General features: G+C 42.3%; 2 protein-coding genes across 14 annotated transcripts in view; both read right to left on the reverse strand.

Annotated features, from left to right (window-relative positions):
• The window catches only part of LOC120044410 (transcription factor COE1-A), a 140,625-nt gene extending 135,649 nt beyond the window's left edge, over positions 1-4,976 (reverse strand). For all 13 annotated transcript variants that reach the window (XM_038989053.1, XM_038989058.1, XM_038989056.1 and 10 more), the window contains exons 1-4: positions 4,843-4,976; positions 3,949-4,105; positions 2,938-3,001; positions 1,505-1,560 (exon numbers count right to left, since the gene is read on the reverse strand). In XM_038989053.1, the coding sequence (XP_038844981.1) occupies positions 1,505-1,560; positions 2,938-3,001; positions 3,949-4,105; positions 4,843-4,976 (411 nt within the window). The remainder of the gene's footprint in view (positions 1-1,504; positions 1,561-2,937; positions 3,002-3,948; positions 4,106-4,842) is intronic.
• A 24,255-nt stretch (positions 4,977-29,231) lies between these two features.
• On the reverse strand, positions 29,232-56,371 carry LOC120032393 (RING finger protein 145-like). Its single transcript, XM_038978473.1, has 11 exons — positions 56,224-56,371; positions 47,708-47,924; positions 40,579-40,687; positions 40,136-40,227; positions 34,962-35,197; positions 34,568-34,743; positions 34,154-34,294; positions 33,789-33,971; positions 33,058-33,205; positions 32,088-32,444; positions 29,232-31,615 (listed from the first exon to the last, which is right to left on the reverse strand). Exons 2-11 carry the CDS (start codon positions 47,889-47,891, stop codon positions 31,136-31,138), a joined length of 2,106 nt encoding a protein of 701 aa, XP_038834401.1. The 5' UTR covers positions 47,892-47,924; positions 56,224-56,371; the 3' UTR covers positions 29,232-31,135.
• Positions 56,372-63,743: the final 7,372 nt, after the last annotated feature.

Genomic DNA, 63,743 nt, shown 5'->3' on the forward strand with positions numbered 1-63,743 from the left:
TCCTGCTCAGAAAAACAACAACGTCTAACTCTACTTATTATCCAGCCTCCGTACTACAGTATATCGGCTCCACCTCTGGTAGCGGCTACAGTAGCTGTGAGGCCCTAGCGACGGCTCTGAGACCTGTGCTCCGGCTCTGCTCACATTCCTGACAGAGAACTCAAGAGACGCCCAGAGCTAAAACAAACCTGATCCTTAAGTCATCTGACTCATCTCGAGGCATCAAAGACACATGTGCGCCATGAAATGGGCCTCACCACACTAGTCATACATCTAACAATCACTGACTAACACAGAAATATGACATAGAAATTAGAGAAGCTGCTACGCTGATAATACGAAAACAAAATAATCAGATTCCTACATCAAATCGTTTTGGTCTTCCATCAACAGCAGCTCAACCTATTTATGTGAGTCTATTCCTCAAACTCTCCATTCGTCTCCTCGACAGAGGTAAACAAAAGTGTGTCCACACAAGTGTGGACAGAAAGAGAAAAATGTGTTAGTCCTCTCAACCAACCAACCAACCCTCAGCCCCCCCCCCCCCCCCCCCCCCCCCACGAGTGCAGGTCAAACAGTTTATTAAGAAACAACAAGACTGTCAGACTGACACTGTCAGAGTACTACTGGGGTTTAATGCCATTTGATGATTACCATGGCGCCCATGCAAAGTGTGACACCATCAGAGCCCACCCACTGGGCACAGACGTCAATTCAACGTCTATTCCACATTGGTTCAACGTCATTTCATTGAAATGACGTGGACACAACGTTGATTCAAGAGTGTGTGGCAATTGGGCACTGGCACGTTAGTGAGCATTAAAAGAGTGTAACATGGGTCTGTTTCTCCTCTCAGCAGCCTGCCATTACCCTGAGCCTGCTAACGAGCACACTAGCCAATCACCAAACATGTCACACTATCCATACGGGTACAATCCAGGAGAGAAAACAGAAACGGTACAAACACTTCTGGCTGAAGGCCTACCTGTAAATAATATCTCTGAACATTATAATTCAGTGTATGAAATTGTAACTTTCTTGGGGGTGTCAGAATACGATGTCCATCACAAAAAAATGCAATTCAAAATAATAGTTCCGCTTTCCAAAGAATAAACACCTGCACTTGGATGTCAATTAAATGACTCTAGGTTGTTATGAACTAAAATCAGAATAATAACCCAGGTAACCCCCCTGTCCCCAACCACATCATCAGAGTGAGTATTACAGTGAGAGCAGAGCGGCTCAGAAAAGGTACTTCAATGGGCCCCCGCCTCATTGTCAGGGGCGTAATACAAGGAGACACTCTGGGCTGTCAGTGTTACCAAGTGAGTGGGGACCTGTCCAAACGTGACACAGGCCCGAGTGCTGCTGCCTTCTGCCTCCTGCACCAGGTCCGCATAGAGAAACATACTGTTTATCTTCTTTTCACTTCCTAAACGCTGGTTTTATCGTTCTATATTGCTTCTTAATTTTTAGGCAGAGGGATAAGGAAATGGAACCTTACCTGTTTAGTCATGGAGTCGATGAGTCGCACATAAAAGTCCTGCTCTGTCCTGATGCCTGACAGAGGGAGAGGGGGAGAGGACAAAAGACATGAGTGGAAATGGTTTTAATAGAATTAGGTACCTTGGCCTGAGACACACACAAACACTACAGAGATGCTGACAATGACTATTGTAAGTGGCAAATTATGCATTGAAGCAACAAAAAAATCGACCTCATTGAAAATGTTACGGTTACGCTTTATGCTAACTTACATTTATTGTGTCATGTTTGCTACTTACAATCTGTATTTTTAATCTAAGCAATTAACTTTTGTCAATAAAGGTATTTGTCACCAAAGGTGCGATCAAAACAAAATAAATGACTGAACTTCAGTCTCCAAACTTTTCAAAAATATATTTTAGTCACAATTTAGTTTCAATAGTGGCTAATAAAATGTGTTTCCCATGGCAATTATCAATGTTAGTGAATATAGTTATTGTCTTTATACAATATTAGCTAAATTGTATTGGCACAATTTTTTTGATGGATTATGCAATAGTTGTTCCCAAACAAAAAACATTTGGCAAATAAAAATACAAAAATTACTCAAATATGCATATAGCCTATTTCCAAGCCAATAGAGACAACTGAATAGGCATAAATAATGTCACAATATATTATATATTGTGCAATGGGTTATAGCCTATTCATCAATGAATCTAAAAGATTCAAGATTTTGCTCGACACACTGTTAAACCTCGCATTGTGAAGGCAACGATGAGAACGCGACCATTTCAAACGGATCAAGTAAACAGCATAGCACATAAAACCAATAACACATTGCATACATAGAAACACAATAGCTAGACGGGGACCTAAAAACGGTTCGCTTTTTTACAGTGAGACGAATTGCTGCTAACGGCGGCCAAAAGATTAACTAACCAAGCAGGGCCATTATGGACAACGTACACTATAGGCTACAATACATGCTCGCAGGTATAAGAAATAACAAGCGCAAGACTGCTTATATCCGGAAATATTTAACTATGATAATTGTTAAGAAAAGACAATTCAGGACATGAAATTCAGAAAGCCATAGAGTTTAATTAGGCTACTCCTTCACCGGGCTAGCATTATTAGAGCAAACGTTTTTACTTTTTTTCACTGACAGTATTGGCTACCTATTTCTTCAGGAGCAGCCAATATAGTAATGATTAAAAAAATATATCCAAAATTAAACTTTGGATTAGCCTGATAAAGTGCATGGCGTGATCTCAAATCAACGCAAATATGACCTCAGTGAAAAGGCGACACTAAATTGCACCTGGTGTTGTTATTTCTGTAGAATTCAATGCAAATCGTGTTTGTGGTAGCCTATGTGTCCGCTTCCTGCGACTCGGAACATAAGCATAACATTGCCTAGAGGAGAGTTGACCAATGTTTTACACTTACCATTACTGTAGAGAAGTTGCAGTCTGTAGTGTATACCATTGTTGGTCTTTTCTCCAGTGGATTCCTGTAAATGAACAGATTTAAAGTGATTGAACTCATTTGATTCAGATCCGATAAGATGGACATTGGTGCGCTTGTGTTGAAATTAGACTGGGATATCAGAAATAGGCTAGAACATTGAATATAACTCGATGAAATGTTTCATTGGCAAAATGTAGCGTAATTATTCTACACATACATTTTTAATGCTTCAACAATTACTTAATTGAACTGTATATAGAACTGTATAGAAATTAGCCTCTGTTTTCATGGCTGAAAGGGAGCAAAATGTAATAAAGTTATTGAAGTAATTACTTAATGTAGGCCTAGTGCTACTAGAGAAATGCATGGTGAGTTTATTGGAGATGACATAAATAATTTGTGGAACAAGCGATTTTATTTATTTGAGCTTTATTATTATTTACTGAAATATACAAAACCCATTGCCCCCCCCCCCCCCAAAAAAACCCAACAACAATTAAGCAGTAGTACTTAATACTGAACTGTTGTAAGGAGAAAAACACATTGAGTTTAATTTAATTAAATAGGCTACTTTATATTATTTTAAACAAGTATACCTCTAGATAAAACAGAAATTATAGGCTATAACTTATCAACTTCAAAATACAAATATTATTCTCCAAATATATTAGTATTAGTATTATTCTTAGTATGAATATTATCGTAGCTAGTATTATGAGGTATGTTATTATTATTTGGATACAATTTTATTCAGCTACTATTTGCCTATTATAGCCTACAATTATATTAACATGTGGAAATGTTTATAAAGCTTCGCAAAATAAATACACAGGTTTATGGATAGGTTGAATGGGGTTTTAATTTTAAATGAGAATAATCTGATACATCTACGTGGTAGACTAATTGTAGGCCTATAATATTGTCAAAATGTGGATGTGGGACAATTTAGTGTGTTCGAGAAGCTGATCAAATATTTAAAATATCACTCACCTTTTCCTTCTCGACAAAACCGAGGAAAGAAGTCCTTTCGATTTCCACTGGTTGTCCTTGTCTGTCATATAGAGCCAAAACGAAGTGAAAGAAATTGGATTTCCGAAGATTTGATGGCGGTTGCTTCTCAAAGTGCGCCCGGGCAAGACCCACTCCACTGTGGATAGACATGCAAGGGGTAGTCATGTTAGGGAATCAGCAGACTTAAACGTATGGAAATAATAGTTACCCTTTAAGAGTCAAACTTCTTAGAATTAAACGTGTGTACTGCTCGTTTACACACACAAGTCCTTTTCATATCTGCGAAGCGAACCTTTTGATATTCTATTATATATTGTTCTACCGGGCTAATTTTAAACAAATAGCCTAATTTGGAAAATGAATGTAGCCTATAGCAGTGGGCTATTTTATGGTGATGTGTAGTTGATATGCATGTTACATATTCTAGGCTTTTGGATCTTCTAGCAATTAATTGATAGCCTACTCGAGACCAATACACATATGTCTATGCATGGCCAATTTATTACCATGTTTTTATTATCATAATATCATAGTTAGCCTATTATATTCTGAATGTGATGTCTCTTATTTGAACTGTTCTGTAACTAAACTAAGCCATTACGGATTGTTGTAGACTATGTCCAGTTAACAGTAGAGTATAGAAGTCATCCATTATGCTAAACTCTCAATTCTACTTCCAAGATGAGGGGATCGATTCTGCGGGGGAAGAAAACTTCAACATTTCTTCGATCACAAGCTAAACTGCAAATGTAGAGACAAAAAATAAATAGGTCCCTTGAAAATATAGCTTTCCAAAACAGTGTGGACCATGGACCATCCGTGCGCTGGTAGAGTCCTCGCGCCGGGAGGAAGATGCTGTCTCCGGCTTCTTACCTTTGAGCGGCGGTGTTCGCATCCAACACCCCGGCTCCCTGCATCCATGTCCGAACTGCGTTCATACCGGATCCGATGGGTTCCTCTTTCAAACTACTCCCACTCCTCTGGATGCTCTCCTGAATCCCAAACATGAAAAAATCGCGCTCCCTCTCTCCGTTTGAGTGTCCCAAAATGTGTTTTCTCTAATCACAGGTAAAAGAGGGTAACAACGTGGGCGCGAGCGAGTACCGGGTCCGCGTTGATGCCAGTGACAGTCTTGTCTGTTTACTTCAAACCAAGCGAAAAAGACGAAAAGAGTCCAAAGACGACTTATCGAAATCCAGGTGTGTCAGAGACGAACAGCAATTCAAACAGTGATAAAAAGACAAACGAGCGAAACGCAAGACAGTGCAAATTAACAGAATCTCACTTGAGGTTTTTGACGATATCCCCCCCGTATTAAAGAGACTTGCTCTATGGGCTCTGGGATCAACTAGAGCTTTCAGATTGTGCTAGATCAAATGGCATCAACCCCTGACAAGTTGTTTTTTTCTTCCTTTTCTCTGTCTTTGTTTTCCTTTTGCAGAGATATTCCCTGTCAAATGGAAATGAATAAGAAATTGGAAATCAAGAAGAGGAGGACCCTTGTGGCTGCCGATCCCGTGTTGTTCCTCTTGTTAAAATGGGAGTGATTTGTGTCCCTTCCCAAAGGAATCCTATTTGACTATCTCTGAGAACTAAACACAAGCACACCAACCCCAGAGGGAAGAGGGAGTGACTGTTAGAGGCGGGCCGCCCCAAACAAAGACGAGCCCAGTGTCAGATCCGCCCAACCACAGCTCCTATCGCCTCATTAAAGGCCGCCCCTTCCCTTACCTCCACCGCACCTTACCGTCGCACTCTCACAGCTAAGAGAGTGCCCAAAAGGAGCTTTCGGAGACAGTTGGCTAAAGATGACTCCATGCCGAAAATTTGGTCACATGAAGTGAAGCGTATAGCGAGAAAATTCAAATTCGTTCCGATATGTCTTGAGAACGTGTCTGACTGTGTAGCCACCAGTGGACATTTCTACGCGGGTCTTGATACGTTTCTTATTATGGGAAAATACTACATTCAGTTTTTTTCTACTTTGTTCAATATAGAATTGTCGGACTTTTGGTGCCCCTGGGTATCATGTGCTATTTTACGCATAGAGGCTCTCATTGTGACCACAGTGGAGAGTGGAGTGGAGACGCGTGTGAGCACACCGGAATCTTTGTCTCGACTATTAAACTATTAATGTCGACGAGTGAAAAGTATTACACGTTAGATGTCAACCCCATCGCCAATCTTAAAACATTTAACCTAGCCTACTAACACTAACACAATTATAAGAGTTTGCACAGATGACATGAGTCCATATTTTTATGCATGCTTACACACTAGCTTACACCATTTTGCACACTTGAATATATCCCACACCAATATAGGAATGCAGAACAACATATAACTGTTTTAATTTGATTTAGAAACATCATTTATCATGATGTAGACATATGTCCATGCGTCCAACTCATACAGTACATATTTTCTTTAGACAAACTAACGCTGACATGTGTGACTGCGTTATAGACTGTATGTGGTAGGCCCATACACTGTCAAGTTAACAGTCTTGAGATGAATTCAAAAATGCGATTAGCAGCAGTAATATCAAGACATGGTGTTGAAGATATTTGTTGTCGTGAGAACATTTGATTGCAATGTTGGTCTCAGGACTTCAGCAGAAAATACCCTGCGTCTTTACCACCATTTTATTTAGACAATTGTTTAGACTAATTTATGAAACCCATATGTTATGAAACAAAACAGATTCACGGTTCCAGTTTAAATGGAACTGTATTTGTGCTGAGGCACAAACAAAAGTGACAATAACAATAATTAGCTCAAAAGAACAATGAAGCATAATTGCTACCCGATTCCTCGGCTTTGCTGGCGATAAGTCAATAGGCTAAAATAGACTACGTGACTCCTTGTAGAGAGATGTATTCATTATTTCGTGAATCATGGTTTAGGCCTTTAATTTTAAAAAAAACAATGAATACAGTGGACAATTGAAAGATACATTTTTCCTGTTCAATTCTGCACATTTTTCCTGTCGCTATCCATTACACTTTTTGACCTTGTTGTGCTACTATATAGCCTAGGTATGATTATCAGTCTCCTGTTAAAGGGCTGAAATAAATTGTAAGGAAACAAGTTTGAGGTGAGGCTGGTCACAGTGGGCAATGTAACGCGCGATGAAAAAGATGAGTATGCATAAGAAGCCTATCTCTCGAAAGAGATGTGGGAGATGTTGGTCAATTAAAAGTTGTCAATGTAATGTTATATTTCAGCACATCGACGTAGATTTGAGGAAATGGTTTGAAGCGCGTGCGCGCGCACCCACAGAGTGTTGCTGATTGTAGCGCTGGGGTATTTTATAGTCGATCGAGAGAAAATGTCAATTTAACAGTTTCTCGTCTCTGTGACTGTCTGGCATACCTGAGCCTATAGAGAGAAAATGTAAATGTTACAGTTTCTCTTCTCTGTGACTGACACATACCTGAGCAGCGAATATTTTTATCCCCCTTTCCCCACCAAGTTTTCCCATGAGAGATGGATCCTTTAAAAAATATACGCCTTATCTAATTAATTCCCACCAACCCACAATTAAACGTCAATGGCCCAGTGCATACGACAGATATAATAATCATCTGTTTCTTAGCCTTACTGTATCATAATATATTAGGTATATTAGTAAGATGAATACATATCATTTTAGTCTTTCGTCAGAATAAAATGCCTAAACCATTGTGGGAAAAAATAGAATTCAATGAAACAGAATTGATTGTCAACTCAATGATCACATATATTTTGATTTCTTGTTCCGATAGGCCTACGTTTCACAATAAGCTAGCCATCAAAACACATTAGGCTACTTTACTATACTCGAAAACTATACTAGAATGCCGCAAAATCCAATTCAATTCGCCTATACTGCCCATTTAAACAAGGTTGTTTTGTGGGTGCTGAAGATAGGCTACACAACCTACATGAGTCGATAATGCTTGTGTGGAGGTAGGTTATACTCAGCACTGTGTTTCCTCTGTAAATTGCTGATTCCATCATACATTGGTGGCATCAGGAAGTTGAGATGCAACAGCGACTCCCTCCCGTGGTCAATAGGCCTTGTGTCTTGGATGGAACGTTGGCAATGGAGGAAAATAATAGGCCTATAGACTAGAGGCCTATGTGGCTGCGTTTACACAGGCAGCCCAATTCTGATCTTTTGCCAAGTTATTGGCCAAAGAGCTGATCTGATTCGTCAAAATACCAATTAGTGGAAAAATATCAGAATTGCACCGCTGAGGGGAGAACGGCTCATAATAATGGCCCAAACGGAGCAAGTGGAATGGCATCAAACACCTGGAAACCATGTGTTTGATACCATTCCACGGATTGTGCTCCAGTCATTACCACGAGCCCGTCCTCCCCAATTAAAGTGTCACCAACATCCAGTGCTGCATTGAGTTTCTGTGTTTCATTGTAAAGTTCATGCAGGAGTTGGCCTAGGCTACTGGCTAAACATTAAAAAGGGACCATATACTGAATTTAGAGGAATACTTGTAGAAGGTTTCAGGCCCAAAAATCTGAGGTGGCACAAAGTATGCGAGGATGGCTGGTGGGTCGTCCGGAGGGGGGCTAGGCCCCTTGTCCTGTAAATCGGATCATTTTTCATTTTTCAAACAGCTTTTTCCTGCAAACTAGAGCCATAATCATTATGCTTAATTGTATGTAAAAAATATGTATATTTTTCTGCATATCTAAGCATAACTTTTGAGCTGTCTGTATTCCCACGACTGGTGGTTCTTTTTTTAAAGAAGCTAAATATGCTTCTCTGCATCGCTGCTAAAATCTGGTTAAAAGACTGAAAGGAGTGTGAGTCTTATTCAGTATGTTTAGTTATTGCTTGCTTTTCTGAAGTCTAGCAACCTTGCCAGCAGGCATGCCAGCCAAGATAGAGTAGCTAGGTTGTCTAACTAACTTGATTGATAGCCTGAAACCTATCTGGGCCAGCTAAAGCCAACTTCACACATTTGCTAAGTGACCAGTAGTATTACAGAGAAGAAAAAAATATATATAAATATATATATATATATTTTTAAACAGGATGACTCTGGATCATTTACCGTATGACTGGCTTTATGACAGGCTTACTATTGTACAGTCTGCAGATGATGGTCTCGAAGTGTGAGGATTTTACGCCTTCAAAAGTGATGAAACGTCGCCACCGTGTGTCCAAGATGTCTACTCCGTAGGCACAATCAACTGCATCAACAGTCGATGTGTGTTCTCTGTAAAGGTTTTGCCACGTAAGAAGCAAACTGAGCATATAGGTGTCATAGTTCCCAAAATACCAGTGATCGTTAGTTATTTTTATTTTATTTGTATTTTGGGGGGGGGGGGTTGTACAAAGAGGGCTTACCTTTGCCTTTGATTGCTTCTGTGACAGCATAGGGCCATGGACAATCTCCATTTAATTAAAAGTAGTAGACCTACGTTTCTTCTTGTTCTACTTTTATGAGTTTATTGGCGGAAAAACTGAAAAGGTACTCACTGTCACAAAGAGTGCTGGAGTGTACTGTCTACAGACGTTAAGCCAAAGTTCGTGATTTAGGCCTACTGCCACCTGCAGTGCTGGAATATGTTTTCTCAGGCTAGCCAAAGGTTTTATGTCATTAAAAATGAGAAAGGAAGACAGAAAAACAGATTCATATGTGTCAAAATATCAAATTGCTAAATGTACTTCCAGAATAACTTTGAGATTTTGAGAGAAAAAGGACTCTGGCTGGAGAACCTGCAATTCTAAAATTGACTGAATAACTGGTTCTGACCCTGGATCAGAAAAAAAGAAGATTACAGTGTAATAGCTCATAACAAAGTATTTTCCTTATAGGACTTTGGACTTCTACTCCAAATCAGACAGTTTAGTAGTGGTTCTGTCGTAAAACCAAAGCCCAAGATAAAGGGGGTCATTGAATGTGGTCTGGACCCTGTGGAGGAGGGTCATTGTGTCAGGGATGCTGTAGAAGGACAGAATTCCAGCCTTGTGGTCCAGGTACACCCGTACTCTAGAGGACTACAGTCCTCACATTATTGTGCATGAACCAGTAACCCTGAATAGTGTCATCTAAAATCCAGGATTGATCATTGTCTCCAAATCCAGAGCCTACACCCAATCTGTTGATGTCTTTACATGAGACTGACGGAAGAACACCCTTCCCACTCCACAACCTCCAAACAGAGCCTATCTACTACACAGCACCTGTCAGCTATATTGAAATCTCTCTAGATGCTCAGGATATGGCTGCTTTTCTGATGTACCCTTTCTATCATCCTCAGACAAAGCTAGGTTCATTTGCGCTGTGTTTGGGTCCAAAGTGAGGCGACGGGAATCCGAAAGAAGAGTAGAGCCGAGTTCTCTTGGGCTCCGGTGGCAGCAAAACATCCACTGCATTCACAACAGACACAAAAAAACGAGATATTCTTTAATACATGAATGTGTTGATATCTCCCCCCCAAAAAATGCAACAGCAATATATTTTTTCAACGCATAGGTGCTCTTACTTATTAAAAAGAGAAACCGTTTTGCTTTGTCAAAGCAAACATATTTTTAATCAGTCTAAAGTTACTTTTATAGAGAGAACACTGCTGGTAGAGTATTTTACTGACCTGTGGTGGGAGATTTTGGACCATTCCAAGAAAGTCCCCTAATGTCTCTGTCGGCTTAGACACAGCCTTATTCACATCTCTAAAGTAGAAAACACCCAGGTATACAGTACATCGATGCTAGGTAAGTCTGAAGGTATGTTGAGACCGGATATTCCTGGTGGGAGAGAAATACAGAGAGACAGGGTGAACAAAGGATTGAGGTAATTCATTGATTTGTTTATGCAGTGGTTAGTGCAGTTTACTGTTGATACTCTTTATTTGTATTACAAATGCAGGTACAGTGTAGTTACCAGGAGAAAATGGGTGTGATCACCTACGTATGTGCGAGAGCTGCTCCAGCTCAGCATCTCTCCTCCTCAGCTCAGCGACCTTCTGCTCCAGTTGCTTCAGGAGTCCTTCAGCCCCACTCACTCCAGCCTTTTCCTGTTCTCTGATCAGCTCCTTCACCTCAGAACACCTCTCAATGGAGTGGATCATCTCAGTAAAGATCCTCTCACTGTCTTCTACTGATTCTTGTGCAGAGTGCTGTTAGGACACAGAAATGAAGGTGAAGGCTCCAAAAAAGACAAGGGGACGACTGTTGCCTGTAGTTGTAGCAGGCACAAATGATCCTATATTCTATTAAAAGGCTGCTAGACATAGCAAGAGTAGGTCAATGAGAGATGCTGCAGCTTGTTTGAGATCTTTCAGCTTCTTCTCTCTGTCTTGAATTCTCTGCTGGACTTCCTGTTCACTCATCCCCAGGAGGTTCTGTGGAGAAAAACGGTGGGTGTTTTACACAGCCGGAGGAATTCGGACTACTTAAATTGCGAAGGCGGAGCGCCGACGTGTGAAGTTCTTGAAGCATATCAAATTGGGTGTCAAATGAAAGCTAAGAGTCTATTATTTTTGGAAAATGAAGGCACAGATCCATTTTCCAACCTAAAAATAAGGAATAAGTAATTGCGTTGATTTCTGGTGAACAGATGGAAAAGTGGTCTTAGAAAACACATACCAGAAAAAGTCTTAATTAAAAGATACTAGAAATACATCATGACAAAATAATGTTGGTGAAGAACCCTGCCAACTAATATCAACACTTATATTTCGTTTTGGAGAAATGATTGGCCTTTTGTAAGTTTAAGAAACATTGCCTTGTGCCTTGTAATTCCATGACCAAAACCCCACATATCTTTAAAACCCCCTAGTGTCAATGTCCGTGCCCCTGTGAAAATAAAAATATGCATAATAAAAAATCCCAATGAAAATACGTCTGTTCAAGCTATCTGTTCTTTTTGCATGGGCAGAGTCTCAATCCACCACATCCGCCAATGGCAGCCTTCCGCACCTGCGGTGGAAGTTGGCCGAGCTACAGCACTGTTCGTCAGACCATGAGACATCTAGAAAATCAATCTTCTCACGGAAATGTCTTTACGACCCCCACAAGCATTACGGGAACCGTCTGAAGTCGCTACTGCCAATCTGGCAACTTCTACCTGTAGAGTCCGAACAGTTTGGGCTACACACTAATATGACCCCTCTATGGAAAGGTGAGAATCTTACGAACATGTGCATGTCGGCTTTCCTCTAGGATGCCCACAGTCCTCACTATGAAAAAAAAAGTGAATTATATATGAAAAACAATTGTTCAAATACGGGTAAAAAATATATATATAATACTGATCTTTCATATATCACTAAGATATAGGACAGGACACTTTAAAACAAACTTCCTTTTGATGTGTTTTTTGACTATCTGTTATTCCATGTATTTGAATCTGTTATTCAATGCGTTTCTATGGGCTAATAGCAGTAAGGCCAAATTCAATGTTTCATCAAATACATTTTATATATATATTTTTGATACCTAAAGGGGTCCTAAAATTCTAAATCCAATAGCTAATTGATCCTTGGTATGCTGTTATGTTAGAGTAGCGGTAGCAGTAGCAGGAAACTAACTCTTCGACACCGGCACTGTTGTCGGGCATGGCTGAGACCAACGGCGATTTTAGCATGTAAATATTGGTGGGGCAAAGCCATTTTTTTTATTTTTATGCATGACAGCAAAGCACCTACACAACACAACACTAAACAAAACATAAATTGGACTATAGCGGTAACAAACGGTGCCCACAAACTGTTAGTACCTACATAAAGCTGTTCCAACACCAGTCCCAACAGCAGTCCCAACACCTTACCACTGCTATACCTGGCTATCAGCAGAGCCTTGTCTGGCAGCGAAACAGTTCATTCAGCCTCATTTACTGCCTTTTAAAAAACATAGCTGATATGGCTGACTTGCTTAAACAAATGTGGTTTCTACTGACAATTGAGATGTACAAACTATGGCATAAGGGGAAGACAAGCGGATAAGAGGCAATCTGTAATTTCAATTAAGACAATAATGAGCGAGCTAGGACGGACGTAGTCAATATAACTATTTGTTCAGCACTTTTGAAATGTACAGCGACAGAATTCAGAACTTGGGCCATTCTTACAGTATTTTCCCTGTACACCAAGTCTGAACCGTAGGGTTAAATTAAGGGGGCATATAAGCAGACAATGAAAGCTCTTACATTATTCAATGATGACATTTCTCTAAAAAAAAAGGCTATAGGCAATATGTGCACCACTAAGTCAGAACAGTAGGCTAAATTATGAGGGAAAAGGGGCCCAGATTATTAGGGTGAGGCACATGGGGCTACTAACAGCTAACTTCACAACATACACTTGGTATTACTTTCTTAGCTACAGTATACATATCTCCCTGGCATATTACATCATTTATGTAGCAGAACACAATGTACTTTTTGACTCACAATGTTATGCTGTGCTCACTTGAACAGGAAGGTGGCGCGGCTGTCCTTTGTGGGCAATTTTTGTCATCAAACTTTATAATCAAAGACTGGCATTCTCTGGATTTATGGTGCTTTCAAGACAACTGGGGACTCTCAAAAAAACAAGGTTGAATCGTGACGTTAGTGATCCTCAGGTCGGAGCTCTAGAAAGAGACCCGAGTTCCCGACTTGGAATTCTGAGTTGGATGACAGTTCAAAAGTATATTTTACCAGTCGGAGCAAATTTTTTTCAGAGTTCCCAGTTGACTTGAACTCACTGAAGTATAAGATTTCCCAGTTCCGAGTTTCCAGTTGTTTTGAAAGCGGCAGAAGTCATGCTGGATTGACAGCATGGCCAATGTTGAATGTTTATCCCTTTAAGCTTGGAAAAGAGATCCTTTGATAGCAATGCTAAAAAAAAAGACAGATATATTCAAAATGAAAGGCTACAAGGACACAACAATTGATGCTGCAATGATGAAAATATCTCAAAAACCAAGAGAGGAATTACTAAAAACTCAACCAAAGAAGAAAAACAGCGCAACAGTCTTTTGCACCAAGTACACAAAGTGTTCGAAGAAAATGAAAGCAATCCTGAAAAAGCACTGGCATATTCTGCCATCAGACAAAAAAATTGCACCCCTCTTCAAGAAATCCCCACTGGAGGTCTATAAGCGTGGTCGCAATACTGGAGATAGCTTGGTGAGATCTGACATGACCCCTGAGCCCACTCAGACACTCTTGACACCAATTCCAAATGGGAACTACAAATGTGGCTCATGCGCACAGTGCAATAGCACTATAAAAAACATCATTCTTCAGGCACCCACATACAGGTTGAAAAATCCCTGTTAGGGGTATTATCTCATGCAAGACCAAGGGAGTAATCTATCTCATCACCTCCTCATGTGGGAAAGCCTACGTAGAACAAACAAAAATACAATTAAAACAACGCATAGCTGAACACCGCAGCTCAATCAGGTGTCAGAACATTGACAATCCAGTAGCAGCTCACTTTGTTGAAGCTATCCATCCAATCTCCTCCCTCAAATACACAAGGCATTGAGCATGTTACTCTACCAAGGAGAGGAGGTAACATTGAGATCCTACTATTATGAAGGGAGGCTTACTGGATATCCTGTCTAAAAACATTGACCCCTAGTGGTCTGAATATTGACTTTGATCTCAGGCCCTTGTGAACAATTCTCTCTTATGAGTCTTATAAATTGAGATATCCTTTCTACAGCTTATTTGCATACACCTACTATGTTCCCCTTCTTATTGATGCTTATTATGCATTAAGGTTGAACCAAAAGATTACATGTAACAAATATAAATGAAATGGGAAACAATTAGATATGTGAAATTGAATTAAACAATGTCTGTTGATGCTAATATTATGTACAATATTCAATTATGTTTGCATGTGATAACAATAGCCTAGTATATTTAATATGCCATAAACTATTGTTTTTTAACAGTTTCACTCAATTCATTCTAATTAACTTAATCATTATGACACACCTCTCACTATTGTCATTGGTTGCACTAATTGCACTGTTTGTCAACATAACCTGGTTCCATGACATTACTCTGAAGAAGGCACAGCAATGCCGAAACGTTAGTGATTTACCCAATAAATTACTGGCAGTTTATATATGGTATAAACAGGGCGTGTGTCACGCCCTGACCTTAGAGAGCCTTTTTTATGTCTCTTTTTGGTTTGGTCAGGGTGTGATTTGGGTGGGCATTCTATGTCCTTTACTTCTATGATTTTGTGTTTCTTTGTTTTGGCCGGGTATGGTTCTCAATCAGGGACAGCTGTCTATCATTGTCTCTGATTGGGAACCATACTTAGGTATCCCTTTTTCCCTCCTTTTGTTGTGGGTAGTTAACTTTGTTTGTGGCACTAATGCCCTGTAAGCTTCACGGTTGTTTCTTTCGTTTGTTGTTTTGTTGGCGACATTTCTAAAATAAAAGGAAAATGTACGCTCACCACGCTGCACCTTGGTCTTCTTCCAGCATCGGCCGTGACACATAGAGCTGATCAGGCTGTTGATTGAGGCCTGTGGAATGTTGTCCCACTCCTCTTCAATGCCTGAGCGAAGTTGCTGGATATTGGCGGGAACTGGAATACGCTGTCGTACACATCGACCCAGAGCATCCCAAACATGCTCAATGGGTGACATGTCTGATGAGTATGCAGGCCATGGAAGAACAGAAACATTTTCGGCTTCCAGGAATTGTGTACAGATCCTTGCAACATGGGGCCGTGCATAATCATGCTGAAACATGAGGTGATAGCGGTAGATGAATGACACGACAATGGGCCTCAGGATCTTGTCACGGTATGTCTGTGCATTCAAATTGCATCGATAAAATGCAGTTGTGTTCATTGTCCGTAGCTTATGCCTGCCCATACCATAACCAATGTTCCATCTTAAGTTTTTTCGGCACTGAGCAAATTTCAGGTCAGCTGAGCGCAAACTTTGTGACAATTCTGTGCAACTTCTGCCGTGTGTTTATTGTGAGCACTGAGGCTGTACCCGCTATAAGTTATAGTTATTACAGTGGCCAAGTAGGTGACTGTGGCTATTTGATCATAATGTAGGCATATCAGAGTGGCCTACCATCAAAAACAAAGGAGAAAATGTATCCCATAAAATGTTTACATGGAAATAGCTGTTCTTTCATTTATCCTAGCAGCCAATGTATGGTGTTCAATGTAGGCCTACATTCAAATCAAATCAAATTTTATTTGTCACATGCACCGAATACAGTGTAGACCTTACCGTGAAATGCTTACTTACAAGCCCTTAAACAACAGTGCAGTTCAAGAAGAGTTAAGAAAATATTTACCAAATAAACAAAAGTAAAAAATAATAACAATAACATTACAATAACGAGGCTATGTACAGAGGGTAACAGTACCAAGTCAGTGTGCGGGGGTACAGGTTAGTTGAGGTAATTTATAAATGTAGATAGGGGTGAAGTGACCATGCATAGATAATAAACAGCGAGTAGCAGCAGTGTACAAAACAAATGGGGGTGGGGGTGGGGGGGGGGGTCAATGTAATAGTCCGGTGGCCATTTGATTAATTGTTCAGCAATCTTATGGCTTGGGGGTAGAAGCTGTTGATGAGCCTTTTGGTCCTAGACTTGGCTCTCCGGTACCGCTTGCCGTGCAGTAGCAGAGAAAACAGTCTTTGACTAGGGTGAGTGGAGTCTCTGACAATTTTATGGGCTCTCCTCTGACACCGCCTATTATATAGGTCCTGGATGGCAGGAAGCTTGGCCCCAGTGATGTACTGGGCCGTACACACTACCCGTGCAGTTGCCATACCATGCGGTGATGCAACCGGTCAGGATGCTCTCGATGGTGCAGCTGTAGAACTTTTTGAGGATCTGGGGACCCATGCCAAGTCTCCTGAGGGGAAAAGGTTTTGTTGTGCCCTCTTCACGACTGTCTTGGTGTGTTTGGACCATGATAGTTTGTTGGGGATGTGGACACCAAGTTACTTGAAACCTTCGACTCACTCCACTACATGTAGAATAAACAACCCTTTACATAATACCATAGCTGCATTGTTCTGCTAATATAACAATGTGCACCTTCCATCTTTCATTGTCATTCCAAGCCGATATACTGAGTCTATCAGCATTTTGTCTGGTGGTAATGGGGCTACCTTGGCAAACATGTCAGAGTGGTCATACCTTCCTGTGTGGTGTCCCGTATACAACAGGAGTTCCCTGATCCTGGAGCAGAATACACAGGGTTTCTCTCTCCCAATATTGACTGATACCATTCAATTCAATAATTAAAAAGACAATACAAGGAAAAGTTGTGTCCAGTAAAAATGTTGTGCCAAGTGCCAGGTTTCTCTCCATTCAGAGACATCAGTATCAAGCCTGTCTGCCAGTCTAGACTTCATCACATCATCTTGCAAGTATCCAAGTGCTGGCTCCATAGATGCATCTGTGAACACATACACAGTCACTGTTCTATTACCAATGGCAGTTAGGATATGTGATATCTGACAAACAAACATGTACTACACTGAACACAAATATAAATGCAACACGTAAAGTGTTGGTCCCATGACCAACACACAAATGTTCTATACGCAAAGTAAGCTTATTTCTCTCAGATGTGCATACATTTGTTTACATCCCTGTTAGTGAGCATTTCTCCTTTGCCAAGATAATCCATCCACCTGACAGGTGTGGCATATCAATAAGCTTATTTGAACAGGATGATCATTACACAGGTACATCTTGTGCTGGGGACAATAAAAGGACACTCTAAAATGTGCAGTTTTGTTACACAACACAATGCCACAGATGTCTCAAGTTTTGAGGCAGTGTGCAAGTGGCATGCTGACTGCAGGAATGTCCACCAGAGCTGTTGCTAAAGAATTGATTATTAATTTCTCTACCATAAGCAACCTCCAACGTGAGCACTGATTAAATGATCAATGTTGGTTATGATTAGCCTGGTGGAACCAACCTGATTTCTGCATTCACCTTTCTATTTCACTTCAGACATCATTATATGTGAAGTGAAATAGGATGATAAACGCAGCGATCAGGCTGGTTCCACCAGGCTAGGTTATTAAGGTGAATTGGGACAAAGCTCAAAACTGTTTTGACCTTTGACCAGGTCAGCTGTCACCAATCAGATTCAAGTGTCCTCCCTTTTGCATTTATAGGAATGCTCACAGCGAGGGCATGTCTGCGTGATGCTGAGGGTCCCCTTGCTGGTCTTCTCTATGTTGCATGTTCGGCTGCAAACTGAACATCTCTCAAACAACTGCAGCAGGCAATCCTCATAAACAATGTACACTACCATTCAAAAGTTTGGGGTCACTTAAAAATGTCCTTGTTTTCCATGAAAACATACATGAAATGAGTTGCAAAATGAATAGGAAATATAGTCAAGACGAAGGCAAGGTTACAAATAACGATTTTTAATTGAAATAATAATTGTGTCCTTCAAACTTTGCTTTCGTCAAAGAATCCTCCATTTGCAGCAATTACAGCCTTGCAGACCTTTGGCATTCTACTTCTAATTTGCTGAGGTAATCTGATGAGATTTCACCCCATGCTTCCTAAAGCACCCCCCACAAGTTGGATTGGCTTGATGGGCACTTCTTACGTACCATACCAAGCTGTTCCCACAACAGCTCAATAGGGTTGAGATCCGGTGACTGTTGGCCACTCCATTATAGACAGAATACCAGCTGACTGCTCCTTTCCTAAATAGTTATTGCATAGTTTGGAGCTGTGCTTTGGGTCATTGTCCTGTTGTAGGAGGAAATAGGCTCCAATTAAGCTCCGTCCACAGGGTATGGCATGGCGTTGCAAAATGGAGTTATAGCCTTCCTTCAAGATCCCTTTTACCCTGTACAAATCTCCCACTTTACCACCACCAACGCACCCCCAGACCATAATATTGCCTCCACCATGCTTGGCAGGTGGCATCAAGCACTCCTCCGGCGTCTTTTCATTTTTTCTGCGTCTCACAAATGTTCTTCTTTGTGATCCGAACACTTCAAACTTAGTTTCATCTGTCCATAACACCTTTTTCCAATCTTCAACTGTCCAGTGTCTGTGTTCTTTTGCCCATATTAATGTTTTATTTTTATTGGCCAAATATGGCTTTTTCTTTGCAACTCTGCCTAGAAGGCCAGCATCCTGGAGTCGCCTCTTCACTGTTGAAGTTGAGACTGGTGTTTTGCAGGTACTATTTAATGAAGCTGCCAGTTGAGGACTTGTGAGACATCTGTTTCTCAAACTAGACACTCTAATCTACTTGGTCTCTTGCTCCGTTGTACACCGGGGCCTCCCACTCCTCTTTCTATTCTGGTTAGAGCCAGTTAGCGTTGTTCTGTGAAGGGAGTAGTACACAGCGTTGTACGAGATCTTCGGTTGCTTGGCAATTTATCGCATGGAATAGCCTTCATTTCTCAGAACAAGAATAGACTGACGAGTTTCAGAAGAAAGTGCTTTGTTTCTGGCCATTTTGAGCCTGTAACCGAACCCACAAATGCTGATACTCCAGATACTCAACTAGTCTAAAGAAGGCCAGTTTTATTGCTTCTTTAATCAGAACAACAGTTTTCAGCTGTGCTAACATAATTGCAAAAGGGTTTTCTAATGATCAATTAGCCTTTTAAAAAAATCAACTGTGACAAGGTGATACAATAGACAGCCAAGTGGTAAATTGCATTTTGTTATAAAGAAAGAACAAAGCTTTTTGATAATGCACTTCACAACTGAAAGGTCTCCCCTACTTGTATCTGCTTGGCTGGTAAACTAACCTACTAGTTTATCAAACCGAGTAATTTTTAATACAACTTTTCACATACTGTAACACATATTACAGTTGTTGATGAAGCCATCTGTGTCATCAGGGCAGTAACTTGGGTCAAGCAAATTCTAGGTCGTCATCGGTTACCACAGCCACAAAGCCATGCAGACCGTCTTTTCTACAATTTCTATTCTTAACCCATAACAGTCTAAGCTGGGGGGGTTACTAAGCTATATATATATATTTTTTTTTTACATGTATTGAACCCCTTATTTTGGCACTAAACAGTCTCCATATACACTGAGTATAACACACATTAGGAACACCTTCCTAATATTGAGTCCCCCCCCCCGTTTGCCCTCAGAACAGACTAAATTCGTTGGGGCATGGATGCTACAAGGTGTCCAAAGAGTTCCAGTGTTGCTGGCACATGGTGACTCCAATGCTTCGCACAGTTGTCAAGTTGGCTGGATGTCCTTTGGGTGGTTTACCATTCTTGATACACTCGAAAAACCTTACAGCATTGCAGTTCTTTACACAAACCGGTGTACCTGGCACCTACTGCCATACCCTTAAATGTATTGTCTTGCCCATCTGAATGGCACACATACACAATCCATGTCTCCTAAAAATCCTTCTTTTACCTGTCTCCTCCCCTTCATCTATACTGATTGAAATTGATTTAACAAGTGACATCAATAAGGGATCATAGCTTTCACCTGGAGTTACCTGATCAGTCTACAGTATGACATAGAAAGAGCAGGTGTTTCTTAATGTTTTGGATACTCACTGTATACTTCCGTAAATTTTTTCAACTGGTACCGGGGGCCCTTCAGACGAGTCTTGTGAGGCCTGTGGGCATCCTGGAGCAAAACAACCGACATGTACGTGTTCTGACCTCATATTAGTGTGTAGCCCAAACTTTGCGGACGCTACAGACAGAAGTTGGCAGATCGGCTGAAATGACTCCAGATGAGTCCCAAGACCCTTGTGGGGGTCGTAGAGTAAAACGGAGAACACCAGCGTGTTCGTGAGAGTAGGACAAACCGTTCGGATGCTTCAGGCGATTTGGTGAGAAGACCGATTTTCGGGATATCTCATTGTCTGACAAACACCACTCTAGCTCTGTCACCTTTAACCTCAGATGCAGAACATTGGTGGATTGAGACGCATCAAATGCCCCCCAAAAAAGACACCTTTAGCTTAAACTGAATCGATTTTTATAGGGATTTTTGTATTATGCCAATTAGATTAAAAAAAAACATGAATTTTTACGATATAGTAATTTTTGACTTTGTGGCTGTGGTAACTAGTGGAAACACTAATTATATGCTTTACAGATGTAGACTGACTGTAGCTCCAGATTGGATTAGATTCAGGCTGGTGAAGCCATTATGGTTTGTGGTTATGGTTTGTGAAATGTGTTTGAATTATGACCTAACTATCTAGCTAGCTACGCTAATGTTTCTTAAAACTTCAGCTAGCCTGCCTCACTTGATCAAAAGATAGCTACCTACACAACCAGCAATAACAGTATCTAACGTCATTAGCTAAGTTCCACCAAAGAGGTCAATATTGTCACGACTTCAACCGAGGCAGGCTCTCCTTCCCGTTCGGGTGGCGCTCGGCGGTCGTCGTCACCGGCCTACTAGCTGCCACTGACTCTTTTTCCTCCCCCTCCTTATGTGTTTATTTGTATCACCTGGGTTTAGGTAATTGGTAATTAGTGTGGCTTTATTAGTCAGCCAGCCCGTACGCTTCTTTGTGCGGGATTGTTCATTTGTACTTTTGGATTCGGGAGTGGATGTATGTATTGTGGACTGGGTTTTGTCTTCCGTGTTTGGACGTTTGTTTATGACACCCAGTAAGTCCGTATTGGACATTGGTATGCCGGTTGTGCATTTAAAAGAAAGCACCGTATTGAAGCTCTGTTGTTCCTGCGTCTGACTTCACACCCCCTGACACCCAGAGCGTTACAAATATATTCCAGTATCTCTGGTTTATGGCTTATTCGGATCCCCATTAGCTTTTGCCGAAGCAGTAGCTATTCTACCTGGGGTCCACAAAAACACAAAACACTGATACAGTGATAGACACGGACATTTCAAATACAATGATATACAAACAATACAAACAACAAATTCAATAATAACAGTACCAACAATACAACAACAAAAAATGATGTGTGTGTTAGTGTGTTTCTGTGTGTCCTCTCACAGTCACTGCCATTCCATGAAAAGTTTTTTAAAGGTAATGTCTTTTTTTTAAAGGTAATTTTTCAGTTTGATGTCATGGCTCTGTATAATGTGTGATAACGTGGATTTGTTTTGGACTTGGGTACTGTGAAAAGACCCACGATGGCATATCTTGTGGGTTATGTATGGGTGTCTGTGTTGAATGTGATTTGATTATGCAGACAATCTGGAATTTTCATTACAGTAATACTTCTGATAAAAACTAGAAGAGAAGCAGTTCATCTGTTGTCAACTCTCAACCAGGAGAAACTGGCATCCATGTTGTCAATGTTATTTCTGTGTGTGAAGTTAAGGGAAAGGCGTGCTGCTCTGTTTTGGTGCCAGCTGCAGCTTTGTTCGGTTTTTCTTTGCTACACCTGACCATATTACCGGACAGTAACCAAGATGGGACAAGGCCAGAGCCTAAACAACTAGTACAGTTGGTTTTCGTTTCAAAAAAGCAGAACAACTTTCTATAACATACCCCTCCCCATCTCACAAGAACTTTGGCAATATGACTTGACCATGATAATTGACCGTTCAATGTTATACAGTCGGACGTTTACATACACCTAGGTTGGAGTCATTAAAACTAGTTTTTCAACCACTCCGCAAATTTCTTGACTGTGCCTTTAAAAATGAAACAGCGTGGAAAATTCCAGAAAATTATGTCATGGCTTTATAAGCTTCTGATAATCATTTGAGTCAACTGGAGGTGTACCTGTGGATGTATTTCAAGGCCTACCTTCAAACTCAGTGCCTCTTTGCTTGACATCATGGGAAAATCAAAAGAAATCAGCCAAGACCTCAGAAAGAAAATGGTAGACCTCCACAAGTATGGTTCATCCTTGGGAGCAATTTCCAAACGCCTGAAGGTACCACGTTCATCTGTACAAACAATAGTACGCAAGTATAAACACCATGGGACCACGCAGCCGTCATACCGCTCAGGAAGAAGACGCATTCTGTCTCCTAGAAATGAACGTACTTTGGTGTGACAATTACAAATCAATCCCAGAACAACAGCAAAGGACCTTGTGGAGATGCTGGAGGAAACAGGTACAAAAGTATCTATATCCACAGTAAAACGAGTCCTATATCAACATAACCTGAAAGGCCTCTCAGCAAGGAAGAAGCCACGGCTCCAAACCCGCCATAAAAAAGCCAGACTACAGTTTGCAACTGCACATGGGGACAAAGATCATACTTTTTGGAGAAATGTCCTTTGGTCTGATGAAACAAAAATAGAACTGTTTGGCCATAATGACCATCGTTATGTTTGGAGGTAAAAGGGGGAGGCATGCAAGCCGTCAGCATCATGTTGTGGGGGTGCTTTGCTGCAGGAGGGACTGGTGCTCTTCACAAAATAGATGGCATCATGAGGCAGGAAAATTATGTGGATATATTGCAGCAACATCTCAAGACATCAGTCAGGAAGTTAAAGCTTGGTCGCAAATGGGTCTTCCAAATGGACAATGACCCCAAGCATACTTCCAAAGTTGTGGCAAAATGGCTTAAGGACAACAAATTCAAGGTGTTGGAGTGGCCATCACAAAGCCCTGACCTCAATCCTATAGAACATTTGTGGGCAGAACTGAAAAAGCGTTGTGCAAGCAAGGAGGCCTACAAACCTGACTCAGTTACACCAGCTCTGTCAGGAGGAATGGGCCAAAATTCCCCCAACTTATTGTGGGAAGCTTGTAAAGGCTACCCGAAACGTTTGACCCAAGTTAAACAATTTAAAGGCAATGCTACCAAATACTAATTGAGTGTATGTAATCTTCTGACCCACTGTGAATGTGATGAAAAAAATAAAAGCTGAAATAAATCATTCTTTCTACTATTATTCTGACATTTCACATTCTTAAAATAAAGTGGTGATCCTAACTGACCTAAAACAGGGCATTTTTACTAGGATTAAATGTCAGGGATTGTGAAAAACTGAGTTTAAATGTATTTGGCTAAGGTGTATGTAAACTTCCGACCTCAACTGTAGCTAGGAGTTTAACTTCCTCAACGGTCACACCCTTTATACACAACTCCACCTGAGAGAATGTTTTTAAACCAAATACAATGCTTTTAGTTTTAGATGTGCAGTATTTAAGACCAGTTTATTATTAATCACCCATTCTGATACTGACTGTAACTCCTTATTTGGAATTTCAGTGGATTCACATTCACTGGCTTTGGGTTCTTGTGGCAGAATTGGGGTGAACTGTTGTTTCTTAAGTGTTATGCTCTGAACTGTGATGTTATGCATTTCATAGACTACTGTTATGTCTGCAACCTAACACAAGGCCATTGTGTTCTGGAATGGTTGCTTGTATAAAATAATTGTCGTGTAAACAATATGATTGTATTATCCCCTCCCACTACATAAGGAATATGTAACCGTTTACTCTTTGAGCTCCTTCCCTGACTGTGATCAGAGAGGGATCTACCTTGCTGATACTCGTATGTTTTAAAGGTGTCATGTTATCATTATAAATGACTCTCTGCCTTATCTTTGGATCGAGTTTTCCACAATAGGGCGCTGACGTGTAGAGTGTGGAATAATCTAGCTTTGTGTAAGACCAGTGGCAAATCATTTGGAAATATAGAGAAGTGTAATGACCCAAGGCTCTGAGGGACACCGCACTGTACATATGCGTTGTTAGAGAAGCTTCCATTGAAGAAAAATCTCTGGGTTCTATTGGATAAGTAACTCTGCAACCATGTGATGGAAGGTGACGTGAAGCCATCGCAAGTGAGTTTCTTCAATAACAATTTGTTGATCAATGACATCAAAGGCTGCACTGAAATCGAACGAGAAGGCTCCAGCTATCATCTTATTATCCGTGTCTTTTCACAAATCATCTGTCGTCTGAGTCAGTGCAGTACAAGTCGAGTTCCCTTCTCTATGCGCATGCTGAACGTAGCTGTTCTCTGAAAAATAGCATTGGATTTGGTCAAACACAATTCTCTCCATCGTCTTACTAAGAACAGGCAGCAAACTGATTGGGCGACTGTTCGAGCCAGCAAAGGGTGCTTTACAATTTCTAGGCAGTGGAATGACTTCAGCTTCCTTCCACGCCTGTGGACACACACTCCTTTAGGCTTTGGTTAAAGATATAGCAGATAGGGGTGGCAATACAGTCTGCTGCCATCTTCAATAGTTTCCCATCTAGGTTGTCTATACCGGATGGCTTATGATTTTTTATGGATACGTTTTTCCACCTCTCCCACACACATGACCAAATTCAAAACAGCAATCCTCCTCTTTCATTATTACTTTTATACAAAAATATGATGGTTCACTGTTCAATGTAATTTCACTTCTGAGTTTTTCCACTTTACCATTGAAATAGTCATTGATATTACTTGCAATATCAAAAGTTTTCATTATTAATTACCCATTAACTTCAATAAACAATGGAGACTTATTGGGTTTTCTGCCCAATATATGATTAAGCGTACTCCAAATTATTTTCCCGTTGTGTTTTGTCATTTATCTTGATTTGGTAATGTCATTTATTTACATTTTTGTTCAGTAAAGTCACATTTCTCAGTTTACAGTACTGTATGTCAACCAAAGAGCTGAGCAGCCTGACTTGTTTGCCAACTCATATGCATCAATCCATCAGCAATCCAGAGGGCTCAAACAGTTATCACAGTTAATTTCTTAACAGGCGCATGACTGTCAACAATTGGCATGAGTAATTTTACAAATATTTCCAATGCTGAATCTGGATTCACTTTCTCATACATATAAGACCAACATAATTATTTTACATCTTCAACCATCTGCACTTTGTGACAACTGCTGATGTAAAAGGGCTTTATAGATACATTTGATTGATTGATTGACCGGACGCGACTGTGTTCTTGGGGACCTTCAATGTTGCAGATATTTTTTTGGTACCTTTCCCCAGATCTGTGCCTCGACACAATCCTGTCTCGAAGCTCTACGAACAATTCATTAGACCTCATGGCTTGGTTTTTGCTCTGATATGCACTGTCAGCTGTGTGACATTATATAGACAGATTTGTGCCTTTCCAAATCATGTCCAATCAATTGAATTTACCACAAGTGGACTATAATCAAGTTGTAGAAATTCTCAAGGATGATCAATGGAAACAGGATGCACCTGAGCTCAATGTCGAGTCTCATAGTAAAGGGTTTGAATAATTATGTAAATAAGGTATTTTTGTTTTTTTAATGTTTTTTTGTAATCGGGGGAGAAGGGCCTTGGTCAGGGAGGTGCCCAAGAACCCGATAGTCACAATGACAGAACACCAGAGTTCCTCTGTGGAGATGGGAGAACCTTCCAGAGGGACAACCATCTCTGCAGAACTCCACCAATCAGACCTTTACAGTAGAGTGGCCAGACGGAAGCCACTCCTCGGTAAAAGGCATATGACCGCACGCTTGGAGTTTGCCAAAAGCCACCTAAAGGACTGTCAGACCATGAGAAACAAGATTCTCTGGTCTGATGAAACCAAGATTGAACTCTTTGGCCTGAATGCCAAGCGTCACGTCAGGAGGAAACCTGGCACCATCCCTACGGTGAAGCATGGTGGTGGCAGCATCATGCTGTGGGAATGTTTTCAGTGGCAAGGACTGGGAGACTAGTCTTGATCGAAGGAAAGATGAACGGAGCAAAGTATAGAGAGATCCTTGATGAAAACCTGCTCCAGAGCGCTCAGTACCTCAGACTGGGGCAAAGGTTCACCTTCCAACAGGACAACAACCCTTAGGACACAGCCAAGACAATGCAGGAGTGGCTTTGGGACAAGTCTCTGAATGTCCTTGAGTGGCCCAGCCAGAGCCTGGACTTAAACCCGATCGAACATCTCTGGAGAGACCTGAAAATAGCTGTGCAGCAACGTTCCCCATCCAACCTGACAGAGCTTGAGAGGATCTGCAGAGAAGAATGCGAGAAACTCCTCAAATACTGGTGTGCCAAGCTTGTAGGGTCATACCCACGAAGACTCGAGGTTGTAATCGCTGCCAAATGTGCTTCAACAAATTACTGGGCAAAGGGTCTATGTAAATGTGATATTTCCGTTTTCTATTTGCAAACAATTCTAAAAACCAGTTTTTGCTTTGTCATTATGGGGTATTGTGTGTAGATTGATGAGGGGAAAAAATATTTAATCAATTTTAGAATAAGGCTGTAACGTAACAAAATGTGGAAAATTTCAAGGGGTCTGAATACTTTCCGAATGCACTGTAAACCCTTGATTGCCGATGCATGCATTGGCCATTGAGAGGCTGTGAAGCCACTGGTCGGCCATATTGGCACTCCACAGTAGGAGCAGTCTGTCCATAGGAATTAATGGACTTCTGCAGCATCTCAATTAAATGTTTAAATGAACATTTTTAAAGTATGTTTTATTGTAATAAGGACAGTAACAGTCATCTCAAAAAATTATACTTTAAGGATTAAAGTCTCAACGTCAACCGTGAAGAGGCGACTCCGGGATGCTGGCCTTCTAGGCGGAGTTCCTCTGTCCAGTGTTTGTGTTCTTCAGCCCATCTTAATCTTTTCTTTTTATTGGCCAGTCAGAGACATGGCTTTTTTTTGCAGCTCTGCCTAGAAGGCCAGCATCCCGGAGTCGCCTCTTCACTGTTGTCGTTGAGACTGGTGTTTTGCGCGTACTATTTAATTAAGCTGCCAGTTGAGGACTTGTGAGGCGTTTGTTTCTCAAACTAGACACTAATGAACTTGTCCTCTTGCTAATTTGTGCACCGGGGCCTCCCACTCCTCTTTCTATTCTGGTTAGAGCCAGATTGCGCTGTTCTGTGAAGGGAGTAGTACACAGCGTTGTATGAGATCTTCAGTTTCTTGGCAATTTCTCACATGGAATAGCCTTATTTTCTCAGAACAAGAATAGATTTCTGGGGGGAATGGCCCTAGCCCTCACCCTCCGATCCAACTGGTCCCAGATGTGCTCAATGGGATTGAGATCCGGGCTCTTCGCTGGCCATGGCAGAACACTGACATTCCTGTCTTGCAGGAAATCACGCACAGAACGAGCAGTATGGCTGGTGGCATTGTCATGCTGGAGGGTCATGTCAGGATGAGCCTGCAGGAAGGGTACCACATGAGGGAGGAGGATGTCTTCCCTGTAACGCACAGCATTGAGATTGCCTGCAATGACAACAAGCTTAGTCCGATGATGCTGTGACACACCGCCCCAGACCATGACGGACCCTCCACCTCCAAATCGATCCTGCTTCAGGCACAGCCCTCAGTATAACGCTCAATCCTTCGATAATAAACGCAAATCTGACCATCACCCCTGGTGAGACAAAACCGCGACTGGTCAGTGAAGAGCACTTTTTGCAAGTTCTGTCTGGTCCAGCGACGGTGGGTTTGTGCCCATAGGCAACATTGTTGCCAGTGATGTCTGGCGAGGACCTGCCTTACAACAGGCCTACAAGCCCTCAGTCTAGCCTCTCTCAGCCTATTACGGACAGTCTGAGCACTGCTGGAAGGATTATGCGTTCCTGGTGTAACTCGGGCAGTTGCTGTTGCCATCCTGTACCTGTCCCGCAAATGTGATGCTAGGATGTACCGATCCTGTGCAGGTGTTGTTACAAGTGGTCTGCCACTGAGAGGACGATCAGCTGTCCATCCTGTAGCGCCGTCTTAGGCTTCTCACAGTACGGACATTTCAATTTATTGCCCTGGCCACATCTGCAGTCCTCATGCCTCCTTGCAGCATGCCTAAGGCACGTTCACGCAGATGAGCAGGGACCCTGGGCATCTTTATTTTTGTGTTTTTCAGAGTCAGTAGAAAGGCCTCTTTAGTGTCCTAAGTTTTCATAACTGTGACCTTAATTGCCTACCGTCAATAAGCTGTTAGCATCATTCATTAATTAATTGTTCATTAATTGTTTATGGTTCATTGAACAAGCATGGGAAACAGTGTTTAAACCCTTTACAATGAAGATCTGTGAAGTTATTTGGGATGTTTACAATTTATCTTTGAAAGATATGGTCCTGAAAAAGGGACGTTTCTTTTTTTGCTGAGTTAAACATATATATTTATTTATTTTGTGGGTGAGTGCCAGGATGGAGGTGCAGCGACTTCAACACAGCACCCCCTATCAGTCATCTAGTGTATATATAAATGATTGGTTCCAGCTAGTCTCGAGCCAGACTGCTTACTTCCGCAATCATTGTGGTCTAGCTATGCAAGACTAGGTTCCAGCCACGATAGTGCTTGTCTGGTGACGTTTAAGGTTGTGGCTTATCCATCTCCATCTTTAATAATCAAACCAACAACACTAAGAGCTAGTTCAGAATGCAGGTTCAAATTGGATGGTGGAATTTATTTGACATTCAGTTTTGTACAATAAAGGCGACACCAGGCAAATTTCTCACCAAACAATACAGAAACTTGACTGGAATTCAGCATTCACAGAGCATGTCGTTCTTTTTGTGTAAAAAAAAAAGAAAAAGAAAGAAAAAAAGAACTATCGAAACAGAATTAAATTGTAGGTCTTCAACACAAAGAAACAAAATCCCAAACAGGAAAGCATTTCAAATGCTAAAAGAAGTCCTCTTCAAATGTCAATATCATGATGTATGTAAAATACTATTCACACTCTTAGCCGCTTCTCACAATTTACCTTCAAGAAAATGTGCTAAAGCCACCAACTCGCTACAAATTAATTTAAATGGAGCATTTACAAGTTTGATCATACATAACATGTATTCATTCTCAAAACTGTAACAAATGCCCAAAAAATACTGTTGAAGGTAAATTCAGTGCTGACACCTCTCTCAATCTGTGATCTTCAACCCTTCACACTTATACCTACAGAGGGCACTGACGTGTTCATACAAGCCTCAGATCACTTCATATTGGGCGGTGCAGCGTTAACACTGTATGGCAGGCATATCAAAAGTCCTTTTCATATAATATATGAACGGTTATATACACACACATTTATAGGTCTTTCCTCGTACAAACCAAAAATATTTAGTACCTGACAAAAAAAACTACTTTGGAACGTCGCTATAAATGACATTAGTGCAAATGTCATAACACGTGGGCTACATATCATGAAAATAAAGGTTCCTACAGCTACCAGATGGTGACAGCGTGCAAGCCTAAGCGTGCGTATGAAGCTTCTACATCAAGTGCTCTGTCTGTTCTCTTCAGTATATGAATGTCAACCACACATCCCGGTGAGTGTTTGTGTCTCCGACCTACACCACGCCCTTTCCCCACCCTGAGCCCTTACTTGGTAAGGTTGGTGTGTAACCAATCATCAAGCAGAACAAGGTGAGGGAGGGTGGGCCACAAGGCCAGGAGAGGGTCGGCGAGGCCCAACCAGGGTCGGAAGGAGGGGAAAACACTTGGGAGTGGCAAAATAGTGAGCTAACGTTAGTGACCTAAAGAGGGGAAAAGGTGTGTGAAACATGTTGAATGAGAGTTAATGAAATCTCAAATGTTATATTTTGACTGTGTTTTGTCTTACGCTAGATAGATGTACAGTATAATGACAGTCAACTGTCAAATAGCTGCATTTTGTTGTTTATCTAACTCAGTGGCCTTGTTGTTAGTGCCCGCCCTGAGATTGGAAGGTTGTGAGTTCGATCCCCGGCCCGAGTCATACACTAAAGATAAAAAAAATGGGACACCAATGAGTCTCTGCTTGGCACTCAAGAGTTTAAGAGATGGATTGAGGGTAAATCCCTGCGATAGACTAGCGTCCTGTCCAGGGGGTGTACCTGTGCATCAACCTGCCTCACGCTACAGAAACAGGATAGGCTCCTGCTCCTATGAGCCGTTCCGGCTAGCACAAGCCAAGGCTCATGCAAGGCTACTTACTTATTTTGATGCTAAGTGAGAGAAATCGATGCAGATTTCTCAGTGAAATTATATGGAGGTTCAGTATGGCATCACTCAAGTCTGCGTCAGACTTCATACCTGGAATCCTATAGGATTAATAACCATGAAATGTACTTGAATGAAATTAATTAAGCATGAAATGAAGTAACCATGAAATGTTAATGAATGACGTTTAAGACCATACTTTAAGTAACAGGCAACAAATAGATGAGTTTGTTAAGGGGAAGGTGTTGGATAGTGGCAATAGGGAAAGTCCAACAGTTAACCTGTCATGGCGAAGTCATACGTATTAGCCACTTTGAGGATGAATAGTCTTTAGCTGTGTGTGAGGAGGCGTGCATGAGCGAGGCTCAGAGGCAGCAGGGGCTGGCAGACCGTTGTAGTTCTAACTGGAGGTCAGCTGCACATGTTGTGGATGTTGTTGCTTCAGGGCAGGATGCAGACTGCTGGGGCTGGCGATGCCTGAGACATGACTCCCCTGAGCTCTGTGACGGACCTGCCTCCTCTGCCTGGCCCTCAGGCTCTGGGTCAGGGTTAGCATGGGAGGAAGAGGATCTGGCTTGGCTCTCTTCAACAGGAACACCGTTCTGAGTCACCGTTTCGTTCCCTTCAGCCACACTGGCCACTGGCTCTCCTTGCCCAGCCTCTGCTGGGTTGGGATTGGCTGGAAGAATGTCCTGGGCGGGTGCAGCGGTGGCATTGGTGGGCTGTGATTGGCTCTTCAGCTGTTTGTGGCAGAGGGGGCAGGTCTCCTGTACGTAGAGCCACTTCTTGAGGCAGCCAGCGTGGAAGAAGTGACTGCAGGGGGTGATGACGGCAGACTTCATGTCCTGGAAAGGGAGACAGAATACTGGTTAACTACCGAAGGACTACGGACAACCACAGAAGAGTCTGCTACAATGCCTGATGATGCTTTTCTGATAAGTGGAAGTATATCACAGTACACATCCTTATTCAAACTAAACTATCATTTTTCTTTTTAATGTTTAGGTAACTTTCCCAAAATTCCCAGGTTTTCCAAAAAACCCGGTTGGAGGATTGCCGGAATCAGCAAAAAATCTGGAATACCTCAACCAGGATTTCTGGAAAACCTGGGAATTTTGAGGAAGTTACCAGAATTTTACAACCCTAGTCAGAACCCATGTCATATCCCCTCTAGCCGCATTGTCCCCTTCATACCAGAAGAGGGCTATAAAACACATTTATCAGAACAATAATGGTGCCCTCTCAAACAGCATGCACTCACACTTTTCTTCATGTACACACACCGGACACACACCGGACACACACACACTCCGTCACCTGATAGCAGATAGCACAGATGTCATTGTACTGCTCCAGCTGCAGGTCGGAAGCGGTGGGCAGGCTCTTGATCTTGTTGACGGCGTCTCGGCGCATCAGGAAGCTCTGCCAGCCCAGCTGGGCACGCAGCCACACGTTGTAGTAGGAGTGGATGAAGATGATGGTGGAGCCCATCACCGTCCACTCCCCGAACACCGTCTCAGACACGCCGTAGGCCACCACCACGAGCGCCACCAGGAACTCCAGCAGCCGGTAGGTCCCGTTCACGTAGTAGATCACGTCGTCCATGTTCTGTACGGGCTCCTTACGGACCTCCTCCACCATGAACAGGATGTATATTAGCAGGGTGCCCAGCACCTACGGGAGAAGGACATTGAGTGTGGGTGCTTTGTTTCACTTGTTTTGACACTAGAAGTAACTCTCACGTTGGGGCAAGCAGTTGGGGGTCAAGGGTTAGGATCAGAGGTAATATATAGATCAAAAGTAGTAAGGTCTGCGGCCTTCCTTTTTTTCTATTAGAGATAGTCAATGCACCGGAACCACATTTTAACAAAATAATGTTGCTGGAATGCTGATCTTTCCGGTTTCTACAACAGAAACCATTTCAGAACAATCTGAGATGGTAGGTTGCTGAAACCTCACAGGGTTTTCCATATTTCACAGGGAATATATACTCACAGGTGGCCAGGGAATAGCAGGCACAGATACGGGAGCTTACAGTCCTTACCGTGCCCGTCACATCACCATCACGGACCTGTGCAATATATCTCAGCACTAACGGAAAAGCCATCTACCTTACATATGAAACATTGTTGACGTGTTCTTATGTCATTACTGCAAAGAAACGGACAAAGGATCCAGTGTACCAGTGGCTAAAAGGAACTCTTGAATTGGACAGACTACAGCGTGTGTGTGTGTGTGTGTATGGGTGTGTCCATGGCGACAGAGCTTAAGGTGTGTGTGTGTGTACCTGCAGTGAGGTGAGGATGCTGGAGGAGATGATGATGAGGAGCCAGAAGTCCATGTGGAAGAACTGGCAGATCATGTAGGCCATGTAGGCTGGGAAGACCAGCAGGAACAGGCACAGGCTCACGGCCCGGAAGTGCTTCCACAGGCTCCTGAACAGAGCGACAACCGACAGAGCTTTTACTAGGACAACACCTCTTAGTAAAGTTGTGTTGAACTGAATCATGTAGTTGTGGCATTTTGGACGGACTTCCATGTGAAAGCGAGGCCTTTTCTGATCTTTTCATTCTTGCTGTGGATGACACTATGGGCCCTGGATAGGCTTGGGCGATATAACATATATCACTTTCAATACCGTTTGATTTTCAATACCCTCGCGGGGGCTGCATGCTGCGCCACTGCTTATAAGAAATCAATGTATATTCAGCTCAGGTCTTCAGCTATGCATTTGGTTTGCTAACTTGCTAGTTGAGTGGCTAGATCAAGCTTCTTGGTTACAGCAGAGACATTCAATCTCCTCCTGGATCAAGATCCCTGTTGCCTAAATTGTTTTGTGCTTATTTTTGTAAAGTAGATATTTTAAAAAGTAATAGCTCCCCTTGTGTGCGTATTTGGTAATACCGTATACCCCGTTATGGTACAGAAACTAAATGACCTTATGAATCTGGATACCGCACAACCCTAGGCCCTGGTCAAAGTAGTGAGACATTTCCAACTCAGCCTGGAGTGTCTTACTTGTCCCGTGAGGCCCCCAGAGCCAGTACGATAGGGTCAGCTATCTCCAGCATGGACTGCAGGATGGAGGCCACCACGATGAAGAGGATGATACTGAGGAGGAAGGCTCGGTGGATGACCTGCAGCTCAATCAGACCCGTCTGCACAGCCAGGATCAGTAGCGTGATGCCCTCCGTCATTCCCCTGAGATGGCGAGAGACAGAGCAGGGGGAGAGAGAGAAAGAGAGATTCATAAATAATGTGGTGATTTCAGTCAAAAAAAGAAAGAAAGATTCCTCATTTTTCAAGCTATGGGTCAAATAACACACTTACCGGGCATAAACACACAACATAAAATGGGCTGAATGAGAATGCGGCTGACTGACCGATGCATGGTGTTGTCATTCATGAAGGCCCGGTAGCCCTGCAGGTAGAACTTGCAGAGGGTGAGGACGCCCAGCGCCACAAAGGACACGGTGAAGACCAGGCCCAGCAGGGAGTAGGGGGTGCTGCAGCACTCTGCAATACTGAGGGGACAGGGAGAGAAGGGGACAGTAAGAAAACTCACGAAACCAATTCAGAGATCATGCATGTATTTGTAATAGATGGCACGTCACATTCTCTTTGATTACAACAAACAGACATAATAAAGGACTGACATTGTAGAACTTCAGATTACATAATGTTGTGTTGTGCAAAAGTTCCGGAAAAACTGGTCGACTTGGGTTTCCAACATCTCGGATTCCACGAGAGAAGGGAAAAGGGTTTCTAGTGTTCTAGGAAGCAGTGCCCTGTCTCACCTGGTGAGGAAGAGGAAGAGCAACCTCTCTCTGGAGGTGGGCTTGTCACGGCTACTGAAGTAGGTGTAGATCTGCAGGGCAAACAGCACCAGCCAGAAGCACATGAAGAGGACAGGCAGAACCAGCTGGTTCCACAGGGACATCCCCAGAGCCAGCAGCCCATACACCTCCACCACCTGGGCACAGGAGGACATGGAACAGAGGATGCCACAGATATTGTTAGCTATGAGAAATATAAACACAGAGACAGCAGCAAACTGATAGATTTACAGTCTTATGTGTGAAAGAAAAGTGATAATCAGGTGGTAGAGTTGTCATTGAATCTCCTCCAGTCTAGAGCCAGCAGACACTTAGCTGGCGTGGAAAAAATTCAGTGCCACGCAGACTATTTTACCTGCACCAGCTCCCTGTAGGCGGTCTTGGCCAGGTTGTAGGGCACCAGCAGGTTGGAGGCCAGGAAGTAGATGACTTCGAGGCCCGTGAAGATCATGGCGAAGCGGTTGATGAACACGATGGTCTCCAGGGGGACCAGGCAGAGGCGCGCCACCAGGGGGAGCAGGTGAGCAGAGAACAGCCAGATCCTCTTGGTCTGCATGACGCAGGAGCACAGGGTGCATACCACAAGCTGAGCTGGAGAGAGAGGCGGGGACACAGGAAGGACGGGGTTAACACGCTGCAGGTGAACGCCCAGTCTATAGGAACACACACCGTATCTGAACTGTGTAGTAACATGAAACAGCTGAATCTTAAAGGGCGGGTGTTCCAAGATCTGACTTGCAAAGTCAAAATGTGCGACGCCCTCGAGGACAAATAAGGGCAAAAGAAAAGCGCCTCAAGAGTTCATTGAGGCCCGGAGCACGTGCGTCTTTACCGCTACCGTGCCCCAAGTTAACTCTGACGACACAGTGCTAAAGCATGTGACTGCACTAGAAAGCTAAGAGACTCGTCATCACACCAGAGAGAAATGAGAGATGGAACGAGACATAGTAAAGCCATAACGTCAGATCCAGTCTGTCTCCAGGAGCTGGAGTGTGACGTCCCTGAGGCTGGTGACGACAGCACGGAGAGGCAGCATGTTCCCTAACACTCTAGGGACTAGGCCAAGAGGTCCCTGCCTACTGCTCTCCTGTGTTACTGGGAAAACATGAACCCTCATTGCGACCCGCCTGCAGAGCGTGCGTGAAGATTCGAGTGTCCCTAGAAAGCAACTTTGCAGTACAGCAGTCAGAACTCACGGCTGAATGTGCATCGAGAGTAGCCTTACCCAAACACTTGGCTATCAGACAGCTTATCCCACTTGTCTTTCAGAGAAAAGTAACAAGTACTTATGTGATTGAACCTAAAAAGGCCAAAGTTCAAACAACTGTCCCAAGCCAAGTCAGCACACCGTGCCAAAGGGAATCATCGATCAGTCCCTCCCTCTTTGTAAAATGTTAGGGAAAGGGTTACTTAAAGTGGCACACCAGTCTCATTTTCACCCCATTTAACACCTGATTTACTTAACAAAACACACATCCCACCCCCAGGTGGTGAAGGTAGGAAACAACATCTCCACTTCGCTGACCCTCAATACTGGGGCCCCACAAGGGTGTGTGCTCACCCCCTCCTGTACTCCATGTTCACACACGACTGCGTGGCCACTCACTCCTCCAACTCAATCGTCAAGTTTGCAGACGACACATCAGTAGTGGGCTTGATTATCAACAACGACTAGACAGCCTAAAGAGAGGTGAGGGCACTCGGAGTGTGGTGTCAACAAAACAACCTCTCACTCAACGTCAACAAAACAAAGGAGATGATCGTGGACTTCAGGAAACAGCAGAGGGAGCACACCCCTATCCACATTGAAGGGCCAGCAGTGGAGAAGGTGGAAAGTTTTAAGTTCCTTGGCATACACATCACAGACAAACGGAAATGATCCACTCACACAGACAGTGTGGTAAGACAGTGAGGCGTAACAGCGCTTCTTCAACCTATGGAGGCTGAAGAAATGTGGCTTGTCACCCAAAACCCTGACAAACATTTACAGATGCACAATCGAGAGCATCCTGTCGGGCTGTATCACAGCCTGGTACGGCAACTGCACCGCCCTCAACCGCAAGGTTCTCCAGAGGGTGGTGTGGTCTGCACAACGCATCACCGGGGCAAACTACCTGCCCTCCATGACACCTACAGCACCTGATGTCACAGGAAGGCCAAAAAGATCATCAAGGACATTAACCACCCGAGCCACTGCCTGTTCACACCGCTATCATCCAGAAGGCGAGGTCAGTACAGGTGCATCAAAGCTGGGACCGAGAGACTGAAAAACAGCTTCTATCTGAAGGCCATCAGACTGCTAAACAGCAATCACTCGGCTGCCTACATTGAGACCCAATCACTGGCCACTTTAATAAATGGATCACTAGTCACTTTATACAATGCACTCTAAATAATGCCACTTTAATAACGTTTACATATCTTAAATTACTCATATATGTATATACTGTATTTTATACCATCTATTGCACCTTGCCTATGCCGCTCGGCCATCGCTCGTCCATATACTTACATGTACATATTCTCATTCACCTCTTTTAGATTTGTGGGTATTAGGTAGTTGTTGGGGAACTGTTAGATTACTTGTTAGATATTACTGCACTGTCGGAACTAGAAGCACAAGCATTTCACTACACTCACATTAACATCTGCTCACCATGTGTATGTGACAAATAAAATTTGATTTCAATAGGTGGTCCTGGTAAGTCATGACATAACACAAGTGGGGGGGCTTTCCTCTTTTGTTCTCTATTGCTCCTCTATCGTTCCTCAAGCAAGGGGGGAGGCCGATGACATCACGGATCCCCTTGAAGTTTGCAATGGTGTCTAAAAACACAATATTGTTACAAATTTTATTTTATTGAGTATGTGTACTTTATATCCCTTTTCAACAGTAAAAGTAATAACATAAAATCCCTGGAGGACATCTAAGGGTGCTGCTGTTTTCAAATGGTCAAAGTAGCAGTGTTGAGTAACAGAGAAGGATGAATCTTCTCAGCATCAGAAACAGATCAATGCGTAACTGCCAGTCATTTCACAGGAAGGCTTCCTATTCATGATGACACTCATTTCTCGCTTCTTCCCCTTTTGGGCTTTCAGGTTTTCACTGAGCTCTGAAGCTAACACTATTGTGGGCCTATTGTGGGCCGGCTGTATTTTCAGAAGAGGCAGAACCCACACCCCGGTAACATAAAACCTGACAAGACACTAGTCGCACTACAGAACACCTGACACTCTTACGACAAGCAGCACAACAAGAAATACGTCAACGAGTGAGCAAGAACGAGAAAGCACGAGCGCGGGGAAAGACAGATGCCTGCCTGAGTTGTGAGCGCTCCCTTTGTACTGGAGACTGTGGCCACTCACACTCTCACTCTGTGGAAGCACCTTTGGCAGCGAGAGAGAGCGAGGAGCTCTGCGGCAAACGGCACCTCAGATCGTCAGATTATACAGCACCCACTGCCAACCCCCTGAACTCTCCTCCCCTCAGCCGCCTACCTTCTGCCTGACAGGATGAAGCAAAGGAACACGGCCTTTCCCTTTGTCTGAAAAGGTTCTAGGGCAAATGAAACTAGCTCGAGCACTCAGAAGACCGTTAGAATTGTACAATGGCCAGACAGGGAGAAAAAAACAGCAGACTCAGAGACAAAGATAGGCGTCGGATTGATAAAAGGATGTAGAAGAAAATATATATATGAAATAATGTGAGTGATGGAAGTGCACAATCACCGTGTTATCGAGTAAAAGCAGACTTTAGGGCGACTACAAAGTGACTCGTAGATTCTCAGAAAGTGGGGTAAGAGAAGTGTGGGGGTGTAAGAGGCTGGTACGGGACCTGTGAGACTGTGGCCCAGTGGGACTGTTTAGTGAGTTAACTATGAGATTGGTAGTGAAGGTGGGACTGTGTTTAGTTACAGTGCCTTCAGAAAGTACTCATACCCCTTGACGTATTCCACATTTTGTTGTCTTGCAACCTGAATTCAAAATGGATACAATTTATTATTTTCTCACCTATCTACACACAATACCCCATAATGACAAAGTGAAAAATGTGTTTTTAGTAATTGTAGCTAATTTATTGAATATGAAATACAGAAATCTCATTTACAGAAGTATTCACACCCCTGAGTTAATACTAAGTAGAAGCACCTGTGGCAGCGATTATAGCTGATTCTTTTTGGGTAATTATATAAGAGCTTTCCACACCTGGATTGTGCAAAATTATTTTTTTCACAATTCTTCAAGCTCTGTCAAATTGGTGGTTGATCATTGCTAGACAACCATTTTCAGGTCTTGTCATATATTTTCAAGTAGATTTAAGTCAAAACTGTAACTCGGCCAGGTACATTCACTGTCTTCTTGGTAAGCAACTTCAGTGTAGATTTGGCATTGTGTTTTAGGTTGTTGTCCTGCTGAAATCTGAATTAATCTCCCAGTGTCTGGTGGAAAGCAGAACCAGATTCTCCTCTAGGATTTTGCCTGTGCTTCGCTCTATTCCGTTTCTTTTTTATCCTGAAAAACTCCCCAGTCCTTAACGGTTACAAGCATACCCATAACATAATGCAGCCACCACTATGCTTGAAAATATGGAGAGTAGTACTAAGTAATGTGTTGTATTTACCACAAACATAATACTTTGTATTCAGGACAAAAAGTGAATTGCTTTGCCACATTTTTTTGCAGTATTACTTTAATGCCTTGCTGCTAACAGGATGCATGTTTTGGAATATTTTCCAAATTCCCTGAGCGGTTTCCTCCTCCTATGGCAACTGAGTTAGGAAGGACGCCTGCATCTTTGTAGTGAAGGACCTTACAGATAATTGTATGTGTGGGGTACAGAGATGAGGTAGTCATTCAAAAATCATGTTAAACACTATTATTGCACACAGAGTGAGTCTATGCAACTTACTATGTGACTTGTTAAGGAAATATTTACTTCTGAACTTAAGGCTTGCCATAAAGGAGTTGAATACTCATACTCAAGACATTCAGCTTTTCATATGCATTTGTAGACATTTCTAAAAACATAATTCCACTTTGACATTATGGGGTATAGTGTTTCTAGGCCAGTGACAAAACAAACAATCTCAATTTAATCAATTTTAAATTCAGGCTGTAACAAGAAAATATGGAAAAAGTCAAGGGGTGTGAATACTTTCTGAAGGCACTGTAGTTACCTATGAGGGTGGTAGAGAAGGTGGGACTGTGTTTAGTTAGTTACCTATGAGGGCGGTGGTGAAGGTGGGACTGTGTTTAGTTAGTTACCTATGAGGGCGGCGGTGAAGGTGGGACTGTGTTTAGTTAGTTACCTATGAGGGCGGCGGTGAAGGTGGGACTGTGTTTAGTTAGTTACCTATGAGGGCGGTGGTGAAGGTGGGACTGTGTTTAGTTAGTTACCTATGAGAATGGTGGTGAAGGTGGGACTGTGTTTAGTTAGTTACCTATGAGGGTGGTGGTGAAGGTGGGACTGTGTTTAGTTAGTTACCTATGAGGGTGGTGGAGAAGGTGGGACTGTGTTTAGTTAGTTACCTATGAGGGCCGTGGAGAAACGGTTCATGGACAGCGACTCCAGGTAGAGCGGTCCCTCGTACCCGGAGTCCAGCTCACTGCGGACATAATCCCTAAAACAGGAAGACAAGACAGTCAGAGCTCAGCTCTTGCAGTCCCACCTGCTGTCTTCTGTCCTCACTGGTTAAACACAGAACCATGCATCAGAGAATTCAACAAGAGTTACGCACAATCAAGGCCAGTAGAAGCCACCAATAGTCCGGAGCCAGAATCATAATATGGTCAGAAAGTCACTACTGTAATACCGGTAACTGTTTTATGGAACAACTACAAAACAGAACTTCAAATCGCAACACTTAACGGCTTTTAAATGATCTTCCGAATACACGTATCTCCTAGCTAACAAGTAGACAGGTCAAGGATTATTTTAGCTGTAGTTCCTGTAGTGTGTGTCTCTCTCTCACCTGGAGACTTGGTGTCCGGCGAAGAGCAGCAGGGCAGTGAGCACGTACAGGTAGAGCTTCACCAGGTGCTGACGAGGCAGAGTCAGGAGCACCAGGCTGAGGATGTAACCTGACACACAGCAGAGCAGAGACGGTCAGTCGGGACAGTGAATCACAGAGGGAAGGAGAGGGGTTTGTACAGTACAACACATGAAGTGGAACAATGCACAAACAAGGCTGTTTTTTGTTTTGTTTTTAAAGGGACAAAAATATATGTGCCTGCTTCAGCTGCCGTCGGTCTCACACATATTAAGGAATAGTTTATTAACACGGACGTCCACTACTGTCTAATTGGCATTCACTTCTTGAATAATCTGTTATTCCAATCATCTCAGAGGAGTTCTATTATCAGGAGGACAGTGAAACCAATAATCCTGCCTGCCCTCCGCCATCTTGGTTGAGCGTGGCCTGCCTGGTTTAGTGGAGTCAGCAGAAAACGGTCCCAGGGAAAATCTCAATTGCATACTCCTCGTTCTCTTCACCTACTTCTCAAAACCCAGTAGATGGGGGGGGGGAGAAAGTCAGAGGGCCCTCCTTTTGAGGCAGCAGCGAGGGGAGAGGATACGAGGAGTATGTCATTCAGATTCTCCCCTAGACAAAATCATCAGGCACCAAAACGCCAGGTACTCGATTGGCCGACCTGGACCCAGCGTGCAACAGATCCACCCAGCCAATCCATCCTGGGGATTCCATTAGCAGACAGCTAACACGCCCACTCCTCTAAAGCCCTCTCCACCATCCTGCACACAGTGTGTGTGTGTGTGTGTGTCAAACATGCAACTTAACCTGGTCAAACAATCATTAAAGGGCAGGGAGCATGACAACAACAGTGGGGGATAGGAGGCTAGTTAGCCATTGAGGCTTGAAAGAGTGGTCAGTGGACTGAATCATTTTGGCATGACAGCAACTACACAGACAGATACTGATATGATTCTACCTCCCATGAAAACCAAAATGATTATGATCCTCTCAGTCTAAGTGCCACGGGCCCTGACTGGAGTCAGTGTTCCCAGCCAGTGGTGTGTGTGTGGCCAAGTCAGGGTGAGCCAGCCTCACTGTGACAGGCAGCCAGGGTGACAGGGACGGATTAGAGCTTTGTGTGGGCCGTTTTACCCTCCCTCTCTCCCTCCTCAGCCTGTGGCCACCACCGGATGCTGCTTATGTAATCCTGAGAGGAGATGGACCTATATTCTGCAAGCCGGCCAGGCCGTCACGTCACTGCTGTCAATAGGCTTATCTATGAGCCTCTGTTCTGGTCTGGATGCTCAGTCACAACCACCACAAAGCAGAAAACAGAGAAGTGTGGCGGTACGACGGGAGAGGAAGCACTGCTGACGATATGCCTTGAACACAATCAGAACCAGATAAAACCTTGACTGAAAGAAGAAGTCCATACTGTAATCTTAATAAGAGTACAAGCTCTTACTTTACAGAGCCTGTGTTTGGTTAGTAGCCTAGCACCTTCCTTCAGTGGTGAATATGAGTCAGCGTGTTTAACAATGTGTGGGGTGCTTTGGTTGGAGAGGCTCCTGCTCTTAGCTCGCAGTTGCACTCTCAGAACCCACGCCTCCGAGGGAGCGGGGCTACGGCCAGTCAGGAACACAGCCTTAGACCACTCAGTCATTGTCACCTTACGTGTGCTGCATTGCTACAGGCCAAAAATCTTAACAGGGCCTGAATACAAAAAGTAGAGGCCCAGCTTCCCAACAGACCCAACTCACAGGTTCCTATCCCCACCTGACAAACTCAAGTCACGTGCTCCCCAGCCACTCCTCCAGACATGCTCACTGCTGTGGGGACATTAAGCCCTGTGTGCAGATAGTGAAAATAATGAACTGTGACTATAAAAAGTTACATTTAAAAAAATATATATTATCCTGTGCCTGGGGCAAACTATTTCACATAAAAGTAATATGGCCGTCCTGGTGATATTGGCCTAGCTAGGCTTACTGACTCAGGAGTCCATAAGGGAGGGGTGGGCCTGACAGTATCTGTATGGTGCACATAGAAAAGCCTTCCAGCCATGGTCAGGTGCAGCAATGTGTATTAACAGAGCACATCCTGTTCCTTGGCCTGCAATCGGTAAGCCAACAACACGGATGAGAAGAATTTGTTTAACAGCAGCGACAGCAATAAAACAGAGCCGTTAATCCACAGTCATGGGTCCCGAGCCGTTTGCTACGCAAAGTCATGCAGACAGGACAAAGAGTGGACCGGTGTGAAAGAACCATCAGTGCTGGCAGTATAAATACACTGACCCTAATCGTCCATAAGCAAAACAGTTAGAGATAGACTACAGCAAGCGCCAAAATGACGAACAACGCTAATAAGATGAGGTAGGGCCTCATGAGATATGAAATATTTGCTGAAACCTAGAAGTACAAATAAAAGATTAGAGAATATCCTGCTCTCCCTCAGTCTGTCTCTTTCCAAGAGACACATCAGCAGCACACACACACACACACTGAGGTTCAGTCCAGCCCACTGTTCTCTGCTGCCCAGTGTGTTCATCAGCAAATACCAGCCTCATTGTCTCACCCACCAACTTCAGCCAAGTATGCAAAGCCACTAAAAATACCACTGGTGAGGTCAAGGAAAGTTTGTACACACACAGTATACATACAAAATACAAAGTTATCAAAAAATTACAGTAAAAAAAAATGTAATTCCTTCCCATTGATAATTATCATATCTAGTGACTGCATTATAGTCGAGGCCTGTGAGCTGGTTATCATGGCCTGTGCCTCGTCCACTCCTTTCCCCTGGGAAGAGAAAGGCTTCTTTGAGGGGGGAGGGGATGACTTCGTTCTCCTACTCCCTGCACGGGCCAGCCCCCCCCACACACACACAGCACATTGTGCTAGCCCATCACACAGTGAGGAGACAGCCTTTAGCCTGCCTAAATAAGTGTCACAGTAACCAAGCTGGCTGCTTTTCACGCACGGACCACACTATCCGTCTGCCTACTACACAATTACCCACCAGCCTGACCAGCTGATAACATGACCCCCCATGCCTAGTAAAGTACAATGGCAAACCACAAAACAGTATACAATTCATGCATGGTATTGGTTAACTTCTTTGGGCTAGGGGGCAGTATTTTGACATCCGGATGAAAAGCGTGCCCAGAGTAAACTGCCTGTTACTCAGTCCCAGAAGCTATGATATGGATATAGTGTGAAAACACTGAAGTTTCCAAAACTGTTAAAATAATGTATGTGAGTATAACAGAACTCATATAGCAGGCAAAAACCTGAGAAAAATCCAACCAGGAAGTGGGAAATTGTAGTTTTGTAGTTTTCAATTCAGCCTCTATCTAATATCAAGTGTCTGTGGGGTCAAATTGCACTTCCCAAGGCTTCCAGCAGATGTCAACAGTCTTTAGAAGTTGTTTCCAGACTTCTATTGAGAAAGGGAGTCGAATAAAACCAGTTTGATTAGGTGGCTCTCGCACGAGGACAATGGGATGTTTACCTCTTGGGCACGCCGGTCCTTCCTCTGTAATGGAAACGCTATTGTCCGGTTGTATTATTACTGCATCTTTATGATAAAAAGAAGAATTGATTGAAAACATCGTTTGACATGTTTTTACGAACTGTAATGGAGCATTTTGACTTTTCGTCTAGATAATGGTAACACGCTTTGTGCTTTTGGATTAGTGGACTAAACGCGGCGAAAAAACCTGAGTTATTTGGACATAAAGATGGACTTGATCGAACAAAACAAACATTTCTTGTGGAACTGGGAGTCTTGCGAGTGCATTCCGACGAAGATCAGCAAAGGTAAGAGAAGATTTATAACGCAATTTATGGCTTTTGTTGACTCCACAAGTTGGCGGGTAACTGTATAGCTTGCTTTGATGGCTGAGCACTGTACTCAGAATATTGAATAATGTGCTTTAGCCGGAAAGCTATTTTGAAATCTGACAAAGCGTTTGCATTAGAAAGAAGTGCATCTATAATTCTGTGTAAAACACTTGCATCTTTCATCAAAGTATATGATTAGTATTTCTGTAAAATGATGTGGCTCTGTGCAAATCCACGGGATGTGTTGGAGGCAAAGCCTTACTGAACATAACGCGACAAATGTAAACGGAGGTTTTTGGATATAAATATGAACTTGATCGAACAAAACATACATGTATTGTGTAACATGTTGTCCCGGGATTGTCATCTGATGTAGAATATCAAAGGTTAGTGATTCATTTTATCTCTATTTCTGCTTTTTGTGACTCCTCTCTTTGGTTGGAAAATGGCTGTATGCTTTCCGTGACTAGGTGCTGACCTAACATAATGATATGTTGTGCTTTTGCCGAAAAGCCTTTTTGAAATCGGACACTGTGGTTGGATTAACGAGAAGTCTATCTTTAAAATGATGTATAATACTTGTATGTTTGAGAAATTTGAATTATGAGATTTCTGTTGTTTGAATTTGGCGCCCTGCAATTTCATTGCCTGTTGGCGGAACCCCGTTCCCAGACAGGTTAAAGGAAAGATTCACCCATTTTGAATGTTATATCGTATTTGTGCATCTCGGAGCGATGGGTGAATGCATTCAAAATGGGTGAATGTTTCCTTTAACTCTTCTGTGCACATTTCAAGGTTAATTATACCACCTTGAGCATCACGGAAAGTCCCATTAAAATACTTGGGTCTCGGATGGTGGAAAAAAGCAGAGGTAAATGACAAAGGAGCGGAAAATGTGTCTGAGCCAACGTTTCACCATGACGACAAAGTAAAAAAAAGTGTCGGACTGCAGGCAGACAGTTGCAGCAGCAGATGTCTAAGGTCAGGCCATGCTTTAATTATGAAACAAGCATCTGCCAACACCCTGCCTCCACTGAGCTCTTAGTGGGCCAGGCCCACTCTCAAGCAGAGCATAGACATACTGAATCAGAAGTACTGTCTGTGCCCATGTTGACGTGCCAATAGAAATACAAAAATTAGGAGAAGCATGTTCACCCTTACAGTCAACGCTGACTACAAACTGTCAGACTTTATCCTTGCGTCACTGCTTTTATCATGTCTTAGCTAAATCTACCACAAACCTAAAGGCATTTAAATGTAACGCCATTCAAGACAGTCGTAGGTTTAAAAATGCTTAGCTGAACTTAAACGATATGCATTTATACCATGGCATTGTTGAATACTCGTTTTCAATTGGCTTGAATGGGCATTCGAAGGCGTGAATTATTTCCCTATAAAGCCTTGTAAAATTCAATGGCTATAGTTCATTCTTACGTGTTCTATGTTTGAGCTGCTTTTGAAATTAAAAGTTGAATTGTTCAATTTGATTTTCATAGTAAGCGAGGACTGATGGTTAGGATAGCTAAGCTAGCAAGTCTGTTTGGTTAACAAGGCAGCAGCTGTAGCTATCTAGTAAACTTGTTCGCTACTTCAGTGGATGCCAAACACATTTTTACCGGCAAAATGAACACATTTCAAAGTATAGCTATGGTATAAGCGGGATAATGAACTCGGGGACTCAATGCGTTCTCTGGAAAACAACGCAACATCGGGAAAGTTCAGTGCCATGACGTGCTACACACTTTCCACATCGTGCATTATTTCCCATAGAACGCATAGTCCCCTCGATTATCACTTAAGTAGTCCATAAATTACATTCATATGCATGAGACCCAACCATGAAAAACTGGGTCCTAGTTTTACAGACTGCAACTGCAGTGTTTTTCCTGGTCAGGGCACACTAGTGATACGTCAGCACTACAGCCCAAATAACCTATTGGCTCACACCATTTCTAGCTTTTCTTGGCCACTCCATAAAGGAAAGTGCAAACAGAACTAATCTGACGATTACAACATCATTAAAGATATATGGGCTATTTACTGTGAATAGCATGGCTGGGTGATTTTAAAAGTCATAGTCAATCGATTAATAATATAATAATACTCTTAGCAAAAATATTACAATATGTAGAAAGGTTCAGAACTTTTGTGAAACATCACAGCACAGTTAAAAAAAATACATGGCAAATAGATGGTGTTCAGAGATAGATGGGAGGGGTTGAGTGGAGCTGATGGATGGGACTAAAAACAAACAAAAAGATAACTACTGTAAACTACACTGTGTCCGTAAAATGCATATAGTATGTATAAGCTGGAAGTAGAAGCCTAAGAGATGTTGTCCATTAGTTTACTCCCATTAGGGGAAAGATGGAAGGGTAAAACAAAATAATCTATCTACACACACGTTCAAAAGTTTGGCGTCCCTTAAAAATGTCCTTGTTTTTGAAAGAAAAGCACATTTTTTGTCCTTTAAAATAACATCAAATTGATCAGAAATTCAGTGTAGACATTGTTAATGTTGTAAATGACAGTTTTATGTGGAAACCTTTTTTTATGGAATATCTACATAGGCCCATTATCATCCACCATCACTCCTGTGTTCCAATGGCACGTTGTGTTAACTAATCCAAGTTTATCATTTTAAAAGGCTAATTGATCATTAGAAAACCCTTTTGCAATTATGTTAGCACAGCTGAAAACGGTTGTTCTAATTAAAGAAGCAATAAAACTGTCCTTCTTTAGTCTAGTTGAGTATCTGGAGCATCAACATTTGTGGGTTTGATTACAGGCTCAAAATGGCCAGATAAAAAGCACTTTCTTCTGAAACTCGTCAGTCTATTCTTGTTCTGAGAAATGAAGGCTATTCAATGCGAGAAATTGCCAAGAAACTGAAGATCTCGTACAACGCTGTGTACTACTCCCTTCACAGAACAGCACAATCTGGCACTAACCAGAACAGAAAGAGGAGTGGGAGGCCCCGGTGCACAAATGAGCAAGAGGACAAGTACATTAGTGTCTAGTTTGAGAAACAGACGCCTCAAGTCCTCAACTGGCAGCTTCATTAAATAGCACCCGCAAAACACCAGTCTCAACGTCAACAGCGAAGAGGCAACTTTAAATGTTATATGGGCTAATAGAAAGAAACACCCGCTTTTAAAAATGAATTTTCAAATTTTTCAGAAGTGGATGGGTGCTTTTGTCAAAATATGCTGTTGAAAAGTACAAATGCTATAAATGACCACTCAAAAGGGCAGCACTGGAAGGGGGAGGGGGGTGGTACTGACCAACATAGTGCAGGTAGAGAGCCAGGTACTTGTACTGAAAGAGGGGGTTGTTGTTGAGACTGCTTCTCTGGATCTTCTGGAAGAAGGAGCTGACATCCCAGCGGTAAAGCACCTCCAGCAGCATGATGCTGGGGACACGCAGCCCCACGTTCAGCACCGCCTCCAGCTTGTCTTTCACCAACATGGCTCCGACGCGACAAGCTACACACTAATATGACTGGACAGGAGGACGGAAAGATAGGGAGAAGAGAGGGAGCAAAAAGTGAGTCGTCTGAGGTGCTATAAAATGATAGCACGCAGACAAAAAGAAAACTAGCAAAATATAGTTTTTTTTTTATGCAACTAGCTGTTTTTTCAGAGCTTCATAGGTTAAATCAAATCAGTCATAAAAGAAATACACAATAAATAAAAAAGTACATGAGAATAAAATAAATACAAGAATATACACTAGATTATATACAATAGTGATGGGAATGGGGAATCGATACAGTAAGTGATATTATATAGATACTTTGACATTTTTTTTGTTGCTACATAACGTTAGCTAGTGCTAAATCGGCTGTACCTGCGACAAAACACCGGTATTTTTCATCCTATAGCTTGTTCTCCTTTTTAAATTGTGAGCCAACATGTTTTCAGTGCTTTTAATTTCAATGACTGATCAAAACTCATTTTCTCATGCTCTCTGCAGCAGACATGTAGTGAGCAAAATGCTTGGAAAATCAAATTGTAATATGGAATTGCAATACATAAAGAATAGTGAGAATCGGAATACATATCGTATCGGCGCACCGTGATAATATTGTATCGTGAGGTCCCTGGCCATTCCCAGCCCTAATATAATATAAAGGTCAATATCCATACCAATCAATGAAAGTGATACTGGTTACAGTTGTGTAATCAGGGTTAAAGTGATTGAGCAGCAGAATAATTATACCACAGTAGCAGCAGGGCAGTAAAGGATGCACACTTCCACCAAAAAAAATGTAACAGTACAAATCAGGGCCAAGTACCCATATACATGCGGGTTGAAAATGGACGATTTGGGCACTGATAAGCGCCTAAATTGGAACGCAGTGGCTGTACAGTAATATGCTAAAAATTACATCAGAGCTCAGGCTCTGAGCTTGACAGCGCTGTATGGGAAGACAGATAGCCGTGCTGAACATGAGCACCGCACGCGACAAGAAGTTGCCCCCATCGTTCCTGCTAATTGGGCAACTTTGTCGCTTTTTGTTGTCCCGAGTTAGGGAAATGCTGTAAATTAAGAGGACTATGTATTTTGAAAGATAAGACGTTGAGGATTATAATAAATACCGCTATGATGTCATACAAGCAGCCAAACACCCGAGAGTCCAAATGTGTACTTCACATTTCCATATCATAAAACGCATGTCATATACAGTGTCAACGTTTTTGATGTACATTTACAAGATGACATGGCGTCATACCCTGGGTTGTTTTGAACAAACTGAGCCCGGTTTGTCTATTGTGATGAAAATTCACAACAGAACACACACCTGAATGCACAAATTACAATCACATTTCTCTGAATAGACTTGTGAAAGTCTCACACCGTAAGATCGTATTTTATAACTTAGCTAGTCATGTTGGCAATAGAACAAGCGATTTAAAATGGCCACATTTTATGATTGTGTAAACAACAGTAATTGTTTGATGGCGGGGATGCAGGGCTGTGTTCCAAACAAAACAACTAAAAGTGTGATTACTCTAGTTCCTTAAAGGCACAGCTAAGGAGAGCTTAAAAAAAGCACTGTATAGTTGAAGACTCGTCTTTAAGTCAAATGTGCATTGAAATTACGTAGGAACTGTGCACACTTTGGAGGTGTGTGGCCACTTGGAGACACCAGTTATTCCTCTCACTCAAACCACTTATTTGTCTCACATTTTAAGGAATATTCTTATCATGTTATTGAATGTATCAAATGCAGTGAAAAGTACATTAAATGTAAACTGCACACAAACATTATATGAAGAAAATGTAGCCTATTTCAGAAGAACCTAATAGCATATTCTGAGTCTTCCTTGTTAGGCCCTGATCTGGCTATGCCATACAGCTGTGGGCTACACTAGTTCATTTAGCAGACAAGATTTATAGTAAGAATACAATTTATATTTTCCCCCAAATGATTTACAAGGGAGTGCATACATGTGTTTATTCTGTGTTTAGTGGTTAACAAAGTGACCATTTGAAACAGGTCCTCCTATATGGTTAATGTAGAGTTATTTATGCAACTTTGGTTGTGATACAAACCTTAGAATCTATTATAAATCAATACATTTAGGCTAAGGCTGCATGAACAACAAATGAGGATTTGAAAAAAAGTTGCATGAAATCCATGCGCTCTGCTCTGTTTCTTGCGCAGGCTGCACACACTTCATCAGTCTCTGATATATAATTTGACAAGCACTTGATAATATTCTCACCCATCAGACTATTCTCAATTGAATGTGGCCTTTACATATAGCCTACTAATATATGGTGTCTTCAGAAAGTACTCACACTTGACTTCTCCCACATTTTGTTGTTACAGTCTGAATTTAAAATGGATTAAATGTAGATGTTGTGTCACTGGCCTACACAAAATGTAACTAGGCAAGTCAGTTATGAACAAATTCTTATTTTCAATGACGGCCTAGGAACAGTGGGTTAGCTGCCTTGTTCAGGGGCAGAATGACAGATTTTTACCTTGTCAGCTCGGGGATTTGATCTTGCAACCTTTCGGTTACCAGTCCAACGCTCTAACCACTAGGCTACCTGCCGCCCCTCGGCATAATGTCAAAGTGGAATGATGCTTTGATTTGTTTTTTTACAAATGAATAAAAAATGAAAAGCTGAAATGTCTTGAGTCAATAAGTATTCAACCCCTTTGTTATGGCAAGCATAAAATAAGTTCAGGAGTAAAACTTTGCTTAACAAGTCACATGGGCTCCCAAGTGGCGCAGCGGACTAAGGCACTGCATCTCAGTGCTAGAGGTGTCACTACAGACCCTGGTTCGATTTCAGGCTGTACCACAACCGGCTGTGATTGGGAGTCCCATAAGGCGGCTTACAATTGGCCCAGCATTGTCCGGGGTAGGTCGTCATTGTAAATACGAATTTGTTTGTAACTGGCTTAACTAGTTAAATAAAGGTTACATGTAAAAAAATATCTGCATGGACTCACTGTGTGCAATAAGTGTTTAACATAATTTTTGAAAGACTACATCTCCACATAAAAATATCTGTAAGGTTCCTCAGCTGAGCAGTGAATTTCAAACACAGATTCAACCACAAAGACCAGGGAGGTTTTCCAATGCCTCACAATCTAAGCAGACATTGAATATCCCTTTGTGTATGAAGTTATTCATTAAACTTTGGATGGTGTATCAACACACCCAGTCGTCACTAAAGATACAGGCGTCCTTCCTAACTCAGTTGACCGAGAGGAAGGAAAGTGCTCAGGGATTTCCCCATGAGGTCATTGTTGACTTTAAAACAGTTACAAAGTTTAATGGCTGTGATAGGAGAAAACTGAGGATGGATCAACAGCATTGTAGTTACTCCACAATACTAACCTTAATGACGGAGTGAAAAGAAGAACGCTTGTACAGAATACAAATATTCCAAAACATGCATCCTGTTTGCAACAAGGTACTAAAGTAAAAATGCTAAAAATGTGGCAAAGCAATTCACTTTTTGTACCGAAAAAAAATAAATAGTGTTGTATTGGATTAGCTCCAAACACATTACAGAGTACCACGCTCCATAATTTTCAAGCTAGTGGTGGCTGTACCATGTTATGGGTATCCTTGAAATTGTTCAGGACTGTGGATTTTTTCAGGATAAAAAAATTACAGAATAGAGCTAAGCACTGGCAAAATCCTAGAGAACCTGGTTCAGTCTGCTTTCCACCAGACACTGGGAGATGAATTCACCTTTCAGCAGGACAATAACCTAAAACACAAGGCCAAATCTACACTGGAGTTGCTTACCAAGAAGACAGTGAATGTTCCTGAGAGGCCAAGTTACAGTTTTGACTTAAATCTACTTGAAAATCTATGGCAAGACTGATAACAGTTTTTATGGCCACAATTTTTAAAAGTTAACACTCGATTGCATTTAGAATTGTTATTTGTTGCGCAATAGATTAGGCAAAGAGGTCAATGAAACTCGACCAAAACAATGGAAATACCATGGAAACGCATGGGGGAAAGATTCCGTGGGGGAAAGATCACGAGTCTCCTCGTTGCCCCCCTGACAAAATGGCTAATTTTGGCTATTGTTTGTGTATTTCAAACTATACTTAACAAAAATATAAAATGCAACATGTAAAGTGTTGCTCCCATGTGTTTCATGAGCTGAAATAAAAGATCCCAGAAATGTTCCATATACACAAAAAGCTTATTTCTCTCAAATTTGGAGCACAATTTTGTTTATATCCCTGTTAGTGAGCATTTCTCCTTTGCTAAAATAATCCATACACATGACAGGTGTGGCATATCAAGAAGCAGATTAAACAGCATGATTACACGCACCTTGTGACGGGGACAAAAGGCCACTAAAATGTGCAGTTTTGACAATACCACATATGTCTCAAGTTGAGGGAGTGTGCAATTGGCATGCTGACTATAGGAATGTCCACCAGAGCTGTTGCCAGAGAATTTAATGTTAATTTCTAATTTGGCAGTACAGCCAACCGGCCTCACAACCGCAGATCACGTGTAACCACCATCCCAGGACCATCCCATATCTGGCTTCTTCACCTGCGGCATCGTCTGAGGGGGTGCTGATGAGTATTTCTGTTTGTAATGAAGCCCTTTTGTGGGGAAAAACTTATTCCGATTGGCTGGGCCTCGCTCTACAGTGGGTGGGCCTGGCTCCCAACTGGGTGGACCTATTCCCTCCCAGGCCCAAACATGGCTGCACCCTTGCCCAGTCATGTGAAATCCATAGATTAGGGCCTAACAAATTCATTTCAATTGACTGACTTCCTTATATGAACTGTAACTCAGTAAAATTGTTGAAATTGTTGCGTTTATATTTTTGTTCAGTATATGTTGAGGTAAAAAAAAAAAAAGGATTATAAACTGGGTGGTTCGAGCCCTGAATTCTGATTGATATACCACAGCTTTCAGCCAGACTGTATACCACAGGTATGATGAAACATTTGCTTTTACTGTTTTAATAAACTTAACCGGTTTATAATAGCTATAAGGCACGTCATGGGTTTGTGGTTTATGGCCAATATACCACACCCACCCGAGCCTTAAGTATAATGCTTGTATGGATGTCAACCACAATAAATGTTGATGTTATTGTCATCAATCAACTGCATTAGTTAAAAATGATGGACTACCACACCACCGATTTCTGTATGCTAACTATACTACCAGCTTATACAAACGGCATTTAGCAGTCACTTCTTCTAAACCTGAAAAAGGACAACTTCTAAATGTTATGCAGCAAAAACAGCCAAATATATTCCGAAATCGAACTTTAGTAACCACAATTTGGGCCTGTTACAATACATCAATCATGACATTTGACAAATATTCAATTTGTTAGATCAAATTTGTTGAATGAGAGCCAATCCATCATTGTAAATAAGAATTTGTTCTTAACTGACTTGCCTAGTTAAAATAAAAAATACCACATCCATCTATTCCCTACTGTTTGCGCTCCACTGACCTCTTTATTGCGCAACGACTGGGCTTGTAAAAGCACGTTTCACTCCAGTAGCAGCTTTCTGAGGTGCTCTCGCGCTGTCTGACAGGTGATAGGCTATTCCGCTTAATTTAATTCCACCACATTATGCAAATTAACCTATAGACCCATTAACATCCCTATAACATTTAATGCAATATTTCATAATGAAAATAGAGATAATCCAAACAGATGTCCAGTAACAGTTACATGGTAAAAGAGTTACAGACATGCAAAATAGCAATAAAATGATCTCTGGGTCAGTATTTCTAGGGCAATTTCCATAATGCAAGATTAAATGTGTCATGAGACCATAACGTAAAAAGGGGCTGGATGTCCTAGTCGCAACGAAAAAAAAAAAAAAACCTGTGTCGATCGAAGACGTAGTACAGTAATTAATTGATATTAAAAATAAAAAAAATACATTGCTACATTTAAGAGTGTAATTGTAAATATTTCCCACACAGCCAAGCATCCCAACTTGTACCTGCATCGACCTGAAATACTGTAAGCATTCATGCCATATTGATGAGTTAGTTAGGTGGTGTATGGTCATGATGCTTGCCTTTGCCTTTTCACATGATCTGTAAGACAGGTTGGTTATATTTAACCTACCATGTGAAAAACATGCTAATAACTAGCGCCCAATCAAAAATGCAGCTTTTGACCATTGGGTAAAATGATGTTAATTGTGTAGATAATCCTATAAAGAAAACCAAAGGTTCAAACCTCATGTCTCTATCATAATCCGTTCAACAATTATTGGTGTTTTTACCCTTGTAGGATAGATGGAATTAGCGTGACTAAATCAATAGAGGCCAGAGAAAAAGTGGAAAAAATTAAATAGAATCACGCCAGCTAGGCTGGATTCTGCACAATAATTAAGGTTACTGGCTACCTAACATGTTCACTTTCCCGTTGAACTCATCTTTCTTCTCGAATCGCAGGACATTAAACAATATAGAGGTAAGATTGATATCGATTTTGAGACATGCCGTCTTTTCATATTTTAGTATATCCTTTTCATATTAATTTAAAAAATAAAATATTTTTCTAAGATTTCTCACAAAAACAAGCATATCTCTGAAATGTCAACAGAGCACATACCACAGGAGGTTAGTAGCACCTTAATTTGGGAGGACGGGCACTTGGTAATGGATGGAAAGGAATAAGTGGACCGGTATCAACATCAAACATGGTTTTATGGGTTTGATGCCATTCCATTCACCACGTTCCAGCCGTCCTCCCCTGGCGTATACCAAGCTTTTTATTTTCCAAAACCTTTTACATTTAATTCAACTCGTCATGCTAATTTTGCTTTGAAGACAATGTCCACAAAATGTAAAATCCTCAAAAGTTGTTACGAGAAACCTGCACTGCTACGTCAGAGCTTGTCAGATGGATTAGGTTATGAAATCCAACTTCTTGGATAGAATGCTAACAAAATGTTAGAGACCCCACTGAACGATTCAGAACACGAATAATTGATATTTGTCTTGGTAAAATGTATTTTATAACATAAGGTGAAATTTTATCACCAAAGTGCGTTTTCACCCACTCTGGGCAGAGTAGGTGGACACCCTATAAAAGGGATGGGAAACTTTGATGAGGGTGGGGGCCACACAAAATCTGAACTCAAGCAGGCCGCAGTGGTTTATGCAGTCAGAGCCAGTCCTAGCCTTTTGAGAGCCCAAAGTTAAAATTAGTTTTTCTCCCCTCTTGACAGCAAGGATACTTTTGATTTAGAGTAATTTCCTGCAAACCTACACATTCTGCTATGGGTCAGAGAGGCTGTGCGGTCCTCTATTTGCAGGCAGACACTGATGGAGTGGATATCCCATCCATTGAATTACATATAGAACTGATTCATACGACCTCAGGTCCCATCCCCCTGGCCCTCACTTTCAGATGGCCTTTTGAACATGTAATTATGAAACATACAGGTCCACTGTACCAAGCGTACAATTTTCTAGCTACATCACTTTGTAATTCACATTCATCTGCAATGCCCATGATGACTGAAAACGTAACGTTAGCTAACAAGACCAATTCGCATTATGATTACATAACCGAAATGGTGTAAACTATGGTTATACAGGCACTGGATCACCTTCATGTTGAGGGCTAAGTTAGCACAGGTATTGAAGTCTAGCCCGACATCTAGCTAGTTACACTATATTCATGGCTTGTTGGGCTCTGAGCGTTTATGACATGAACTTTAGTAACCTCGCCAAACGAACGTTAGCAGCGGCTAGCTAACCGTAATTAGTTGTGCCCTGCAAGAAGGGTGATGAATTGTCACATTCTCAATCTCATATTCCAAGACGTACCAAACTACAACTACGTACATTTGTAGGGTCGTTAAACGAGGCAAGATGCTAAAAGTCAGTGGTTTAGTTAACTAGCTATGCATCACGTATGTTAGCAACGCAGATGAGCAGAGTCGGGACGGGCGAAAAACTGCATTGATGACCCGCCTACATCAATGTAACGTTACCTGATGTTTTTAATAATTGAAACGACCACCATGCATAGTTTAGCTAACTAAAAAATAAAGCACGAGATCAACAGCTGCTCACGACTTAAATTAATCTAGCAACAGCTGGCTAGAAATATTGCTAGCTAGCTACGCCTTATCGCAGAACTGCATGTATTGTGTCGCTAACCAGCCAGCTAAATAGCTAATGCTAGGTACTTGGCTAGCTAGCTAGTCCCTCGAGAGTCAAAACAATCCAGGTTAGCTAGCAAGCTAGCTGAGTAGCCAAGTTCGCGTTATCAACATTGCCCCACGGAAAAACAAAGAACCTACATTGCAAGAACGACGTTCACGACGTTAAAGTGAGTTTGAGGATGCTTCTCCGGTCGAATATCAACCATTTTAACTCGGCTTCTCCCGAGTTAACGGTTGAAACGATGGGATTTCCACCATGGATCGAGTCTTCTGCTGCCGCCGCTTCTTTTCCTTATTCTATGGTATATTGGAGTTCGCACAATTTAGTGTGCATGCCGCCACCTACTGTGAGGGATGAAAATGGAGCCGGTGTGAGTGTAAATAAATAAGCTGAATCAAACTACTTTTCTGTTAAAAAAGTAAAACAGATCTGGAGAGCCTGGGAGGGCGAGCAGTCTTATGGTGCCGTACCCTTTGCAAGTCTTCCGATGTAAACTCCTGAAGTCCCAAAAACATGTATGCCGCAACCACAACAATGTAGTTTATTTTACTTCTTTGACATTTGAACCATACCATTTATAACTGTGGCAATGAACACCACAAAATCCACCTTTTAACACATCGTTGACTGGCAGCAAAACCCTTGAGGGAGTAGGTGTGTCCAAACTTTTGACTGGTACTGTAAGTAATGAAATGGATCAAGTGGTTTGTGCACACCGACTGACCCGCATGGTCGATGGAGTGAAGAATCCCTCTCCTTCCATTCTATAGTTTTTTTAAGAAGAGTCTCCCTTCTCAAATGTATTTGGGATTTGTGAAATACCCTGTAAGTGCCTTCGTGCCAAACAGTATGCCTTCTAATTGTAGTCGCTGTACTCATAATATACAGGAAAACGATCGTTTTATGGTGAGGATAACCGTGCTGCAAGCCCAGCTTCAGACGCAATCGTTAGGCAAGGGTAATTTAAGTGTAGGAAATGATGAAACAGCGTCTGTGTCACCAATAAGTACAGATAGTAGTATAAAACCCCTCGCACAGTCTAATTTCACAGCTGGACAATTTTCTCATGGCTTCTGGAAGGAAATGCTGTAGGAATGCTCAACCGGTGTCGCTCATTAAGTAACGAGTCAGAGGCCGAGCCTTCTCAGGTTTCTCCACCCGTTACACCCGACGCCGAAGCCTCCCACCAGCCTCCCACCATTAGTTCTGACAAATTGAAACCCCTAGTCATTGGTGACTCCATTACCCCGCAGTATTAGACTTAAAAAGAATCATCCAGCGATCAGACACTGTTTACCTGGGGGCAGGGCTACCGACGTTAAGGCTAATCTGAAGATGGTGCTGGCTAAGGCTAAAACTCGACTGTAGAGAGTATAGGGATATTGTTATCCACGTCGGCACCAACGATGTTAGGATGAAACAGTCAGAGGTCACCAAAGGAAACACAGCTTCAGCGTGTAAATCAGCTAGAAAGATGTGTTGGCATCGAGTAATTGTCTCTGGCCCCCTCCCAGTTAGGAGTGATGAGCTCTACAGCTCAATCGCTGGTTAAAAACTGTTTTCTGCCCCTCCCAAAAGATAGAATTTGTAGATAATTGGCCATCTTTCTGGGACTCACCCACAAACAGGACCAAGCCTGGCCTGTGGAGGAGTGATGGACTCCATCCTAGCTGGAGGGGTGCTCTCATTTTATCTTTGAACATAGACAGGGTTCTAACTCCTCTAGCTCCACAATGAGATACAATGAGATAGCGTACAGGCCAGGCAGCAGGCTGTTAGCCAGCCTGCCAGTTTAGTGGGGTCTGCCACTAGCACAGTCAGTGTAGTCAGCTCAGCTATCCCTATTGAGACCGTGTCTGTGCCTCAATCTAGGTTGGGCAAAACTAAACATGGCAGTGTTTGCTTTAGCAATCTTACTGGAATAAAGACCTCCATTCCTGTCATTATTGAAAGAGATTGTGATATCATTATCTCAAAATAGGCCTACTTGATGTTAGATCCCTCACTTCCAAGGCAGTTATAGTTAATTAACTAATCACTGATCATAATCTTGATGTGATTGGCCTGACTGGAACATGGCTTAAACAAGATTAATTTACTGTGTTAAATGAGGCCTCTCCTCCTGGTTACACTAGTGGCCATATACCGCGAGCATCCCGCAAAGGCGGAGGTGTTGCTAACATTTACGATACCAAATTTCAATTTACCCCCCCCCCCCCCCCCCCCCCCCCCAAAAAGACTGAGTTTTCATCTTTTCAGCTTCTAGCCATGAAATCTATGCAGCCTACTCAATCACTTTTTATAGCTACTGTTTACAGGCCTCCTAGGCCATATACAGCGTTCCTCACTGAGTTCCCTGAATTCCTATCGGACCTTGTAGTCATGGTAGATAATATTCCAATGTTTGGTGACTTTAATATTCACATGGAAAAGTCCACAGACCCACTCCAAAAGGCTTTCGGAGCTGTCATCGACTCAGTGGGTTTTGTCCAACATGTCTCCGGACCTACTCACTGCCACAGTCATAGTTTTGTCCCGTGGAATAAATATTGTGGATCTTAATGTTTTTCCTCATAATCCTGGACTATCGGACCACCATTTTATTACGTTTGCAATCGCAACAAATTATCTGCTCAGACCCCAACCAAGGATCATCAAAAGCTGTGCTATAAATTCTCGGACAACCCAAAGATTCTTAGATGCCCTTCCAGACTTCCTCCACCTACCAAAAGACGTCAGAGTACAACAATCGGTTAACCACCTAACTGTGGAACTAAATTTAACCTTGTGTAAACCCTAGATGCAGTCGCACAGCTAAAAACAAAAAACATTTGTCATAAGAAACTAGCTCCCTGGTATATAGAAAATACCCGAGCCCTGAAGCAGGCTTCCAGAAAATTGGAACGGAAATGGTGCTACACCAAACTGGAAGTCTTCCGTGCAGTATCGAAGAGCCCTCACTGCTGCTCGATCATCCTATTTTTCCAACTTAATTGAGGAGAATAATAACAATCAAAAATGTATTTTTGATACTGTTGCAAGCTAACTAAAAAGCTGCATTCCCCAAGAGAGGATGGCTTTAACTTAAGCAGTGATAAATTCATGAACTTTTTTTACGAAAACATCATTAGAAAGCAAATTATGGACTCATCTTTAAATCTGCGTATTTCTCCAAAGCTCAGTTGTCCTGAGTCTGCACAACACTGCCAGGACCCAGGATAAAGGGAGACACTCACGTTTTTTTAATACTACAGTATATCTCTTGACACAATGATGAAAATAGTCATGGCCTCAAAACCTTCAAGCTGCATACTGGACACTATTCCAACTAAACTACTGAAAGAGCTGCTTCATGTGCTTGGCCCTCCTATGTTGAACATAATAAAAGGCTCCCTATCCACCGGATGTGTACCAAACTCACTAAAAGTGGCAGTAATAAAGCCTCTCTTGAAAAAGGCAAACCTTGTCCCAGAAAATATAAAAAACTATTGGCCTATATCGAATCTCCCATTCCTCTCAACATTTTTGAAAAAGCTGTTGCCCAGCAACTCACTGTCTTCCTGAAGACAAACAATGTATACGAAGCGCTTCCGTCTGGTTTTAGACCCCATCATAGCACTGAGACTGCACTCGTGAAGGTGGTAAATGACCTTTTAATGGCGTCAGACCAAGGCTCTGCATCTGTCCTCGTCCTCCTAAACCTTAGTGCTGCTTTTGATACCATCGATCACTACATTCTTTTGGAGAGATTGGAAACCCAAATTGGTCTACACGGACAAGTTCTGGTTTAGATCTTATCTGTCGGAAAGATATCAGTTTGTCTCTGTGGATGGTTTGTCCACAGGTTTGTCCACAGGAAGCCTCTGTTTCAGACATAAGGAATTGGATGGCGGCAAATTGTTTACTTTTAAACTCGGACAAAACAGAGATGTTTGTGCTAGGTCCCAAGAAACAAAGAGATCTTCTGTTGGATCTGACAATTAATCTTGATGGTTGTACAGTCATCTCAAATAAAACTGTGAACGACCTCGGCGTTACTCTGGACCCTGATCTCTCTTTTGACGAACATATCCAGCTTTTTTCCATCTACATAATGTTACAAAAATCTGAAACTTTATGTCCAAAAATTATGCAGAAAAATGTATACATTTTATCTTTTGTCACTTCTAGATTAGACTATTGCAATGCTCTACTTTCCGGCTTCCCAGATAAAGCACTAAATAAAATTCAGTTAGTGCTAAACACGGCTGCTAGAATCTTGGCTAGAACCAAAACATTTGATCATATTACTCCAGTGCTAGCCTCTCTACTCTGATTTCCTGCTAAGGCTAGGGCTGATTTCAAGGTTTTAAGGCTAACCTACAAAGCATTACATGGGCTTGCTCCTGCCTATCTTTCCGATTTGGTCCTGCCGTACATACCTACAAGTACGCTACGGTCACAAGACGCAGGCCTCCTTATTGTCCCTAGAATTTCTAAGCAAACAGCTGGATGCAGGGCTTTCTCCTATAGAGCTACATTTTTATGGAATGGTCTGCCTATCCATGTGAGAGACGCAGACTCGGTCTTGACCTTTAAGTCTTTATTGAAGACTTATCTCTTCTGTAAGTCCTATGATTGAGTGTAGTCTGGCCCAGGGATGTCAAGGTGAACGGAAAGGCACTGGAGCGACGAACCACCATTGCTGTCTCTGCCTGGCTGGTTCCCCTCTCTCCACTGGGATTTTCTGCCGTTTACCCTATTACGGGGTCTGAGTCACTGGCGCGTCACTTGAGTGGGTTGAGTCACTGATGTGATCTTCCTGTCGGGGTTGGCACCCCACCTCGAGTTCGTGCCGTGGGGGAGATCTTTGTGGGCTATACTCGGCCTTGTCTCAGGGTAGTAAGTTGGTGGTTTGAAGATATCCCTCTAGTGGTGTGGGGGCTGTGCTTTGGCAAAGTGGGTGGGGTTATATCCTGTCTGGTTGGCCCTGTCTGGGGGTATCGTCGGATGGGGCCACTGTCTCTCCCGACCCCTCCTTTCTCAGCCTCCAGTAATTATGCTGCAATAGTTTATGTGTCGGGGGGCTAGGGGCAGTCTGTTTATATCTGGAGTATTTCTCCTGTCTTATCCGGTGTCCTGTGTGAATTTAAGTATGCTCCCTCTAATTCTATCTCTCTTTCTTTCTCTCTCTCTTTCTCTCGGAGAACCTGAACCCTAGGACCATGCCTCAGGACTACCTGGCCTGATGACTCCTTGCTGTCCCCAGTCCACCTGGTCATGCTGCTGCTCCAGTTTCAACTGTTCTGCCTGCGGCTATGGAACCCTGACCTGTTCACCGGACGTGCTACCTTGTCCCGGACCTGCTGTTTTCAACTCTCTCTCTCTACCGCACCTGCTGTCTCTAACTCTGAATGATGGGCTATGAAAAGCCAACTGACATTTAAACCTGAGGTGCTGACCTGTTGCACCCTCTACAACCACTGTGATTATTATTATTTGACCCTGCTGGTCATCTATGAACGTTTGAACATCTTGGCCATGTACTGTTATAATCTCCACTCGGCACAGGCAGAAGAGGACTGGCCACCCCTCAGAGCCTGGTTCCTCTCTAGGTTTCTTCCTAGGTTCTGGCCTTTCTAGGGAGTTTTTCCTAGCCACCGTGCTTCTACATCTGCATTTCTTGCTGTTTGGGGTTTTAGGCTGGGTTTCTGTATAGCACTTTGTGACATCGGCTGATGTAGAAAGGGCTTTATCAATACATTTGATTGATATACATATTACCTCAACTAACCTGTGCCTCCGCACGTTGACTCTGTACTGGTACCCCCTGTATATAGCCTCTCTACTGTTATTTTACTGCTGCTCTTTAATTATTTTTTATTTAAAATTTTTATTATCTATTTTTTTAATTAACACTTATTTTTCTTGTAAGTAAGCAGTTCACTGTAAGGTCTACACCTGTTGTATTCGGCGCATGTGACAAATACAATTTGATTTGATTTACTTTTGTCATTTTCGATTTCTGTGATTTCACTATCCATCGACTCCTCTGGGTTTTTAGGAGAGGAACATGTCATTTTCAAAAGACAAAGTACTCGGCTTGTATTTCGCCGACGAAGGTTTGTGCGGTTTGTACCTAGCACCCTTCTTTCTGCCTTGCGTCATCTCGCCAGCTGCCCTTTCACTCCAAAAATGTCTCCATCTCACTAGCTAGCTGGCAGTAGCTGCTCCATAGTGATGAAGCATCTATTGACCATGCGCAGCAGCTCCTCTTTATTATAAAAGAGAACTCCTTGCTCAGAGAGTTATTGTTTTGAGAACTTAGGAATCAGGACAATAAACATGGTATTTCACAAATTCTTCACTGTTTGTCTCAGGGGCAGATTTGGCCATCAGATATATAATGAGCTTTTGGCTGATTGGACAACGTTCAGTGGGCAACGTTTGGCCTCCCTACCAAGATGGGTCAGCATGGTTTTCTGTCACACAAACTCCCATTCAAAGTCAAACGCAACATCAGCAAAGAGACCCTTTCTGACTGTCATTAGTTAGTGACAGCCAAGATCATGGATATTAAAAAATGGAAAGTTGGTACCAATAAACTTAGTAAGAGCACATTCTATATTGTCACCTCACTCAAAACATCCTATTTTTTGGGCGGCTAAAACCATGATTTGTTCAAACAGTAAATTTAGTGCATTATCCTCATGATTCCTGTAATGAACGTGTCTGCTTTGCTGGGGTCTGCTGCTGTGATGAGTTAGACACTCTCCTCTCACCCCCATGCGCTCCTGATGAAAAATGCATTCTGATCGTATAACATTTCAAAATGCAATTGTGGGAAGTACACAGCGTTGGAAGCTTAGTCCCCTCATCCCTGTTAAAGAGGCGAGGGTCTCAGCTTTCTGTAGGTATAATTTCAATTTCTCAACTCTCAATAGCAACTATTTTACAACCAAGATATTTGGTATGGCTTTGATATATGGAGTTGAGCTAGGGAATAGGCCCATAGGTCTAGGTATTAGCCTACAACTGCAACGTTTTTTTTTTTACATTATATTTACTGTTTGATCAATACATGGCTACTAGCAGTGGGTATTATATTTAGACTTAGTGATCTAGTTAATACAGGTCCTTGCCATTCTGCCTCCATTGGCGAGACCAAAAAATGACGCCCCCCGTGCAAAACTTACGTAGAAAAGACATCTAAAATCCTTTTTTCCCCAGACGTTGAAGTTAGGTTCCGTTTAGGTTCAGTTATGTATACGCCGGGAGTCAGAAAGCAGGTGCAGAAGATGAGTTTAATAATGAGAAATACAGATAAACAAAACATGAGAAGTGTACAGTGTGAATTGAAACAATACTACCGAGTGACTGATGGCTACTGAGGGCTAAATAAAGGGAGAGTAATACGGAAATAATGATGTCCAGTTGTGAGTAATGATGGGGAGCAGGTGTGCGTAATGATGGTTGCCAGGGCCTGTGGTTAGTAGACCGGTGACGTCGAGCGCCGGAGTGGGGGAGTGGGAGTAGGCATGACAGGTTCTGAATGAAAGGTGAAAAGGTATTTACCATATGTTTAAAATACGAATTTCCCAGATGTTGAAATCAGGTTTGTTTTCGAAAGTTGAAAAAATGTATTTTCCTGCTGTTGAAAATACGTATTTTACAGACG

This window comes from Salvelinus namaycush, chromosome 3 (genome assembly GCF_016432855.1).
Source record: "Salvelinus namaycush isolate Seneca chromosome 3, SaNama_1.0, whole genome shotgun sequence".
NCBI lineage: Eukaryota > Metazoa > Chordata > Actinopteri > Salmoniformes > Salmonidae > Salvelinus > Salvelinus namaycush.

Coding starts and splice junctions, on each gene's coding strand:
- LOC120032393 (XM_038978473.1), bottom strand. CDS start 47,891: ATGTTGGTGAAAGACAAGCTGGAGGCGGTGCTGAACGTGGGGCTGCGT. Junction 34,295..34,567: donor CTCTTCCTCTTCCTCACCAG/GTGAGACAGGGC, acceptor CTGTCCCCTCAG/TATTGCAGAGTGCTGCAGCA. Junction 32,445..33,057: donor GCATCCTCACCTCACTGCAG/GTACACACACAC, acceptor CTTCTCCCGTAG/GTGCTGGGCACCCTGCTAAT.